The sequence below is a fragment of the Bubalus bubalis genome, chromosome 16, assembly GCF_019923935.1.
Source record: "Bubalus bubalis isolate 160015118507 breed Murrah chromosome 16, NDDB_SH_1, whole genome shotgun sequence".
In the NCBI taxonomy this organism is placed as follows: domain Eukaryota; kingdom Metazoa; phylum Chordata; class Mammalia; order Artiodactyla; family Bovidae; genus Bubalus; species Bubalus bubalis.
Window position 1 is genome coordinate 37,151,098 of NC_059172.1, and position 72,089 is coordinate 37,223,186.

The 72,089-nt window shown below is 39.9% G+C and overlaps 6 protein-coding genes and 2 pseudogenes across 6 annotated transcripts in view; 7 read left to right on the top strand and 1 right to left on the bottom strand.

Annotated features, from left to right (window-relative positions):
* Positions 1 to 6,291: 6,291 nt before the first annotated feature.
* LOC112579370 lies at positions 6,292 to 7,240 on the bottom strand (annotated as a pseudogene).
* A 15,284-nt stretch (positions 7,241 to 22,524) lies between these two features.
* Positions 22,525 to 23,534, top strand: LOC102394274 (olfactory receptor 51M1-like). The gene has a single exon (XM_006061586.3). It carries the CDS (start codon positions 22,548 to 22,550, stop codon positions 23,532 to 23,534), a length of 987 nt encoding a protein of 328 aa, XP_006061648.3. The 5' UTR covers positions 22,525 to 22,547.
* A 9,946-nt stretch (positions 23,535 to 33,480) lies between these two features.
* LOC102394569 (olfactory receptor 51M1-like) lies at positions 33,481 to 34,443 on the top strand. The gene has a single exon (XM_006061587.3). It carries the CDS (start codon positions 33,481 to 33,483, stop codon positions 34,441 to 34,443), a length of 963 nt encoding a protein of 320 aa, XP_006061649.3.
* A 1,593-nt stretch (positions 34,444 to 36,036) lies between these two features.
* On the top strand, positions 36,037 to 38,188 carry LOC102399888 (annotated as a pseudogene).
* An 11,121-nt stretch (positions 38,189 to 49,309) lies between these two features.
* Positions 49,310 to 50,245, top strand: LOC102394899 (olfactory receptor 51I1-like). The gene has a single exon (XM_006061588.3). It carries the CDS (start codon positions 49,310 to 49,312, stop codon positions 50,243 to 50,245), a length of 936 nt encoding a protein of 311 aa, XP_006061650.3.
* Positions 50,246 to 57,149: 6,904 nt separating this feature from the next.
* On the top strand, positions 57,150 to 58,103 carry LOC102400226 (olfactory receptor 51J1). The gene has a single exon (XM_006061597.2). The coding sequence runs from the start codon at positions 57,150 to 57,152 to the stop codon at positions 58,101 to 58,103; it is 954 nt and encodes a 317-aa protein (XP_006061659.2).
* Positions 58,104 to 65,912: 7,809 nt separating this feature from the next.
* On the top strand, positions 65,913 to 66,890 carry LOC102400557 (olfactory receptor 51Q1-like). Its single transcript, XM_025265729.1, is given in 1 exon segment — positions 65,913 to 66,890. A coding segment is annotated over 1 exon segment (978 nt).
* A 4,421-nt stretch (positions 66,891 to 71,311) lies between these two features.
* The window catches only part of LOC102400885 (olfactory receptor 51Q1-like), a 1,152-nt gene continuing 374 nt past the window's right edge, over positions 71,312 to 72,089 (top strand). Inside the window, exon 1 of the mRNA XM_006061598.3 lies at positions 71,312 to 72,089. This exon is cut by the window's right edge and continues 374 nt beyond it. Within this exon, the coding sequence (XP_006061660.3) occupies positions 71,489 to 72,089 (601 nt within the window). The 5' untranslated portion in view covers positions 71,312 to 71,488.

Genomic DNA, 72,089 nt, shown 5'->3' on the forward strand with positions numbered 1-72,089 from the left:
TAAGTGCTCAGCTTTCTTTATAGTCCAACTCTCACATCCATACATGACTACTGGAAAAACCATAGCCTTGACTAGACGGACCTTTGTTGGCAAAGTAATGTCTCTGCTTTTGAATATGCTCTCTAGGTTGGTCATAGCTTTTCTTCCAAAGAGCAAACATCTTTTAATTTCATGGCTGCAGTCACCATCTGCAGTGATTTTGGAGCCCCCAAAAATAAAGTCTCTCACTGTTTCCATTGTTTCTCCATCTACATGTCATGAAGTGATGGGACCGGATGCTATGATTTCAGTTTTCTAAATGTTGAGCTTTAAGCCAACTTTTTCACTCTCCTCTTTCACTTTCATCAAGAGGTTCTTTAGTTCTTCCTTACTTTCTGCCATAAGGGTGGTGTCATCTGCATATCTGAGGTTATTGATATTTCTCCTGGCAATCTTGATTCCAGCTTGTGCTTCATCCAGCCCAGCATTTCTCATAATGTGCTCTGCATATAAGTTAAATAAGCAGGATGACAATATAAAGCCTTGATGTACTCCTTTCCTGATTTGGAACCAGTCTGTTGTTCCATGTCCAGTTCTAACTGTTGCTTCTTGACCTACATACACATTTCTCAGAAGGTAGGTCAGGTGTTTTGGTATTCCTATCTCTTTAAGACTTTTCCAGAGTTCATTGTGATCCACACAGTCAAAGGTTTTGGCATAAAAACAAAGCAAAAGTAGATGTTTTTCTGGAACTCTTTTGCTTTTTCAATGATTCATCAGATGTTGGCAATTTGATCTCTGGTTCCTCTGCCTTTTCTAAAACCAGCTTGAACATCTGGAAGTTCATGGTTGATGAACCGTTGAAGCCTGGCTTGGAAGATTTTGAACATTACTTTACTAGCATGTGAGATGAATGCAATTGTGTGGTAGTTTAAGCATTCTTTGACATTGCCTTTCTTTGGGATTGGAATGAAAACTGACCTTTTCCAGGCCTGAGGCCACTGCTAAGTTTTCCAAATTTGCTACCACATTGAGTGCAGCACTTTCATAGCATCATCTTTTAAGATTTGAAATAGCTCAACTGGAATTCCATCACCTCCACCAGCTTTGTTCATAGTGATGCTTTGTAAGGGCCACTTGACTTCACATTCCAGGATGTCTGGCTCTAGGTGAGTGATCACACCATCGTAGTTATCTGGGTCGTGAAGATCTTATTTTGTATAGTTCTCCTGTGTATTCTTACCACCTCTTCTTAACATCTTCTGCTTTATTTCTGTCCTTTATTGTGCCCATCATTGCATGAAATGTTCCCTTCGTATCTCTAATTTTCTTAAAGAGATCTCCAATCTTTCCCATTTTGTTGTTTTCCTCTATTTCTTTGCATTGATCACTGAGAAAGGCTTTCTTATCTCTCCTTGTTATTCTTGGGAACTCTGCATTCAAATGAGTATATCCTTCCTTTTCTCCTTTTCCTTTTGTGTCTTTTCTTTTCTGAGCTATTTGTAAGGCCTCCTCAGACAATCACTTTGCCTTTTTGCATTTCTTTTTCTTAGGGATGGTCTTGATCACTGCCTCCTGTAAATGCCATGAACCTCTGTCCATAGTTCTTCAGACGCTTTATCAGATATAATCCCTTGAATCTATTTGTCACTTGAATCTATTTGTCTTCTGTATAATCATAAGGGATTTGATTTAGGTCATATGTGAATGGTCTAGTGGTTTTCCCTACTTTCTTCAATTTAAGTCTGAATCTGGCAATAAGGAGTTCAGGTTCTGAGCCACTGTCAGCTCCCAGTCTTGTTTTTGCTGACTGTATAGAACTTCTCCATCTTTGGCTGCAAAGAGTATAATCAATCTGATTTCGGTATTGATCATCTGATGATGTCCATGTGTAGAGTCTTCTCTTGTGTTATTGGAAGAGGATGTTTGCTATGACCAGCGTGTTCTCTTGGCAAAACTCTGTTAGCCTTTGATCTGCTTTGTTTTGTACTCCAGGGCCAAGTTTGTCTGTTACTCCAGGTATCTCTTGATTTCCTACTTTTGCATTCCAGTCCCCTATGAGGAAAAGGACATCTTTTTTAGGTGTTAGTTCTAGAAGGTCTTGTTTGTCTTCATAGAACCATTCAACTTCAACTCCTTCAGCATTACTGGTAGGGGCATAGACTTGGATTACTATGATATTGAATGGTTTGCCTTGGAAACGAACAGAGATCATCCTGTCATTTTTGAGATTGCATTCAAGTACTGCATTTCAGACTCTTTTGTTGACTATGATGGCTACTGCATTTCTTCTAAGGGATTCCTGCCCACAGTAGTAGATACCATAGTCATCTGAATTAAATTCACCCTTTCCAGTTCATTTTAGTTCACTGATTCCTAAAATGTCAATGTTCACTCTTGCCATCTCCTGTTTTACTATTTCCAATTTGCTTTGATTCATGGATTTAACATTCCAGGTTCCTATGCAGTATTGCTCTTTTCAGCATTGGACTTTACTTCCATCACCAGTCACATCCACAACTGGGTGTTGTTTTGGCTCTGTTTCTTCATTCTTTCTGCAATTATTTCTCCACTGATCTCCAGTAGCATATTGGGCACCTACCAACCTGGGAAGTTCATCTTTCAGTATCCTATCTTTTTGCCTTTTCATACTTATTATTTCTATCACTGACAGTCTTGATCTTTTAAGTAAATCCTAAATTTCAGACTTTGGATTATTAATTCTATGAGACATCACATAGGTGAAGAACACATCTACCTCTTATACTAACAGGCCACGGCAGGAACTGCTACAGAAAAGTGAGGCAGAAACACATATGTTATCTATATAGACTGAAGTGGCAGGAACATCAGGTCAGTGTCATTTATAGAAAAAATTAAACTCAAATCTCCAGAGGGGCACATTTCTTGATATGTTACTGTTCCATCATTGAAATTTAATGACAGAATACATCCATTCTGCTTTATTTATTCAATTAGTCAATGAAAATTATTCATTCATTTATTTATTTAACAGAAAGCCCCTATATTTTAATAAGTACTAGTTACCAAGGATCTACCACTGCAAGTATACTTTGCCTCTATGATGCTTATATTTTAACAAGGAAGGCAAATTTTAAAAACACAAATACAATAATAAATGATTACCACTTTAGGCTGATATCCAAGAATTTCTCCTCACAAGGTGCAATTGGATGCTGCTACTGCTGCTGCTGCTAAGTCGCTTCAGTCGTGTCCAACTCTGTGTGACCCCATAGATGGCAGCCCACCAGGCTCCCCCATCCCTGGGATTCTCCAGGCAAGAACACTGGAGTGGGTTGGCATTTCCTTCTCCAATGCATGAAAGTGAAAAGTGAAAGTGAAGTCGCTCAGTTGTGTCTGACTCTTAGCAACCCCATGGACTGCAGCCTACCATGCTCCTCCACCCATGGGATTTTCCAGGCAAGAGTACTGGAGTGGGGTGCCATTGCCGTCTCCACAATTGGATGACAGAAGCCAAAATAAGGTAAAGTTTTAGAAAACAAAACTTGAGAAAAATCTATGGGTTAATGCTTTATTGGAGGAAACAATATGAATACAGTGACAATGAAAGAGGGAAAAGATAAAAGTATGGGAAAAGAGAAGGCAAACACAAAGTGTTATTTATATTACTAGGCTAGCAACAGCTTTGCATGAAAATAAAACTACTTGCTTGGTAATGAGGGATTTGATTATTATTAAATAATCCAATATAATGCAAAATCATTTAGCCCAATCACAGAACTGAGCACTATTTTATACTGTTTGATCACTTCTTAGCTAGTTCTTTTTCATGTTAGATCTGTACAATATATGATTAAGCCTTTAACAACATGGGATTTAAGGGCATCATCCACCATGCAGTTAAAATCCATGTATAACTTTAAGTCATCTCTACATATCCTCAGTTCCCTATCCATGGATTCAACCAATCCTGGATCATGAACTACTATTATATGTATTTACTGAAGCAATTTCATGAATAAGTAGATCCATGCAACTGAAACTTGTGTTGTTCAAGGATCAACTGCATGTATGGTAGATGAGCAGAATTTACCATGCCATAATATTTCTCTTTGGCATACAATTTTCTAAGAAACAACTAGCATGAAAGAAATTCTGAAAACCAAGTAGACGTTCACATGTTGTAAGAAACATTTACATTTATAAGGGAAATCTTCATTTGTAAAGGTATCTCCCTAGCTGAGGATGACCAAATAACCAGATACTCTTGTCAGTGCAGAAGGCAATGATGTAAATCCCCATAACAATCACAACCACAACCCTACTAACTGTGCTTTTTCTGGTAATATTCTATATTTGACTTTTCCTACCCTCAAAATCCTCTTTCATCTTTAGCTGAGGATGGCATTCAAGTTGAGGGCTTTGGCCACTTCAAAGAGTTGCTCAGTTTTCCTGATCTCTCCCATACATGTAATTAAACTTTCACGTGATTTTTACCTGATAATCTGTCTCATATCAATTTAATTTTTACACCAACCATAAAAACCTGAAGGGAAGAGGAGAATTTCTTCCTCCTTGCTAATTAAAATGAGTCTTTTTATCCAGAGAGAGCAGAAGATGATGAAATCAAAATCTATATGATGAAGCCTGAAGAAGATGCTATGGTTATAATCATGGATGCCAAGAATTAACAATAATTAACAGATAAGAATAGTATCAACAGTATTCTACAGCTCTTAAATAGTTTAAGACATGTGGAAAATTCTTCAAGAGGTGGGAATATAGACTACCTGACTGTCTCCTGAGAAATCTGTATGCAGGTCAAGAAGCAACAGTTAGAACCAAACAAGGAACAACAGACAGGTTCAAAATTGGGAAAGGAGTGTGTTAAGGCTGTATATTGTCACTCTGCTTATTTAACTTATATGCAGAGTACATCATGAGAAATGCAGGGCTGGATGAAGCACAAAATGCAGTCAAGATTGCTGGGAGAAACAGCAATAACCTCAGATATACTGATGATATCACCCTATGGCAGAAAGTGAAGAGGAACTAAAGAGCCTCTTGATGAAAGTGAAAGAGGAGAGTGAAAAAATTGGCTTAAAGCTCAACATTCAGAAAACTAAGATCATGGCATCTGGTCCCATCACTTCATGACATGTAGATGGGGAAACAATGGAAACAGTGAGAGACTTTATTTTGGGGGGCTCCAAAATCACTGCAGATGGTGACTGCAGCCATCAAATGAAAAGACGCTTGCTCCTTGGAAGAAAAGGTATGACCAACCTAGACAGCATATTCAAAAGCAGAGATGTTACTTTGCCAACAAAGGTCTGTCTAGTCAAAGCTATAGTTTTTCCAGTAGTCATGTGTGAATGTGAGGATTGGACTATAAAGAAGGCTGAGCACTGAAGAATTGATGTTTTTGAACTGTGGTGTTGGAGAAGATTCTTGAGTGTCCCTTGGCCTGCAAGGAGATCAAGCTTGTCAATCCTAAAGGAAATCAATTCTGAATATTCATTAGAGAGATTGTTGCTGATGCTGAAGCTCCAATATTTTGGCTACCTGATGAGAGGAGCAACTCAATGGAAAACACCCTGATGTTGGGAAAGATTGAAGGCAGGAGAAGAAGGGGATAACAGAGGATGCGATAGTTGGATGACATCACTGACTTAATGAACATGGGTTTGAGCAAGCTGCAGGCACTGGTGAAGTACAAGGAAGCCTAGTGTGCTGCAGTTTATGGGGTCACAAATAGTCGGACACGACTGGGCAACTGAACAACAAGAATAGTATTAGCCAGGTGGAATTAAGGACAGAAATATTATGAGTAAATATAAGCAAAAAGAAAAAGTTGAGAATTATAGCTTTGAGGAACTTAGTATGCAAAAATCTTGTATAAATCAAGTTGTTATACCACATATAGCTGGTTCAGTTCAGTTCAGTTCAGTCACTCAGTCGTGTCCGACTCTTTGAGACCCCATGAATCGCAGCATGCCAGGCCTCCCTGTCCATCACCAACTCCCGGAGTTCACCCAAACCCATGTCCATCGAGTCGGTGATGCCATCCAGCCATCTCATCCTCTGTCATCCCCTTCTCCTCCTGCCCCCAGACCCTCCCAGCATCAGAGTCTTTTCCAATGAGTCAACTCTTCACATGAGGTGGCCGTTCAGTTTAGTTTAAATTACAAATTCAAGAAGCGAAACATTGTATTTAACTTTCATTCTTGTTTTGTGATTCATACATTATTGGACACATGGAACATGAACTTCCACGTTTCCCAAATGATTTTCTTAAGGAATAATATCAAGAAATTACTTCTCAACACTCTATTGCAACTGTTTAGAAGTAAAGAGGTGAAAAATCCCTTGATGGATATGTTTGGCTTTTATACTGTAGATAAAAGGGTTCATCACAGGAGGTGCTAGTACATAGACATTGGCCATACTGACATGTACAATTAGAGTGGCATGCTTGGCAAAGCAGTGAGTCATGGACACACCTACCAAGTGCACATAGAGGATGAAAACAGTTAAAATGTGGGACAGACAGTTATTGAGGGCCCAGGGGCTTTCAACCTGGGAAGCAATTCTGAGGACACTTCTCAAGATGAGTGCATAGGACAGCACAATGAGCAAGGGGTCCAGTATGATAATAAGCAGAGCTAGAACAAATCCATACCCATTATTTGTAGAGGTGTCAGCACATACCAGGTGAATCATGTCTTGATGGAGACAGTAGGAGTGGGAGAGATGATGGGAGCCACAAAAGGGGAGCCTTTTCAACAAGAACAATGCAGGAAGAACAGCCAGAAGACAGCAGCAAATGATAGCTAGACCTATGCCACAGACTGCCTTCCTGGTGAGGATGGAAAACTAATGGAGGGGGTGGCAAATGGCCATGTAGTGGTCAAGGGACATGGTCAACAGCACCATGAAGATTCCATAGAGGAGAATCTATGAGGAAGAAGAACTGAGCAAAACAAGCCTCAAAGCTGATCCCTGAGGCATTGAACCAGAGGATCCCCATGACTGTAGGCCAAGTGGTGATGGTAAGTCCCAGGTCTCTTAGGGCAAACATGGAGAGAAAAAAGTACATGGGCTTACGCAGAGAGGGCTCTGCCCTGATGACAGCCAGTATGATGCTGTTGCCTATGATAGAGATAGTGTAGAGACAGCAGAATGGGATGGAAATCCAGGTATGGAAGACCTCAACACCAGGGATGCCCGTGAGGATGAAGTAGAAGGGGACTTGAGTGGAGCTAGTAACCAAAAACATGACTCGAGGCAGCCACAAGACCAGAGTTCTTTGACTAATCTATGAAAAGTGGAAAATATAGAAACTGAGCAAACATTCTATGATCACTTGAAATCACTATGTAATAAATCATCAAGGAAGACTTGGGGAAGGGAAACAGCAGGGACATAAGTTAATGGATGTTTTATTGTGTTTGCTTGTTTTAGCTCAGAGCTTGTCATCTCTTCCTTTGTTATTTTCTTAGTTAAGATCATAAAAGCAATTTTGATTTTTACCCAAGGGAATCTTTATATGTCCAGAAAGCAGTTATGCTTTTACAGAAGGAAGGTATAGGAGTGTTTTATGGCTATTGGAGAAAATAGATGTGGAGAAGATTTTACTATAGGATATCCTTTGATATCAAAAAGTTAGGAGATAAACGTTCCTGATGGCGCAGTGCATAGGAATGCACCTGTCAATACAGGGGACATGGACCTGGATCCCTGGTCCAGGAAGAGCCCACATGCTGTGGAGCAACTAAGCCTGTATTCCACAACTATTGAAGCTGGCACATCTAGAGGCTGTGCTCTGCAACAAGAAAAACCACCTCACTGAGAAGCCTGTGCACTACAAGGAAGACTAACCCCTGCTCAAACAGCAGCATCCACTTGCTGCAACTGGAAAAAGCTTGCACAAACCAATGAAGACCCAGTGCAGCCATAAATAAATAAATAAATAAATAAATAAACAAAAGGTTGAAACATATATATATTTTCAAAAAGTTAGAAGGAAAGAGCAAAGACCAGGAAATGTAAAAATCAATTCAATACACCTATTAACTTTTTAGGTGTGGGGGCGCAGGAGGGCCAAGAGGAGCTACTCCACGTTCTAGGTAAAGAGGGGCAGCTGTGAGGAGATACTGCTCGTTCAAGTTAGGGAGCAGCGGCTGCGCTTTGCTAGAGCAGCCGTGAAGAGATACCCCATGTCCAAGGTAAGAGAAACCCAAATAAGATGGTAGGTGTTGTGAGAGGCATCAGAGGGAAGACACACAAACCATAATCACAGAAAACTAGTCAATCTAATCACACTAGGACCACAACCTTGTCTAACTCAGTGAAACTAAGCTATGCCGTGTGGGGCCACCCAAGTCAGGCCGGGTCATGGTGGAGAGGTCTGACAGAATGTGGTCCACTGGAGAAGGGTATGGCAAGCCACTTCAGTATACTTGCCTTGAGAACCCCATGAACAGTATGAAAAGGCAAAATGATAGGATACTGAAAGAGGAATTCCCCAGGTCGGTAGGTGCCCAATATGCTACTGGAGATCAGTGGAGAAATAACTTCAGACAGAATGAAGGGATGGAGCCAAAGTGAAAACAATACCCAGCTGTGGATGTGACTGATGATAGAAGCAAAGTCCGATGCTGTAAAGAGCAATATTGCATAGGAGCCTGGAATGTTAAGTCCATGAATCAAGACAAATTGGAAGTAGTCAAACGAGGTTGGCAAGAATGAACGTTGACATTCTAGGAGTCAGCGAACTAAAATGAACTGGAATGGGTGAATTTAATTCAGATGACCATTATATCTACTGCTGTGGGCAGGAATCCCTTAGAAGAAATGGAGTAGCCATCATGGTCAACAAAAGAGTCCTAAATGCAGTACTTGGATGCAATCTCAAAAATGACAGAATGAACTCTGTTCATTTCCAAGGCAAACCATTCAATATCACAGTAATCCAAGTCTACGCCCCAACCAGTAACGCTGAAGAAGCTGAAGTTGAATGGTTCTATGAAGACGTACAAGACCTTTTAGAACTAACACCCAAAAAAGATGTCCTTTTCATTATAGGCGACTGGAATGCAAAAGTAGGAAGTCAAGAAACACCAGGGTAACAGGCAAATTTGGCCTTGGAATATGGAATGAAGCAGGGCAAAGGCTAACAGAGTTTTGCCAACAGAATGCACTGGTCATAGCAAACACCATTTTCCAACAACACAAGAGAAGAATCTACACATGGACATCACGAGATGGTCAACACCAAAATCAGATTGATTATATTCTTTGCAGCCAAAGATGGAGAAGCTCTATACAGTCAGCAAAAACAAGACCAGGAGCTGACTGTGGCTCAGATCATGAACTCCTTATTGCTAGATTCAGACTTAAATTGAAGAAAGTAGGGAAAACCACTATACCATTTGGGTATGACCTAAATCAAAATCCTTATGATTATACAGTGGAAGTGAGAAATAGATTTAAGGGACTAGATCTGATAGAGTGCTTGATGAACTATGGATGGAGGTTCGTGACATTGTACAGGAGGCAGGGATCAAGACCATCCCCAAGGAAAATAAATGCAAAAAACCAAAATGGCTATCTGGGGAGGCTTTACAAATAGCTATGAAAAGAAGAGAAGTGAAAAGCAAAGGAGAAAAGGAAAGATAAGCATCTGAATGCAGAGTTCCAAAGAATAGCAAGGAGCGATAAGAAAGCCCTCCTCAGTGATCAATGCAAAGAAATAGAAGAAAATAACAGAATGGGAAAGACTAGAGATCTCTTCAGGAAAATTAGAGATGCGAAGGGAAAATTTCATGCAAAGATGGGCTCAGTAAAGGACAGAAATGGTATGGACCTAACAGAAGCAGAAGATATTAAGAAGAGGTGGCAAGAATACACAGAAGAACTGTCCTAAAAACCTTCACGACACAGATAATCATGATGGTGTGATCACTCACCTAGAGCCAGGCATCCTGGAATGTGAAGTCAATGGGCCTTAGAAAGAAGCACTATGAACAAAGCTAGTGGAAGTGATAGAATTCCAGTTTCACTATTTCAAATCCTGAAAGATGATGCTGTGAAAGTGCTGCACTCGATATGCCAGCAAATTTGGAAAACTCAGCAGTGGCCACAGGACTGGAAAATGTCAGTTTTCATTCCAATCCCAAAGAAAGGCAATGCCAAAGAATGCTCAAACTACCGCACAATTGCACTCATCTCACACACTAGTAAAGTAATGCTCAAAATTCTCCAAGCCAGGCTTCAGCAATACGTGAACCATGGACTTCCAGATGTTCAAGCTGGTTTTCGAAAAGGCAGAGGAACCAGAGATCAAATTGCCAACATCTGCTGGATCATGGAAAAAAAGAGGAGAGTTCCATAAAAACACCTACTTCTCCTTTATTGACTATGCCAAAACCTTTGACTGTGTGGATCACAATAAACTGTGGAAAATTCTGAAAGAGATGGGAATACCAGACCACCTGACCTGCCTCTTCAGAAACCAGTATAGAGGTCAGGAAGCAACAGTTAGAACTGGACATGGAACAACGGACTGGTTCCAAATAGGAAAAGGGGTACATCGAGGCTATATATTGTCATCCTGCTTATTTAAATTATATGCAGAGTACATCATGAGAAACCCTGGGCTGGAAGAAGCACAAGCTGGAATCAAGATTGCCAGGAGAGATATCAATAACCTCAGATATGCAGATGACACCACCCTTATGGCACAAAGTGAAGAAGAACTAAAAAGCCTCCTGATGAAAGTGAAAGTGGAGAGTGAAAAAGTTGGCTTAAAGCTTAACATTCATAAAATGAAGATCATGGCATCTGGTCTTATCACTTCATGGGAAATAGGTGGGGAAACAGTGGAAACAGTGTCAGAGTTTATTTTTTGGGGCTCCAAAATCACTGCAGGTGGTGATCACAGCCATGAAATTAAAAGACACTTACTCTTTGGAAGGAAAGTTATGACCAACCTAGATAGCATATTAAAAAGCAGAGAGAGACATACTTTGCCAACAAAGGTCCATCTAGTCAAGGCTATGGTTTTTCCAGTAGTCATGTATGGATGTGAGAGTTGGACTGTTGAGAAAGCTGAGTGCCGAAGAATTGATGCTTTTGAACTGTGGTGTTGGAGAAGACTCTTGAGAGTCCCTTGGACTGCAAGGAGATCCAACCAGTCCATCCTAAAGGAGATCAGTCCTGGGTGTTCATTGGAAGGACTGATTGTAAAGCTGAAACTCCAATACTTTGGCCACTTCATGCGAAGAGTTGATTCATTGGAAAAGACACTGATGCTGGGAGGGATTGGGGGCAGGAGGAGAAGGGGGCGATAGAGGATGAGATGGCTGGATGGCGTCACTGACTCGATGGACATGAGTTTGGGTGAACTCCGGGAGTCAGTGATAGACAGGGAGGCCTGGCGTGCTGCAATTCATGGGGTCGCAGTCGGACACGACTGAGCGACTGAACTGAACTGAACTGATTAACTTTTTGAGCCAACAGAGTCACAAAGAGAGAAAAGAACTGAGGTGAGGAATGGGGAAGGATAATGCCTGTCTTTAGAACCTAGGGATCTTGAGAAAGAAGAACCTTTAGATGCTACATGGTATAGGGACTCTGTTGATAGACGGACTAGAAAAGGACCTAGATCAGGTAGGTATATCTTGGATGCCAGATTTTGTCAGAAGATCCTATATTTAAAAAAAAAAAAAAAAAAAAACTAGCCCAGGAAGCACTTTCTGAAAAAGACTGTCACAGCTTGGAGCATCTCTGTAGGAACAGTCTCAGGGCTGGATTAAGTTGAAAGATCCTCTTGGTGCATAAAAGAGTGTTTTTCTTTTTGACAAGCCAGTAGTTTCCTGTAAGGTTTTTAAGTTCATATTGACTGATGTGAAGGAGGAAAGAATCTGCCACCCCCAAATATGCCTCTTAGGCAGAAGAATAACTGCTTCATTTTAAGAAACAGCAGACGTAGGAAAATCTCTGATAACTGAATAGAAGTTAATTATCTGAAAGAGATATTTACATGTATAAAGAAGAAATTTATTTGTAAATGTGTCTTGCTCCCCTTACCAGGAGAATAAACCCCTGCAAACTCTCACCAATGGAGAAGACTAGGCCCTAACTCTGTATAACAACTTTACCCTTGTTCACTGTACTTTTCCTGATAATCTCTCATTAGCAGCCCCACCAGCCAACATCTTTCTTTTTCTCTAGCTTCAGATGGCATTTAAGGTTATGCCTTGTGTTATTTCAAGTAGTTACTCAGTTTGATTCAGTATTTCCCTTATATACAGGAGGCATACATATTATTAAACTTTTATTTTCCTCTTCTTTGTACTGTGCTGTGCTTAGGCACTCAGTCCTGCCCGACTCTGTGACCCCATGGACTGTAGCCCCTTATGCTTCTCTGTCCATGGGAATTCTTCAGGCTAGAATACTGGAGTATGTTGCCATGCCTTCCTCCAGGGGACCTTTCCAACCCAGGGATCGAACCCAGGTTTCCCTCATTTCAGGCAAATTCTGTACTGTCTGAGCCACCAATTAAGTCCAAAAATACTGGAGTGGGTAGTCTATCCCTTCTCCAGGGGATCTTCTTGACCCAGAAATCAAACCAGGGTCTCCAGCATTGCAGGTGGATTTTTTTTACAAGCTGAGCTACCAGGGAAGCCCTTCCTCCTCTTTATCTGTCTTTTATTACAGGGGCATTCAGCCAGAAATATAGAAGAGGGTAAAGGGAAATTTTGCTTTCCTTCTGTACAGTTGTTTGGGTAAACTATTTCATCAGTTTGTTTTTAATGTTGCTATCTGGCAAAACATCCCTGTTATTTTCCCCAAATTTACATTTGAAGAACTCAGAATATCTTGGTATTTCTGCCCTCCATCAGAAAATAAAAACTGGTACTCAGGAATCCCTCAGCAAATGAGAGTCATCATAGTTGTTATCTAAATCATTGTGAAGACTGGTACAGTAAAGGAGGAGAAGAAAGCAGGAAAGGATGAAATCCCAGACTATGGAAAACAGAATCTGTTTCTGCTGATCCATCACTATCCTGCCCCCATACTGATAGCCTCAGAGTCCCAGCACCTTTCCCATCATTCAGAAACCTTCTCCTTGGTGCCCTCTCTACCCCAGAAAAGTTACCCATAGAAAGTTTCCTTCAGTAATTTGTGTCTCGGTGCAATTCCAGTGAATTATCATAACATGATCTAGAGCTTTAGATAATGTTTTTTTCAAGCTCCCCCAGCCCCACCCTTGCTTCCTACAGCTCTTTAGTGGCACACATTTCTCTCTTCAGTTCACAGAGCAGTTCAGTTCTTGTTCAGCCTCACTTCCTATCACATCTTTCCAGTATTCTATGACCATATACCTCACCTGTCTCAGCTTGCCGGTGCCTTCAGCTTTCCGTAGAACTTCTCACCCTGCAGAATAGAAGGATTTGTAGATATTCCTTCAAGTTCTCAGGGAAGGAGGTAGCATCTTTGTTTACAGGATCCCATGGAACAGAAGCAAGGAAGATTTGTGTGGCTTGGACTGCTCTGGATCACATCTGGACAAGGGACAAAAAAAAATGCACAGAGATTCCAAGCTGATTTTCAGGGAAAACCTGAGCAACATCAAATCAAAATCGGAAAACAACCAACCAAATAAACAAATAAAACATTTTGTACAGATGGCTTCTCTAGAGATGTTTTCAACAGGATTTTTGGAATTCTTTCTAAAGAGAAAAATTATTGGGAGTAAATTCTCTTTAAAAGTATTCATCATATGAAACGCTGAGCCAGGAACTTCCAACAATCTTCTTTATTACATATTTTGGTTTTTATTTTATTTGCTTCTCCTAATCTTTTTGTTGGTGTTGGGTCTTGAACTGATGTTGATGACTGATGAGGGTAGTGGTTGCTGAAAGTTGGGATGGATTATATTTATCATGATTCTTAAGGTTCCTAGGGTTTGGGGATAGGAAATAATCACTGACTTCAGCTCTTAAGTCACCAGCTGCATTAGCTCCTAACAAGACAGGCAGCCTGTCTGTCCTTTGAAGCTTTGAAGCCAGGCCTTGAGTTCTCCTCTCTAACTATAAAAGTCCTAAATAACTAAAACAAAACAAAACCAAAAAAAACCTACAATGGAACAATGGCGTGGTACAAGGAAAGAAGTTAAATAATCAGTCTGAAAATCTAATAAATACACTACAGTAATTTATCTAAACTCTTCTTCTATCAACAGTCATGTTTTAAATAAATCACTTTTGTTTTCTTTCAAACAATAGTAATATAAGAAAAAAAATCATTAAAAAAATTTTTTTTAATGTCCTAAATAGCATCTTCCAAAATAAGGGCTTGGAAATGAACCGAGATCATTCTGTCGTTTTTTAGATTGCATCCAAGTACTGCATTTAGGACTCTTTTGTTGAGGCTGCTCCATTTCTTCTGAGGGATTCTTGCCCACAGTAGTAGATATAATGGTTATCTGAGTTAAATTCACCCATTCCAGTCCATTTTAGTTCGCTGACTCCTAGAATGTTGACGTTCACTCTTGCCATCTCCTGTTTGACCACTTCCAATTTGCCTTGATTCCTGGACCAAACATTCCAGGTTCCTATGCAATATTGCTCTTTATAGCATTGGACCTTGCTTCTATCACAAGTCACATCCACAGCTGGGTATTGTTTTTGCTTTGGCTCCATCCCATCATTCTGTCTGGAATTATTTCTCCACTGATCTCCAGTAGCATATTGGGCACCTACCGACCTGGGGAGTTCCTCTTTCAGTATTCTATCATTTTGCCTTTCATACTGTTCATGGGGTTCTCAAGGCAAGAATACTGAAGTGGTTTGCCATTCCCTTCTCCAGTGGACCACATTCTGTCAGACCTCTCCACCATGACCTGTCCATCTTGGGTGGTCCCACATGGCATGGCTTAGTTTCATTGAGTTGGACAAGGCTGTGGTCTATGTGATCAGATTGGCTAGTTTTCTGTGATTATGGTTTCAGTGTGTTTGCCCTCTGATGCCCTCTTGCAACACAGACTTTATTTTTTGGGGCTCCAAAATCATTGCAGATGGTGATTGCAGCCATGAAATTAAAGATGCTCGCTTACTCCTTGGAAGGATAGTTATGACCAACCTAGAAAGCATATTAAAAAGCAGAGAGAGACATTACTTTGCCAACAAAGGTCTGTCTAGTCAAGGCTATGGTTTTTCCACTGGTCATGTATGAATGTGAGAATTGGACTGTGAAGAAAGCTGAGCACCAAAGAATTGATACTTTTAAACTGTGGTGTTGAAGAAGACTCTTGAGAGTCCCTTGGACTGCAAGGAGATTCAACCAGTCCATCCTAAAGGAGATCAGTCCTGGGTGTTCATTGGAAGGCCTGATGTTGAAGCTGAAACTCCAATACTTCGGCCACCTCATGAGAAGAGTTGACTCATTGGAAAAGACCCTGATGCTGGAAGAGATTGGGGCAGGAGGAGAAGGGGATGACAGAGGATAAGATGGCTGGATGACATCACCGACTTGAGGGACAGGAGTCTGAATAAACTCCAGGAGTTGGTGATGGACAGGGAGGCCTGGTGTGCTGCGATTCATGGGGTCACAAAGAGTCGGACACAACTGAGTGACTGAACTGAACTGAACTGAACTGAAAATAAGACGGTTTCATCTACACTGAAACTCTGTTGCTTTATGTAGCCACCTTCATTTATCATCTTAGCTAGATCTTCTGAATAACTTGCTTCAGCTTCTACATCAGCACTTGTTGCTTCATCTCACACTTTTACGTTATAGAAATGGTTTCTTTATTTAAACCTCATTAACCAATCACCGCTTGCTTCAAGCTTTTCTTTTGTAGCTTCCTCCTGGCACCCCATTCTAGTACTCTTGCCTGGAAACGCCCATGGATGGAGGAGCCTGGTAGGCTGCCGTCCATGGGGTCGGTAAGAGTCGGACACGACTGAGCGACTTCACTTTCACTTCTCACTTTCATGCATTGGAGAAGGAAATGGCAACCCACTCCAGTTCTTGCCTGGAGAATCCCAGGGACGGGGGAGCCTAGTGGGCTGCTGTCTATGGGGTCGCACAGAGTTGGACACAATTGAAGTGACTTAGCAGCAGTAGCAGCACCTCTCTCAGCCTTGATGAAATTGAAGTGAATCAAGGCCTTGCTCTGGATTTGGTTTTAGCTTAAGGGAATATCAAAGTTGATTTGATCTTCTATCTAGTCCATGGAAACTTTCTCCATATCAGCAATAAGGCTGTTTTGCTTTCTCATCATTCATGTGTTCAGTGGAGTAGCACTTTTACTTTCCTTCTAGAACTTTTCTTTTACAAAGTGGCTAATTTTTGGCACAAAAGGACTGTCTTCAGCCTATCTTGGCTTTTACACACCTCTCTCACTAAGGTTAATCTTTTCTAGATTTTTATTTAAAGTGAGAGATGTGTGAATCTTCTTTTTGCTTAGACAATTAGTGATGACTGTAGGCTTATTATTTGAGATCTAACTTCAATATTGTTGAAACTTAGAGAATAGGGAGGCTCAATGAGAGGGAGAGAGATGGAGAATCAGCCTGTAGGTGGAGCAGTCAGAATGCTGTTATCAGAACATTTACTGATAAAGTTTGTCATCTTATATCAGAGTGGTTGGCAGCAGCCCAAAATAATTATAATAGTAACATCAATGATCATTGATCACAGATCCCCACAGAAAATATAGTAATAATATAAAAGTGTGAAATAGGGAGAATTACCAAAATGTGACATAGACACGAGCAAATGCTGTGGGAAAAAAATGGTGTTGATAGATTTGCTTCACGCAGGGTTGCTATGCACTTTCAATTTGCAAATAAACATGACCTTTGAAGTGCAATATAGAAAATCACAAAATAATAAAGTAGTCTGAAAACTCTTTTCCAATAGATAATATGAAGGACTGAAAAATTAAGACTTTGTCTAATACATCACTGAGTTGCATTTTTGTAAAGAGTTGAGTTCTTATTCAGATTCTGACCCTTTCTATGAGCTATGAGACCTTGAGAGATTTATACAAACATGCCATGCTTCGATATCTCAACTCTTGAGTATTTCTCCAGTTATGAAAGAATTCCACTCTCCTGCAATCAACACGTGAGAATTCCAGGTGCTCCATGTCTATAACAACACACTGAGTCATTTTCTGTTGTTTCAGTTGTAGTGCTCTGGTGTGAAAAGAGTAGCATTTTATGATGGTTTTAATTTGTAGTTCCTTAATGATGAATAAGGCTATGGTTTTTCCAGTAGTCATGTATGGATGTGAGAGTTGGACTGTGAAGAAAGCTGAGCACCAAAAAATTGATGCTTTTGAACTGTGGTGTTGGAGAAGACTCTTGAGAGTCCCCTGGACTGCAAGGAGATCCAACCAGTCCATTCTAAAGGAGATCAGACCTGGGTGTTCTTTGGAAGGACTGATGTTAAAGCTGAAACTCCAGTACTTTGGCCACCTCATGCAAAGAGTTGACTCATTGGAAAGACTCTGATGCTGGGAGGGATTGGGGGCAGGAGGAGAAGGGGATGACAGAGAATGAGATAGCTAGATGGCATCACTGACTCGATGGACGTGAGTTTGAGTGAACTCCGGGAGTTGGTGGTAGACAGGGAGGCCTGGCGTGCTGCAATTCATTGGATTGCAAAGGGTCAGACACGACTGAGCGATTGAACTGAACTGAATGATGAATAATTCAATTATGTTTTCATAAGCCTCTCAGCCAATAAACTATCTTCTTTTGTGAAAATTAAAGATTTGTCTGCTTTATTGGATTTTTAAACTTTTTTTGAGTTGTAAGAGTCATTTACATAATCTGGATGCAAGTTCTTTTTCAAGTGTGTATATTTTAAAGAATATCTGCCCAATCTCTGAACTGAATTTTTATTTCAATAGTTTTTTAAAGAGCAGAGCAGATGTTAATATTGATGAAATTGAGTTTATTTAATATTTTTTCTTTACACTTTTTGAAATTTTGTCTTGAAAGGGTCATAAAGATTTTATCATATATTTTATTCCTGAATAGAGAGCCTTGGAAAATCCTGAGACACTGGCCTGGATAGGTATTTGGGTGGGAATAAATGTAAAAGATTTTCTGACTGGCTACTATACTCAGAGACACTGTCCATGGTAGAGGTAAAGGGCAAGTTAATGATCATGTAAAAGGAAACACAGAGATTGGTAGAAAAATAAGTGTAAGAGTGTAAGAACTTTGGGGCAGGGGTAGGGGTGGCCCTGCAAGAAAGATGAGCAATTTATAACTGATGTGGAAGCTGCATGGATAATCTTCATATATCATATACAACCACTCTAGCAAACTGTGGGTTTATTCTAATGAACAAAGGAATGGAATAAATGATGTGGGTCATAAAGGGTCATAAAGATTTTATCATATATTTTATTTCTGAATAGAGAGCCTTGGAAAAGCCTGAGACACTGGCCTGGATAGGTATTTGGGTGGGAATAAATGTAAAAGATTTTCTGACTGGCTACTATACTCAGAGACATTGTCCATGGTAGAGGTAAAGGGCAAGTTAATGATCATGTAAAAGGAAACACAGAGATTGGTAGAAAAATAAGTGTAAGAGTGTAAGAACTTTGGGGCAGGGGAAGGGGTGGCCCTGCAAGAAAGATGAGCAATTTATAACTGATGTGGAAGCTGCATGGATAATCTTCATATATCATATACAACCACTCTAGCAAACCGTGGGTTTATTCTAATGAACAAAGGAATGGAATAAACGATGTGGCAGGTGACTGGGACTGGTTTCTTCATAAAGCAGAATCAGTGGGTAAAGTAAGACAGCACCAGGCTTCCTGCAGCAATACCTGTCAGCAGCCAAAGCCTGGAGACTGACTCCTATAAAGACTGACTCCACCCTCAGGTGAGTCCATGGAAGGAGTGAGGAATAAAGGCGAAGGAGAGGAGAGTCATGACGACTCCTGCCCATGGGCCCCCAGCCCCGGGGACTGTTTGTTTCTCCTCAGCTTCTCCCAGGTGGAGCCTTGGTGCTTCACACACACAGAGGAAGGAGCAGGATAAATTCTTCCATGACAGACCCAGCCTGATGCCCCTCAGTGACACTGATGCCATCCTGCCTACCCTCATCCTTTTTCAGTACAAATGACCTGGCTTCTCTTTTTAAAACTTAGCAGCTGCTGGTGAGTCTCCACTGCTGTTCTGTGCCAGGGTCTCATGGGTGGGTATTAGGGGGTCATAGGAGAAGAAAGGGAGAAAATACAGGGAGAAGGGAATGTAGAGATCTCCAAGAAAGCAATGATTCTGGAAGGAGGTGGTCTGAGTTCTCATCTTCACTCCTCTCCTAACACTTAAATGACTTTAGACAGGTTTATTCTCTATGTTGGACCTTGCTTAGTTTTTTCATTTGCAAAATGAAATTTGGGGATCCAGACTGTCACAGAAGCTCTTTTACTTCTGATATTCAGTGTGTTTGCATAGAACCAGAGTCAGAGAGGGTGTCAAGGCTTGCTCACTCTAGAGAAGTGGGGATGACCATCTGCAGTATCATGTTTCTTGCATCAGAGAGAGAGCTGCTTCTCTTCTCCTGACCATGGTCTCCATGGCCAGGCCAATTCCTTCCTGGCTCCTGTCTGAAATCAGCCTCCAAATGCCATCAGGATGTCACAAGCCTTCAGGTCTCCATAGACTCTTCTCTGGTAAAGCTGGCTGTTTCATATGGCCTTCCCTTTTCCTCTTATCCACCAAATAGCTATTCACTTAACAGCACACATATTAAGTGCATTTCTTGTGCCAGACCAGTTAAGCATAGAAGCTCCTGCCCTGTACTATAACACAGGCATCCCTGTGACTTCCCCAGCACCCAGGATACACTCTCCCTCCTTCACAGCCCTCTGCCACTCCAGCCACAAGAGGTGTGCTGACAGGAAATTTGACCACTGTGGGAAGGTTCTCCTTGGTTCAAGGGCAAGGTGTTTGATCCATATCCTTGTGCTCAAGGTTGGTTCCATCTGCATCTTCTCCTGTGCATAAGAAACAGCAGTCTCCAGCACAAGCTCATTTTTTAAAATAGGGTATATCAAATTGAAACAGAAGAATATTTAGAACATATAGAAGAGATAGATGTCTAGCCACACTGCATAGTGAAAATCTCTCTTTTCAGGAATTTCATCTTTAGGGTTACCTGTATCTCTTGTGCTATGAATATTGTAAAAGGATTGCCACTAGCCATGACTATGTGCTGTCTAGTGGACTTCTGTTTTCCTAGTAGAAGTGGAGAAACATCTCTTGGTCCCTTAGCATAGAGAATAATCTTTGATTTCCTGGAGAAACTCACTAGATCTTCCTTTCCAGGGACAATAATCCTAGCCCCATCATGATCTCTCTATAAAATTTTCATTTCCCTCAGATCACATTCCTTGTCTTGCCTATTATGAAGTGAAAACAAGATTTAATTCTAAACTTCAGGTACAACTAATCAGGAGAAGAGATAAGCGCTTGGTCACTCATTTACTTAATTTTTTCATGCAAAAACAGAGAGGTGCCCACTATGCATTATACAATGCATTGGGCTCCATGGGTCTAGTTGGTACAAAAAAATGGGTTAAAATCATAAGTTATAAACACATATAAAAAACCATATATAATATACAAGTAATATATACATTGTATATAAGATAAACATATGTAAGAATATATGTTTAAGCATACATTTATGCTGACTTATACTTTTATAGATTCTTATATAAAAGAACAACTGTATACTATATAAAGAATATATTTGTATACAGAGAACAAATATTATATTATATATCATATTGCATTATAGAAATAGTGTATATAGGTAAATACATTATATATGTTATTTATATTTATACATACTTCTATTTATATAATACTTAATATTAGTACTTACTGTATGTAAGTATATATGTATGTATATTACACATTATATATATATATATAATATATACATATATAAGATGTATGTGTGTGCTTTTATACTCCAGTAGTACTGCAGCAAAGGTATTAAGGGAGTACAGAGAAGAATTTGCCTAGCTCTACACAAAGAATTCAAGAGAGGTTTGTTAGAGGAAATATTTGTGCTATCGTAAAGGATCAGCAAATGTTCACTGGTGGAAAAAGCAAGAGTGGTTTCTGTTAGAAAAGCAAGCTATAAAGCAATATAAAGAATAGAAACAAGAAATGTATATATGGGGAACTGTAGGAAAAAACCAATATGGGCTTGTTGACTATAGCAGAAAGAAGATGAATTTAGAAGGATATCAAAGAAGAAAGTGGCTGGGTAGAGACAGAGTAGCACACTGTACTAGGACCACCCCCTTTGGATCTAGGTGGTGCAGTGATGAAAAACACACGTAAGCACTGGCTGGTTCCACTCTGGACTCATGAAGCTCAAATGTGCCTTCATCACTGCCCGCTTCCTACTACATTGCTCTCATCTTCCTGTTCTCTGTCTCTTCCCCTTGAGCTCAGAAACACCTAGACACACTTTTTCCCTAAGGACTGTTTTATTGATACTACATGGCTGTCCACTTCAAGTCACCCTGTGGAAAATACCTGGGAACTGTGATCATTCAAGCTCAGAAGCAGCTTCGACTACAGCAGAAGGAAGTAGGAATATCAACAAGGTCATAGTCTTTATGGAGAAGGTGAGGGTGATTTTATTCCCAACCCCTCCTCTGAAACTTCTCTTCTCAAGGTCAGCTGTAACCTCCACATTGCTCAGTCCTTTAGTCATGTCCCAGTCCTTGTGAACCTGACCCCTTGGTAACATCATGTATGAATGATTAATACCTCTTGAAACTTCATACAAGACCACAGTCTCCTATTCATTTGCTTTCTAGCTGGCTTTTATGTTCCTCCTTCACTTTTAGTGGAGCCTTTTCTTCTCCAACTCTAAATTTCAGTTTTGCCCAGAACTCAAAACTAGAAACTTCTCTCTATCCTCACTTCTTTGGTTTCCTCCTCTGTATACTAATACCTCCTAAATGTATATCACTTCTTCAACTTAGTTCTACTACTGAGTTAGTGAAAATGAATACAAGAAAAGCTTGTTGGTGGAATTGACAATAAGTTAAATTTTGACATGTTTTTAAAATAACTATGAAGTTCCTAGATGCAGAATCTTAGCCTACTGTAAGGTATATGAGTCTGCAAACCAAAAGAAGAGAATTATAGATATTTGATATTTGTCAACATAAAGATCTTAAGTAAAGTCCTGAGGATGATGTTGTTTGAGGAAGAAAAGATACAGCATGGACAGAAAATTGTTAAGGTTGAGGATGATCATATTTAAGGGCTCATCAATTAAAAGAGGCCAGCCAAGAAGATTGAGAAGAAAGAAAAATACAGAGAAAAACTGATGAAGGTGTAGTACTTTCAAAGGAAGTTTCAATCAGGTAGTTGGATGGTGGAAAGAATAGTGAAGTAGAAGATACCAAAGCTGATGGTGGTCATGATTCTGCTTATAATGGTGTGCATGTTTATGAAACTGAAGAATTAATAACCAGAACTTCCATTTATTCTCAGCTCAGCCCCTGGAGAATGCCAGCCCAGTATCCCCTCCATCCTCACATCGTGCTCCTGTCCAACCTCACGCAGTTCAGCCCCATGCTCTACCTCACTGGCTTTCCCGGATTGGAAACCGTCGAGCACTGGATCTTCATCTTCTTTTTCCTTATGTACCTCGTGGCCATCTCAGGCAACTGCTTCATCCTGATCATTATTAAGACCAGCCCTCGCTTGCACACACCCATGTACTATCTACTCTCCTTTCTGGCCTTCACTGACCTGGGCCTGTCGGTGTCCACCTTGCCCACTACTGTGGGAATCTTTTGGTTCAAGTCCCATGGCATCTACTTTGGAGCCTGCCAAATCCAGATGTTCTGTATCCACTCCTTTTCCTTCATGGAGTCCTCAGTGCTCCTTGTCATGTCCTTTGATCGGTTTGTGGCCATCTGTTATCCCCTGAGGTACTCAGTCATTATCACTGGCCAGCGAGTGGTCAAGGTAGGCCTCATTGTCATTCTGCGGGGCCCTATAGCCACTGTATCTATTGTTTTTCTGCTGAAGACTTTTCCTTACTGTGGGTCTAGAGTCCTCTCCCACTCTTTCTGCCTACACCAGGAGGTGATACAGTTGGCCTGCACAGACACCACCTTCAACAACCTGTACGGGCTGATACTGGTGATGTTAACTGTGGTGCTAGACCTGGTGCTCATTGCACTGTCCTATGGGGTCATCCTGCACACAGTGGCAAGACTGGCCTCCAAAGAGGAGCAGCTCCGAGCCTTCCAAACATGCACCTCACACCTCTGTGCTGTGCTGGTATTCTTTGTGCCCATGGTGGGACTGTCCCTGATACATCGCTTTGGGAAACATGCTCCACTTGCTGTCCACCTTTTTATGGCCAATGTCTACCTCTTTGTGCCTCCCATGCTTAATCCAATCATATACAGTATTAAGACCAAGGAGATCCGCCATGCCATCAGCAAGTTCCTGGGTCTTAGAAAGGCCAATGCTGAGTCATGAGCCTAAAAATTCCACTGGGTGCCCTTAAGAAGGTCCCAAATCAGACCTAAGATTTACAGCATTTAGTACCAATTATGTTTCTCAAGATTTTTACTCACTTCCCTAAATTAAGTATGGATTAATTTCTCTCTTGAATTATGAGTTAGCAATGCTGACTTTCTCTTGCTTAAATTATAATGGTCTTCTACGTATATATAAGACCTAGGTGTTTTGGCAACATCAAAAAATGCCCCGAGGAAGACCCTCTTGAGCCTTGTGCAAAAACTAAAACTAAATAAAACTGAATAAAAACTTAAAAGGAGCAATAAATTAAAAAGCAACCAGAACAGAAACTAGCAAAGCACAGATACATGTCAGTTGTTTGAATTCACTTGAGTAACATACCTCCTTTCATGGTTCCTTGGGACTGTTTCCTTCTTCTCTACCTGGGCAACATATTACCCTTCAGTTCCTATTCTGGATAAGCATATCCTTCGCACTCTGGAATAACAGTGGAAGAATCAGAACTCCTGCACTCTTTCCTAATGGCTCATTCAGGTTGAACCCCTCTAAATGTTTCTCATGATGTGCTCCCTCTGGCTTTGTTCATCTAATAGACACCCTGGGCCCCACCCCTGTCTCTTCTCATCTCTGATTTTATCTTTCCTATGGATTTGCTGACAGTAAATGAAGACAGTGTTTGCTTCTGGGCCTTCTAGTTGTGAGATCTTGTTTAATGACCTGAAATGCAATAAAGCTCCAATGAAAGAAATTATCACAGACAAGTCTAAGTCATAATTCCACTGCTCAAGAGGTTGTGAAGCTAAAATTGGCAGAGAAGATTGTCCCTACTGTGACTAAACAAAATTCATGTTGGAGTCTCAGCGCTAAGGGTGCTTTCTCATGGACATTTTCATGGCAGGTTCTCTCTCCAAAACTAGAGCAGATTCTCCATCTATCTTCTCCTTCAGAACCCTGCATTTCCAGTTGTAACATTTGTTTCATAGTAATGGACTCTTCTGTGTCTTAGTTTAGTTTATTTCTCGGTCCTTCACACTAGATTCCTAAATTAAGCTCTTTAGAAGGATTATGGGAGAAGGCAATGGTAACCCACTCCAGTACTCTTGCCTGGAAAATCCCATGGGAGGAGCTTGGTAGGCTGCAGTCCACGGGGTCGCTAAGAGTCAGACACGACTGAGCAGCTTCACTTTCACTTTTCACTTTCATGCATTGGAGAAGGAAATGGCAACCTACTCCAGTGTTCTTGCCTGGAGAATCCCAGAGATGGGGGAGCCTGGTGGGCTGCCATCTGTGGGGTCACACAGAGTCGGACACGACTGAAGTGACTTAGCAGCAGCAGCACCAGCAGAAGGATTATTCATGCCTTGTTTATCAGTAAATTTCCATAAACGCAACAATTGTCTCATAATAGATACTCAAGGAGTAATTATTTAAATGCATTCCTCAATATATTAATATATGCATAAAGTGAGATTCAGGGCTTCCCTGGTGGGTCAGGTGGTAAAGAATCTTCCTGCAATGTGGAAGACTTGGGTTCGATCCCTAGGTTGGGAAGACCCCTGGAGAAGGGAAAGGCTATCCACTCCAGTATTCTGGGCTGGAGAATTCCATAAACAGGGGAGCCTGATAGGAGTCCATGGGGTCGCAAAGAGTCAGACACAACTGAGTGACTAACACATTCAAAGAGAGATTCAAAGCTAAGAAAGAGAATGCCTCTTATTTTCCAAGGAAATTTTCCATCTTCACATCCAGAAATCCCAAGGAAACTCTTTCATGGCATCCATACAAGAGGTTCCCCATCTTTTCCCTTGTTGTGCTTTGTTTGGGCTCATGGTCCTTGAAGCCTCCTCTGCCACAGATCAAAATTACAATGAACAGGAAATCCTCCCAAGAGTTGCTCTTCACAGGTTTGGAGCATGAAACACCTTGTAAAAATGTGATTTACTACTCCTGCCTGATCTAGCATCCAACAGAAAACTTGTTGAGTCAGTTTAATCAACTCATCAATTCTCTCTTTCGTATTATGGACTTAGGAATTTACATGTTCCCAGGCTCTGAACAGCCATATCCCTGCCTCTACACAAGCAACTTTCCTTGCCTCTATGTTCTAGCCTCCCCCTATCTCTTTCCTTAGCTGATACACAACCTGAGAGAATATCTTAAAGTGGTATACAAATGGTTGATACTTGATAAAATGGTTTCTGATTCAAATTTTGTGTTTCTTTGTTTTTCTGTATGTTTGATCAAAATAAGAGGAGAGATGCTGGTAGCAGATAGTGTTGCTGGTGATTTAAAATAGAAACTTGTCTATATATTTAGAATATGTGTATGAAGAGGTAGAGAACAGGGGTGAAAGTGACCTCCTTGTACAGTCCTGGAGCCATCATAGCCCTGTGCCAACTCATGTTCTTGCTCAGACAACAAAGAGAGACCTGAGTGCCATAAAATAAACAAATAACCCTGGAAGGGTTAGACACATCAGACACCACTGTAACCTACTGGACTCCCCAGTGTTCCCAATTCATATTATAGTCCTGGTTATTTTAGTTTCTGGTTGTCCAGGATCTAGGCATCCTTTGGCTTCCATATTTCTTGAATCTTGATGGAAGACAACACTTCTTCCAGATATGGTATCTGATAAATAGTTTTTCTAATAATAAACTAAAAGTCTTCCTTTGTAGCTCAAGTAAAGAATCTGCCTACAATGCAGGACACCCAGGTTTGATCCCTGGTTCTGGAAGATCCCCTGGAGAAGGAAATGGCAACCCACTCCAGTATTCTTGCCTGGGAAATCCCATGGACAGAGGAGCCTGGTGGGCTATAGTCCATGGTGTCACAAAGAGCTGGACATGACTGAGTGACTAAACAACAAAACTAAAAAGTTGAAAAATAGACAAAAGCATAAGATATTTAAGAATAAATTTAATGAAAAATGAACAAGTTTTCTGTGACTATGTCATTGAAACAAAATATACAGGCATAAGTAAGTAGAGAGAAATATTTTCTTAATGATTAAGAAGATTCATTATTTTATTTAATATGTCAATTTATTCAAAATTAACCTGCAAATCAATCTACTTCTAAGAGAAATTCCAACTGATCATCCTGTAGAACTTGATAGGTGATTCTGAAATTCATAACGACAGCGAAAATAGCCAAAGATAACCACAGCAATTTAAAAATAAATTGTGAATGAGAGCAACCCCTAAGAGACTCAGAGAGTTTTTGCAAAGCTATAGCATGTTGTAGTGTAGTGTTTGTGTGGAATTAAATACATAAACAGAAAATAATAAAAAGGCACAGACTCATAGATATAATAATATTTAAAAGAAGTAATATTGAAATAGCTGAAAAAGATTGGCTTATTCAAGAAATAGTGCTAACCTAACTGGTTATCCATATGGAAAATAAAGGACTTCCCTTGTGGCTCAGCTGGTGAAGAATCTGCCTGCAATGTGGAAGACTTGGGTTCGATCCCTGGGTTGGGAAGATCCTCTGGAGAAGGGAAAGGCTACCCACTATAGTATTCTGGCCTGGAGAATTCCATGGACTGTATAGTCCATAGGATCACAAAGAGTCAAACACGACTGAGCAACTTTCACTTTTTAATGGAAAATAAAATTTTATCATTATTGTTGAGTACACAAAAAAACACATTCAATTAAAGACATGAATGTTGAAAAGAAAACCTGAAAATGTTTAAAAGAAATACAGAAGAATGAAGAGACACATGGACAAATAGGTAGATAAATAGATAGACAGATAAATAGGTAGTTATAGTCAGACAGAAGATACCAAAAAACAGAGACAATGATAGCCACAGACTAAGAGATGACATTTATAATATATATCTATGAGTAACTGTGATTTAATATCCAGAACTCCTAGAGTGTCTGTAAGTTAGTAAAAATTAAAAAAAATAATAAAATCCAAATGAGATTGAACAATGCTGAAATGAGGAAAATAATGTGCCAATAGAGATATGAAAACCCTTTTATCTTCACTATAAAATTTGAAAACAAAATAAATAACAAAGAGATACCATATTTTACCAATAAAAATAGCAAAAATGGTAAAAGCCCAATAATACCAAATATTGGTGCAGTTGTGAAGTAATGATTCATAATTTATGGTCAGTGTATATTAGTGCAATCTATGCAGATCTATTTGGGAATATCTATTAGAGGTGAAAGATGCACCTGCTTTATGATACAGCTACTGACTTTTATCTAAATTTTCTTACCTCTTGTGTAAGGAAATATGTACAAGAATGTTACTGCTGCTCCATTTTTAAACAATGAAAATAACCTAGCTGTCCATCAATAAAAGAAAAAACAGGTGAAAGTAAATAGACTAATAAATTAATATATACTAATATACACTATTAAAACCAATGAACTTTAAGCAAAATGATAAACATGAATAAATCATAATGCAAATACATATTTACATTATAACTTTTGTAGAGTATTTTAAGTATGCAATGCCATGTCTCTGATGTGTTTGTGTGTGTCTATGTGCTTTAAGGTATTAAAAACCATGTTGAAAATGATAAATAGAAACTCTGGGAAGCTCCTCTTGGGGAAAAAGGAAAGCAAACTGAAGTGAAAAATGTTACATGAACAGTGTCAATTCTGTCTGGAAAAAATCTGAGGAAAAAAATCTGTAAATGTAACATTTACATTAACATGTAAATGTCAAAACATTAACACTTAGTCAAGTGATCATTATATCATCCTCTTTATTTTACAACTGAAGCATTTTCTTCTGAAAAAAAAAAAAAGTTCAAAGTGAAATAAAAAAACAGATTCTAAAACTGGAAATGAAAGTGTTTGTGTGCTATCTTTGTGTCGGTGGGTGGTGAGGGTGGAAAGGAATGTTTGAATCTCAGAGCCCAGAGACAGGTTCCACTCAACTTTATTTGAAATTCACAGGGTAGAACACACTTTTGAATAGTAATTCTGAGATTCAGAATGCTCTTTACCATATTGAGTGGAAATTTACTGTATAAATCCTATGGGTATAATGAAGTATAAAGAAAATAGGATTCAGATTGAGATTAGAGTTGGAGTACCATTTCTGCCACTTACTAGCAAATAACTAACATCTAAATTAGGCCACTAACATCTAAATTTCCTGGTTTTCAAAATTAGAAAATCCGTATAGATAATAACATATTTAAAAAGGTTTACCTTACTGGAATTTAAAATGCAAATTAATATATTAACATCTTGTTAATAATCAAATATTAAAAAAATAGTTAATAATCAAGATCTGTGCTGACTAGTCATGAAAGAGGGATTTTCATACACTGATGTGAAAGCATAATCTGATTTGTTTTCTGTAGAGAGCAAAATATATCAAAAGACTTAAAAATATTCATACACTGTGTCTCAGAAATACCACACTTGGCATTCTATTTTGATCAAGTAATTATAAATGGAAAATAAAGGTTTTAGGATGCACGCTCCTTATGGACAAATATTTGTTATCCTGTTTGGTCACAGAGCTAACTCCAATATCTACCTTAGGGCTCAATAAATATTGTTGAAATAACAGATATATTAATATTACAAGTTAGTTGTATTATTATTCATAATAATGAAAAACTATAAGCATTGCAGATATCTAGGAAGAATCAGAGAAGGCAATGGCACCCCACTCCAGTACTCTTGCCTGGAAAATCCCATGGACGGAGGAGCCTGGAAGGCTGCAGTCCATGGGGTCGCTGAGGGTCAGACACGACTGAGCGACTTCACTTTCACTTTTTACTTTCATGCATTGGAGAAGGAAATGGCAACCCACTCCAGTATTCTTGCCTGGAGAATCCCAGGGATAGGGGAGCCTGGTGGGCTGCTGTCAGTGGGGTCTCACAGAGTCGGACACGACTGAAGCGACTTAGCAGCAGCAGCAGGAAGAATATTACATAGATTTTGGCATTTTCCTTTGATAAATTATTGTTGCTTTCAAAAATAATATTTAAATACTTAGAAAATCATTTTCAACACTATATTTAGTGAAAAAATTAAAAATATATATTTAAAACACCTGCTGGATAAAAGCCTTAAAATATACCCATAGAAAAACATATTATATATAACTTATTGTTGTGAATTTCTCCATCTTTGCATTACTCAAATTTTTCAAAGAACACATTCAGTTTTGTAATCTAAAGAGGGTTTTCTGCAGCAGATGTCTGGAGCTAAAGCCTAGAGACTGAATCCTATAAATGTAGGGCTCTCCAGCCTCAGGTGAGCCCATGGAAGGAGCGAAGAATGAAGGCAAGGGAGAGGACAGTCATGACAGCTCCTTCCCATGGGCCTCCAGCCCTGGGGACTCTTTGTGTGTCCTCAGTTTCTCCCAGGTGGAGCCCTGGTGTTTCACATGCACAGAAGTTGAGGAGGATAAATTCTTCCATGACAGACCCAGCCTGATGCCCCTCAGTGACACTGGTGCCATCCTGCCTACCCTCATCCTTTTTCAGTACTGATGACCTGGCTTCTCTTTTTAAAAGTTAGCAGCTGCTGGTGGGTCTCCACTGCTGTTCTGTGCCAGGGTCTCAGGGGTGGGTATTAGGGGGTCATGGGAGAAGAAAGGGAGAAAATACAGCGAGAAGGGAATGTAGAGATTTCCAAGAAAGCAGTGATCCTGAAAGGAGGTCGTCTGAGTTTCGGCTCCTCTCCTAACACTTAAAAGACTTTAGACAGGTATATTCTCTGTTGGACCTTGCTTAATTTTTTTCAAATGCAAAATGAAGTCTTGGAATCCAGGCTCTCACAGAAGCTCTTTCACTTCTGATATTCAGTGTGTTTGAACAGACCCAGAGCCAGAGAGGGGATCAGGACTTGCTCCCCCTAGAGAAGTGGGGGTAACCATCTGCACTATCCTATTACTTGGATTGGAGAGAAGGCTGCCTCTCTCCTCCTGACCATGGTCTCCATGGCCAGGCCAGTTCCTTCCTGGCTCCTGTCTGGAATCAGCCTCCAAACGCCTTCAGGATGTCACAAGCCCTTTAGTCTCCACAGACACCTCTCTGGTGAGCTGGCTGGTACATAGAGCCTTCCCTTTTCCTCTTATCCATCAAATTATCATTTATTTAACAACACAGATATTAAGCGCGCTTTATGTCCCAGATCAGTTAAAGCAGAGATGGTCCTGCCTCAGTCTTTGTGTATTGGTACAGAAACCCCCTGTGACTTCCCCAGCACTTGGGATCCACCCTCCCTCTTTCATAGTCCTCTGCTACCCCAATCATAAGAGGTATGTTGACAGGAGTTTGACAACTGTGGGAAGGTTCTTCCTCCTTCAAAGGTGAGATGTCTGATCTACGTCCTTGTGCTTAGGCATGGCTGCATCTGCATCTTCTCCTACACATAAGGAGCAGCAGTCTCCACCACTAATTTATTTTTTATTTTTTATTTTTTTAAATTTTATTTTATTTTTAAACTAATTTATTTTTTAATAGAATATATTGAGTTGAAACATGAATATTTAGAACATACAGATGAGGTAGAGATCTAATTGCCCACTTCATAATGAATATCATTGTTTTCATGAATTTCCTCTTTAGGTCTCTCCTATATCTCTTTTGTTGTGAATATTTAAAATGGATTACTGTGAGCCATGACTATGTACTGACAAATGGACTCTGTTGGTGTCATAACATAGAGAACAATCTTTCATTTCTAGGGAAAACTCATTGGAACTTCCTTTCCAGGAAGAATAATCCCAGCCCCATCATGGTCTGTGTATAAAATTTTCATTTCCCCCAGATCTTTAGACTTATTCTAAAGTCTGTGAAAACAAGACCCAACCCCAAACTCTAGACACAGCTAATCAGGACAAGAGATAAGCACTGGCTTAGTTTTTCACATAAAAACAGAGTGGTGTCCCCTTGTGTTAGACACTGCAGTGGGCCCCAGTGGTCTAGTTGAAATTTTTTTTAAGTGGATAAAAATCAGGTTATAAACACACACACACACACATATATATATATATGTTTTCTATGCTATGCTACACTAAGTTGCTTCATTTGTGTCCAACTCTTTGCAACGCCACATACTGTAGCCTGCCAGGTTCCTCTGTCCATGGGTTTTCCCAGGTTAGAATACTGGAGTGGGTTGCCATTTCCTTCTCCAGGGGATATTCCCATTCCAGGAATTGAACCTGCATCTGCATTGACAGGCAGATTCTTCACCACTGAGCCACCTGGAAAGCCCTTATAAACAAATAAATATATATATAATGTATAAGATGTATATCTATGCATTTGCAACTTTAATGGTGCTATAGCAAAGGAACTACGTGCATACAGTGAGGGATTTACCTAAAGACTACAAATGAAAGTGAAGAGACATTTGTCAGAGAAATGGTATCTGTACTGTCTTAAAGGATCAGCAAATATTCACTGGTCAAAAAAACAAGGTGCTGTCTGTTAGAAAAGTAAAATATAAAGCAATATAAAGATTAGAAACAAAACAGAAAACACATATGGAGAATTGTTAAAAAAAAAAAAAAAAGCAATATGGGCTTGTTAACTGTGGGAGATAAAAGATAAATTTGGAAAGATGCCAAAGGAGGACTGGTCAATGATGGAATATTACTAACACATCCTGTTAGGACTACTCACTTTGGAATTAGATAGTGTAGTGATTAAGAACACACCTAAAAACACTGACTGGCCCCACTTTGAAACCTCAAATACTCTTTTGTCACTGCCTGGAATCCTACTATATTGCTCTTGTACACCTATTTTCTTTCTCTTCCTATTTTTTTCCTCTTTATCTTCTGAAGATATGAATGCACTTTTCCTCCCTAAGAACTGCTTTATTGATACTGTGCAGCTGTCCACTCAAGTGGTCCTGTGGAAAATAATTGAGAACGGTGATTGTTCAGGATCAGAAGCAGACATGCTCACAGCAGAGGGAAGTAGCAATATTGATAAGGTCATAGTCCTTCTGGAGTAGGCAGGGATGATTTCATTCCCAAGAATTCTTGCCTGGAAAAATCCCATGGACAGAGGAGCCTGGCGGGCTACAGTCCATGGGGTCGCAAGAGTCAGACACGACTTGGTGACTAAACCACAATCACCACTCCTCTGTAACTGTTCTTCTCAAGGTCAGCTGCAACTTCCACATTGCTCAACCCTTTAGTCAGTTCTCAGTCCTTATAACCCTGACGCCTTGGTAACATCATACATAATTAATCCCTCTTAAAACTGATACAAGATTGCATTCTTCTGATTTTATTCTGACTGGCATTTTCCCCACAGTCTCTTTCAGTGGAGTCTTTTCTTCTCCAACTCTAAATATCAGATTTGTACAGTTAATACCGGAAGCTTCTCCTTACACTAACATTTTAGGTTTCTGTATCCTGCCTATATACTAATATCTCTCAAACATGTATCTCTTCTTCAACTTATTTCTGAAGTCCACATTTCTACTACTCAGTCAATGAAAATGAATAGATGAAAACCCTGTTGGGTGAGGTGACTATAATTAAAATTTTCGACATGCTTTTGAAAAAACAGTGAAACACCTACATGCAGATGCTCAGCCTACCGCTAGACATATAGAGAAGAAGAGAATTAAAGTTTTGTATTTGACATTCATCAGCTTAAGTATGGTAAATAATTATGGGAATGATGATGTAGGAGGAGGAATAATAGAGTAAGGCCAGAAAATTTCCAAGGATAAAAGCAGCTATATTTCAGCATTGATAAATGAAGAGAAGTCAGGAAAGAAGACTGATAAGAAATATAAATGTAGAGAAAATCTGTTATATTCAAAGAAAGTTTTAATTGGATAGTTTGGTGTTATAAGTGATAACAGTGAAGTAGAGGATATCAAAGCTGATGATGGTCATTATCTGTTTATGATGGTGTGTTTGTGAAGCTGAAGAATTAATAACCAGAACTTCCATTTATTCTCAGCTCAGCCCCTGGAGAATGCCAACCCAATATCCCCTCCATCCTCACATCGTGCTCCTGTCCAACTTCACGCAGTTCAGCCCCATGCTCTACCTCACTGGCTTTCCCGGATTGGAAACCGTCGAGCACTGGATCTTCATCTTCTTTTTCCTTATGTACCTCGTGGCCATCTCAGGCAACTGCTTCATCCTGATCATTATTAAGACCAGCCCTCGCTTGCACACACCCATGTACTATCTACTCTCCTTTCTGGCCTTCACTGACCTGGGCCTGTCGGTGTCCACCTTGCCCACTACTGTGGGAATCTTTTGGTTCAAGTCCCATGGCCTCTACTTTGGAGCCTGCCAAATCCAGATGTTCTGTATCCACTCCTTTTCCTTCATGGAGTCCTCAGTGCTCCTTGTCATGTCCTTTGATCGGTTTGTGGCCATCTGTTATCCCCTGAGGTACTCAGTCATTATCACTGGCCAGCGAGTGGTCAGGGTAGGCCTCATTGTCATTCTGCGGGGCCCTGTGGCCCTCCTTCCCATTGTTCTCCTCCTGAAGGCTTTTCCTTATTGTGGGGCTCAAGTCCTCTCCCACTCTTTCTGCCTGCACCAGGAGGTGATACAGTTGGCCTGCACAGACACCACCTTCAACAACCTGTACGGGCTGTCATTGGTGGTCTTTACTGTGATGCTGGACCTGGTGCTCATTGCACTGTCCTATGGGATCATCCTGCACACAGTGGCAAGACTGGCCTCCAAAGAGGAGCAGCTCCGAGCCTTCCAAACATGCACCTCACACCTGTGTGCTGTGCTGGTATTCTTTGTGCCCATGATGGGGCTGTCCTTGGTTCACCGCTTTGGGAAGCATGCTCCACCTGCTGTCCACCTTCTGATGGCCAATGTCTACCTCTTTGTGCCTCCCATGCTTAATCCAATCATATACAGTATTAAGACCAAGGAGATTCGTCATGTCATCAGCAAACTCCTGGGTTAAAAATTCCACTGAGTACGAGACAGCAAAAGAGACACTGAGGTATAGATCAGTCTTATGGACTCTGTGGGAGAGGGAGAGGGTGGGGAGATTTGGGAGAACGGCATTGAAACATGTGTAATATCATGTATGAAACGAGTCGCCAGTCCAGGTTCGATGCACGATACTGGATGCTTGGAGCTGGTGCACTGGGACGACCCAGAGGGAGGGTATGGGGAGGGAGGAGGGAGGAGGGTTCAGGATGGGGAGCATGGGTATACCTGTGGCAGATTCATTTTGATGTTTGGCAAAACTAATACAATATTGTAAAGTTTAAAAATAAAATAAAATTTTAAAAATAAATAAATAAATAAATAAAAATTCCACTGAGTTCCCAGAAGAAAGTCCCATATCAGGCCAAAGATTGCCAGTATTTAGTACCTGTTATTACACCCTCTGTTTCCCCAGGCTTTTTTCCACTGCCCTAAATAAAATATGGGTGAATTTCTTTCTTGAGTTATGAGTTGGTAATGCTGACCTTCTCTTGCTTGAATTATAATGCCTTTCTCTATATATAAGACTTAGATATTTTCGTAGCAGCAAAAACTGCCTAGAGGAAGACTGCTATCAAAGTATAAAAAGTAAAGTGAAACTAAGCAAATACTGAAGAAGAGTAATCAACAAAGAAGCACACAGAACAGAACTTACGAGAGAACAGATAAGTGTCAGTTGTTTAAATTCACTTCACAAAATGTACCTTCTTCCATGGCTCCTTGGGACTGCCTCCTTTCTCGGCCAGCCAATCCTTCTCTTAAGTTTCTATCCTGCATAACCCATATCCTTTGGACTCTTGAGTCACACTGCAAGAAGCAGAACTCCTGCACTCTTTTCTAATTTAAACTCCTCCAAATGTTTCTGATGATGTGCTGTCTTCTAGCGTTATTCATTTAGTAGACACTCTGGACCCCACCCCTGGCTCTTATCATTTCTGATTTTATCTTTCATATAGATTTACTGACATTAACTGAAGTCAATGTTTGCTTCTGGGCATTCTAATTGTGAGATCTTGGACAATGACCTGAAATGCGACAAAGCTCTAATAAAGGAAACTACCACAAATACATCTAAGTCATGCTCCTGTTGCTTATGATATTGTGAAACTAAAAGTGGCAGAGATTTCCCCTACTGTTGACTAAACAAAATTCATTTTGGAGTCTCAGCATTGAGGTTGCTTCCTCATGGACATTTTTCAGGGCAGGCCTTCTGCACAAACAGATTCCACTCTGAACTTCAATTGAAATCCACACCGTAGGCCACACTATTGAAGAGCAACTCTAAGACTCAGAATGTTCTTCTCTGTATTGAGTGGAACTTTACTGTCTATGGATCCCATTAGTAGAATGAGGTCTAAAGAATAGAATTCAGATTTAGAGCTGGAGTTCAATTTCTGTCAGTTACTAGCAAATAGGCCACTAACACTGAAGTTTTCTTATTTTTGAACTTAGGAAATATGTATACAAAATAACATTTTAAAATTTCTACTTTGCTGAAATTTAAAATGCAAATTAACATATTTAAATCATACTAATAAGTAAGTATTGAAGAAAACAGTTAATAATGAAGGTCTGTACTGACAAATATATGGTAAAAGAAGGATTTTCATACACTAGTGTGAAAATATAATGTGATTTGGCTTCCCTGGTGGCTCAGACAGTAAATAATCTTCCTGCAATGTGGGATACCTGGGTTCAGTCCCTGGATTGGGAAGATCCCCTGGAGAAGGAAACGGCTACCCATCCCAATATTCTGACCTGGAGAATTCCATGGACAGAGGAGCCTGTAGGCTACAGTCCATGGTATAGAAAAGAGTGGGACATGACAGTGACTTTCACTTTCCATAGGAAAAAAAATGTATCAAAAGATTTTTAAAAATATTCATATACCCTGTCTCAGAAATACCACTCCTTGAATCTATCTTAATAAAACAACTAAAAATGGAAAAATAAAGATTTTACAGTGTCAGCTCCTTGGAAACAAATATTTATTTTTCTTTTCTTTAGAAACCATGAGCTCTGAGTTCTTTGAGAAGATTAAGTTTAGAGAGAAGCAAGATACCACTTCTCCTGATCGCATGGACATGCAGAGAGGTTCACATCATGACAATAAAGAGATAGAGGGGAGAGCAGATTGCATGAGGAAACTCTATGGGCATCTTCACTTCTCTTCGAAAATTTAGAGATCATTTCTTCCATAAGAAAAGCTTGAAGTGGTAAAGTCAAACGAAGGCAATTTGGGAGTAACAATATTTCTGAGAATCTGAGCATTCTGTTAAGGTTGAGCTATGCAGAATTTTGTAAGGGAGGTTAAAAAAAAAACTGGCTTTCACTAGCTGGTTCAGAATAAGAATACAGAAAACCCTTGCTGAGATTTGATGTCATCAAAGTAAAAGATTACATGGGAATAAGAGAAAGATGAAAAAACAGGAAAAGGACAGGCTGCCTGTGAGGGCAGGGGTTTACTGCAAGGTCACTGAGTCCTAGAGAGAGCAGAGAGGCCAGACCAGACAGCAGGGCAATTATTGCCCTATGACAGTGTAACAGCTCATACTTACTGGCCTAGTAAACTTGAACCCATGGCCACTTTTCACAGAACAAAGAGGACTCTTGAGAAGGACGATGCGTCCACCTTACTGAGCTCCGGTCTTGGTATTGGTTGGGGTGGTGCTGGGCTTGCAGAGCACGGCCATCACAGTGGCAGCTTCATTGCATCTCTTGAAATTTGACTACTGTCACTGTGGGTCATTGTCCTATGCCTACTGCCTTCACCAGGACACGAGCCACCTAACTGGCTCAGATACGCTCAGAATTTCTACGTTCCTGTTGATGGGCGTCCCAGGCCTGGAGTGAGCTCACCCCTGGAACTCCCTGCCCATTTGTGTGTGCTACCTTGTGGCCCTCCTGGGCAATGCCACCATCTTGCATTGGGTATGAATGGACCCTTTCCTCCACCAGCCCATGTACTACTTCCTTGCCATCCTGGCTGTGACAGATTTGAGCTTGTGCTTATCCTCAGGCTGGGTGAGCTGTGGTTAGAGACCTGGATGGTGGGCCTGGTGCCCTGTGTTCTGCAGCAGCGCTTCCTACACTCCTCCTTCATGGTATCCGCCATGCTCTTTGCCATGGCTCTGGACGGCCTGGTGGCCATTTATTTCTCACTGCGCTACACATCTATGTTCACGGGGCCTCGTGTGGCATTGGTCGGGGTCGTGCTGGGCCTGTGGAGTGCTGCCATCACAGCCGCACCTTCATAGCATCTCTTGAAATTTGACTACTATCACTGTGGGGCACTGTCCTATGCTTACTGCCTTCGGCAAGACATGATCCACCTGACTGGCTCAGATACACATTTCAACAGACTCTATGGACTGTGCATCATCACGCTGGCCATGGGCTCTGATGTTCTTTTCATCCTGCTCTCCTATACAATCATTCTCCATACTGTGCTGGCCATTGCCTCTGCTGGGGAGAGGCTCAGGACCTTAAACATTTGTTTCTCCCACCTCCTGGCTGTGCTCTGCTTCTATGTGCCTATGCTAGGTCTGTCCATCATACACAGGTTTGGGAGCCACACTTCACCCCTGTTGCACATCCTTATGGGCACCATCTCTGTGCTCTTCCCACCCTTGATGAACCCTGTTATATACAGCATCAAGACCCACCAGATTCTCAGGTCCACCTTCAAGGTGTTCTACCTAGAGAAGATACAGTGAGACAGTAGAGATGGACTCAGTTCAGTTCAGTTCAGTTGCTCAGTCATGTCCGACTCTTCGCGACCCCATGAATCACAGCATGCCAGGCCTCCCTGTCTATCACCAACTCCCAGAGTTCACCCAGACTAACATCCATCGAGTCAGTGATGCCATCCAGCCATCTCATCCTCTGTCGTCCCCTTCTCCTCCTGCCCCCAACCCCTCCCAGCATCAGAGTCTTTTCCAATGAGTCAACTCTTCGCATGAGGTGGCCAAAGTACTGGAGCTTCAGCTTTAGCATCATGCCTTCCAAAGAAATCCCAGGGCTGATCTCCTTCAGAATGGACTGGTTGGATCTCCTTGCAGTCCAAGGGACTCTCAAGAGTCTTCTCCAACACCACAGTTCAAAAGCATCAATTCTTCGGCGCTCAGCCTTCTTCACAGTCCAACTCTCACATCCATACATGACCACAGGAAAAATCATAGCCTTGACTAGACGGACCTTTGTGGGCAAAGTAATGTCTCTGCTTTTGAATATGCTAACTAGGTTGGTCATAACTTTCCTTCCAAGGAGTAAGTGTCTTTTAATTTCATGGCTGCAGTCACCATCTGCAGTGATTTTGGAGCCCAGAAAAATAAAGTCTGACACTGTTTCCACTGTTTCCCCATCTATTTCCCATGAAGTGATGGGACCGGATGCCGTGATCTTCGTTTTCTGAATGTGGAGCTTTAAGCCAACTTTTTCACTCTCCACTTTCACTTTCATCAAGAGGCTTTTGAGTTCCTCTTCACTTTCTGCCATAAGGGTGGTGTCATCTGCATATCTGAGGTTATTGATATTTCTCCCAGCAATCTTGATTCCAGCTTGTGCTTCTTCCAGTCCAGCATTTCTCATAATGTACTCTGCATATAAGTTAAATAAGCAGGGTGACAATATACAGCCTTGACGTACTCCTTTTCCTATTTGGAGCCAGTCTGTTGTTCCATGACCAGTTCTTACTGTTGCTTCCTGACCTGCATACAGATTTCTCAAGAGGCAGATCAGGTGATCTGGTATTCCCATCTCTTTCAGAATTTTCCATAGTTTGTGATCCACACAGTCAAAAGCTTTGGCATAGTCAATAAAGCAGAAATAGATGTTTTTCTGGAACTCTCTTGCTTTTTCCATGATCCAGCGGATGTTGGCAATTTGATCTCTGGTTCCTCTGCCTTTTCTAAAACCAGCTTGAACATCAGGAAGTTTACAGTTCACATATTGCTGAAGCCTGGCTTGGAGAATTTTGAGCATTACTTTACTAGCATGTGAGATGAGTGCAACTGGGTGGTAGTTTGAGCATTCTTTGGCATTACCTTTCTTTGGGATTGAAATGAAAACTGACCTTTTCCAGTCCTCTGGCCACTGCTGAGTTTTTCCAAATTTGCTGGCATATTGAGTGCAGCACTTTCACAGCATCCTCTTTCAGGGTTTGAAATAGCTCAACTGGAATTCCATCACCTCCACTAGCTTTGTTCGTAGTGATTCTTTCTAAGGCCCACTTGACTTCACATTCCAGGATGTCTGGCTCTAGGTGAGTGATCACACCATTGAGATTATCTGGGTCATGAAGCTTTTTTTTGTACAGTTCTTCTGTGTATTCTTGCCACCTCTTCTTAATATCTTCTGCTTCTGTTAGGTCCATACCATTTCTGTCCTTTATCGAGCCCATCTTTGCATGAAATGTTCCCTTGGCTACTTGTATATATAGTTACAAATATAGAGTAAAACATTTTCTTACATAAAAATGATTGTCTTTTACATACAGGTCTGTAAGTTTAAAGTGACTTCTTTTTCTACTTTTTTATAAACTGCATGAGATAGTAACACTTTATTTTTTATAATTGTATTCATTTATTTTTGTCTGTTCTGGGTCTTCATTGCTGCTCGGGCTTCTCTAGTTGCAGAGAGCAGGGGCTACTCTCTAGTTGTGGGGCACAGATTTCTCATTGTGGTGACTTTTCTTGTTGTGGAGCATGGGCTCTAACAGTTGCAGCTCCTGAGTTCTAGAGCACAAGCTCTGTAGTTGTGGTTCACCAGCTTAATAGCTCCATGGCACATGTGATCTTCCCTGATTAGGGAGTGAACCTGTGTCTCCTGCATTGGCAGGTAGAATCTCTACCACTGAGCCACCAGAGAAGCCCTTAAAGTGATTTTTTTATCTACTACTGATTTATTAGAATATTAATTCTATAATAATGGCATTAATGATAAATTACTCTGATGATGTGGAAAGTTGAATCATCATTTCACATTCCTTGGATTAACTAATGGATATACCATAATTCCTCATAATATAATAGTTCTATTATATCCTTTCATCAAAGTAACCTTGTTGTAGATTTAAGCGAAACTTTCCAACACTGCTTTTTACCCTCATTGTTCATATTTGGATGATTCATATTTGGACAGTTGAGTTTCCAGCTTAGAATTATAACTTTGTAAAAAAAAAAGAATTGTAACTTTGTGAGTCAGCATATAGCTAGTACTGAAATTCATAAAAGTGGAAATGACATTTAGGGAAAGTAAGTATAGGCAGCTGAAATAGTTTTCAACAGAATACTAATAGAACATAGTATTTATTATGTTATTTAATAGAACCATAATATTTATGGTTTTGTTAGAGTACAATCAAGCAAAGGAGACCAGAGGGAAGATTAATGAGACAAGAAGAACAATATAAGAATATGGGGTCACAAAATTCATAAGAGGAAAATATTTTAAAAATGGAGAAAAGGATTCTTGTTTTCTGATTCCACATGTAGGGAGCTTGATTGCATCACTCCATCCTAACAAGTAAGATGCAAAACAGACTGAAAAAATCAATAACTCTTCTTGGATCCATAAGAGAAGGGAAGACACAGAGCAAAATGCTGTTCCCAAGAATGAAGAGACGGACAGATGAATAAGTCATGGCTTACCAGAGCTGGGACACGAGCAGAAGCAAGTGCAGCCACCAGTGTCTGGACAGGAAAAATTGATCTGTAATTGAATATTGCTGAAGGCTCAATGGGGACAACAGAATAAAAAACTCCCAAAGGATTAAGTCTTAGGAGAGATTCGCCCTCACTAGCTCTGTTTGAGTCCACAATAAATATCTGAGAAAAATTATCTCCAGTTTTTTTCATCAGAAGAAGAGGAAAAGGAACCATGTTGTGATATGTCAGAACACTGTTTCTTCTTTAATAAAGCCTGTCCTCAAGGGAAACTAGTTAACCAACCTGCTAAGGTATATTATAAATGTCTAACTAACTGAGGAAGGGACATAACAAACTTCACAGGTGGCTCAACCCATCCTGTCCCACCTAAGGGGAGAGAAAGAAGAAAAAAAAAAAAATAATAAGAAGCACTTGTGAGGTTCACAGTCCAGAGGTACAGACCCACTAAAAGGCTGAGACCTAATCATAATGCTATAGAATGCTTTTCCTACCTTCACACCTCATCACCACATTACTAGAGTCTCACTCATGACAGTTCCTTTTACCCTGTACATCATGAACAGTTATCAAGAAAAAAAGTTCAAGTCATACCAAAAGGAAAAAATCCCACAATTTTAAAAGACAGAACCAGAATCAGAATCAGACTTGACAAGAATGCTGAAAGTATTGGATGGGAAATTTAAATGAGCTATGAATAATATGCCAAAGACTCTCATGAGTAAAGTGGACAGCATGTAAAATTAGGTGAGAAAAGTACAATAAAATAACTGTTTTGAAATGTGTTTGCTCCATCTCTTTGTCTTTCATCTATGAAGTATTTATCCTTCTTAATTCTCATTTATAAAAGTTATGTTCTAGCTCTTGTTTGGCAGATTGTAATGTTTATGCAGAGTAGAAGGGTGGATGTATGATAGGATTCTAAGCTATAGCTGGACCATAATAGGTGCTCCACATACATACGCTGCTATTAAACGGAGACATTTAATATATTTTATTTCCGGGAAAGAAGAATGGAACTCTCAGGGTGTAAGTTGAGATAGCTATGGAGGAGGCACAGGAAAGCTTACCTCTAAACAGTTTGATGGGAAATCTGAATGCTGCACAAGGTTTTGCCAAGACTTCCCCATCCTGACATAGCTCCTTAGTCATTCTCTCTATCCCTGGGGAACAAGGGATTATAGATGCCACAAAATATATAAAGGCACACTGAGAAGTACAATGGTTGCAATATCTAAATGAATCAAGGTTGCTTATGAAGGGAAATCAAGGGTATATCTCCCTGCAACTATGCTGGGGTGGGAATCCTACCAAAGGAAACCCAAGGCATGAGCCTTAGAATACAACATGGCCTAGGACACTGCCATGAGATGAGTGTCTTACACAACTAGATTTTCAATAATTTGGTGATAGTTCAGAACACAGGAGCAAGTGAGCAGCTGAAAATGAGAAGATCATCCCAATAACTCTGGCTATAAATCCTTGCATAATCTGGACATGGGGCATTCTACCTCAGGGGAGGCTAAGTGAGGTGATCATCTAAGAAGAATGCCATCAGGACTAGCAAAAAATGCCTCAGACTAGCAAAGTCGGTGCCTGATCCAAGAAAAAAAAAAATCTCAATTGCAGTCCCTAGGGGCAAAGGTCAGAGAAAGAGAATTAGTGCAGGCCAAGGGTTAATTTTAAAGAGAACTGGGAATGATTTCTTCGGCAATGGGATTCTGCTGGTGATGAAAAAGAACAACCAAATAACATTTTGAGTACCTACTACTTTTGAACACTTAATTGAACTTAATTTTGTTCAGTTAAGTTTTCAAAAAATAAAATACTAATATTTTGTTCTTTGAAACAAGCACAATCATTCACATTATTAAGGGGGAGGAAATAAGTGCAGAGACCATTCATACATTCTCAATGAAAAAGTAAAATTTTTTAAAATATTTATTTATTTATTTGGCTGCACAGGGTCTTAGTTGCAACTCATGGGATCATTCATTGTGGTATGCGAACTCTTAGTTGCCTCAGGTGGGATCTAGTGCCCTGACCAGGAACTGAACCTGGGCCCCCTGCATTGTGGGTGTGAAATCTTAGCCACTGGACAACTAGGGAAGTCCCATGAAAAAGTAACATTAAAGAAAGAAGACAGACAGTGAAATCAGATGCTTTGACTTCAAGTTCTGTGGTTAATTCAGGAAATGTCAACTCCAGGTGCAAAATAACTTGGGCTCTAAAATAGACATCACAGTGAATGTATTCTCCGAGTCCAAACAACAGGTAAAATTTAGCCAGGAGAAACATAAAAGCCTAGATTATAACCAAAGTGAGAAAAATTGAGATTGAGGGGATCAAAATTACAGATGGTTATATGACAGAGGTATGCCCTGGAGTTGTTAACCTCCAGATTTGAATGAAAGGTACAAACTCAAAGGCCCTTTAGATCAGACTTTGCCAGTGGGATATATCTGATCAATAAGGTTTAGGCTAGGGACAATAATCGCAGTATTTTAGAAGGATCTTCAAGAAATCATATATTATTACATAAAGACATATATATCTAGAGAAATGCAACACATACATTCACATCTGTGGATAAATATCTATGTGGAAAGATATTAGAGCTTATACAGTCATGAAACCTTGCAATTAAAATTCTACACATGGTTATGGATATACCTGTATTCTTATGCATGTATAGAGATTTGTTCATATGTTCATCTACATAAATTTATATATGTGCCTATGGACATTAAAATATGTTTACACAAACAGGTATATACACATATGCATGCCCCTACATACATCATCTCATTCTATATTTTCTCAGAATTTGACTTTGTTTTTAAATTTATTCCCTCTGGGACTCCTCTCTTGGCCTACCTCTCTCTTACAGGTCCAGTGAGAGGAAGCATATTTTTCTGAGGCTGGTTTGTCTGAATATCCCAGGAGACAGCCTAACAAAAATGGAAGAAGGAGAGGGCTGGTTCTGGAGTCACAATAAATAAGAAGGCCAGCCTACTCCTGCCACCAGCTAGCGACCTAGAGACCAGGCCTGAGACCAACCCCATTGAAAGTCTGAGACCAACCCACACTGGGCCTTCATAGAGGAGTGAACTGTGCCCAGAAGTCCAGTCAATAGGAGCAGGAGGATGAGAAATTTGTCCAAGTAAGCTCAACCTGGGAGTTTTGTTCTGAGATGCAGTTCATTTATAGTATATATTTTATTTCCTCTTTCCTCATGTCATGAAAGACTCTATCCTGGAGGACATAGACTTTTTGGTGTTTGGGTTTTTGTTTTTAACTTTTTATTTTGTACTGGAGTATAGCTGACTAGCAATGCTGTAATAGTTTCAGGCAAAAAGCAAAGGGACTCAGCCATACATATACATGTATCCATTCTCCCCTAAACTCTCCTTCTATTCAGGCTGCCACATAACACTGAGCAGAGTTCCCTGTGCTATATAGTAGGACATTGTTGGTTATCCTTTTCAAATGCATCAGTGTTTACATGTCCATTTCAAACAGCCTAACTATCCCTTCCCTTCCACCCTTCCCCCTCTGATAAACATAAGACACAGACTTTTGTCCAGAAAGCCTTAGTGTAACTGAGAAACATTTGGAGTCTGTGCTATTTATTTCCTCTCAGTTAATTCAGGAAACCTGGGACAAGGAAGCCTCCATTTTGTCCCCAAATCCATCTCTTTTAAATAGTCATGCAACTCTGTTTTTAAATCTATCTTCATTTTTTTTAAATGCCTATTTATCCTCCTCTTTTTCACCTTCCACACCCAATAGGCCTTGTCCCCTCCAACCCTTGTAGACAGCTGCATGACCTTTAAGGCATGGTCATTCTTAAACCCAGCTCCATGGATGACCTACACTTCACCAGTTCATTTCTTTCTCTGGCTGATTGGCCTTTTCTTCATCCCCTTCTTATTCGTTATCTCTGTTTTCCTTGTATGGCTTTTCTTCTGTATTTTTTTTTCTTCTTTCCTTTCTCCTCTCCTAACTTTAAGTTTTGCAACAGTGATTTTACCAAGTCAATTTAAATGCCAATTTCTCACACTCTCAAGTTGTAAATTGGGTGTGATTTAGTCGTTTTGAGCATTTAGATGATTAAAAAAAAGATGACATACATGAAGCTAACATACACAGGGAACCCTTCTAGAGTGCCTGATACATAGTGCTCAATCGATGCATTTTCTTTTCTTTTCCCATAATTCTTATTTGCCCTCTTCCTCACTAAACAGCAGACTTTAACCTCTCATTTAAAAATTCCCACTCAACCTTCACACCTTATTCATTAGCATTGATCTCTGGCTTTCTATATTAATAGATTCTCACATGTAATGAAGTAAAAAGATAGTATTCATTGACCCTTGAACAATATGGGGGTTAATCTACATATAACTTATAGTTGACCCTCCACATCCAATATTCTTCATGAGGGGTTGGAGTCAACCAACCACTCATGGTATGAGATCAGATCAGATCAGATCAGTCGCTCAGTCGTGTCCAACTCTTTGCGACCCCATGAATCGCAGTACGCCAGGCCTCCCTGTCCATCACCAACTCCCGGAGTTCACTGAGACTCACGTCCATCGAGTCAGTGATGCCATCCAGCCATTTCATCCTCTGTCGTCCCCTTCTCCTCCTGCCCCCAATTCCTCCCAGCATCAGAGTCTTTTCCAATGAGTCAACTCTTTGCATGAGGTGGCCAAAGTACTGGAGCTTCAGCTTTAGCATCATTCCTTCCAAAGAAATCCCAGGGCTGATCTCCTTCAGAATGGACTGGTTGGATCTCCTTGCAGTCCAAGGGACTCTCAAGAGTCTTCTCCAACACCACAGTTCAAAAGCATCAATTCTTCGGCCCTCAGCCTTCTTCACAGTCCAACTCTCACATCCACACATGACCACTGGAAAAACCAAAGCCTTGACTAGATGGACCATTGTTGGCAAAGTAATGTCTCTGCTTTTGAATATGCTATCTAGGTTGGTCATCACTTTCCTTCCAAGGAGTATGCGTCTTTTAATTTCATGGCTGCTGATTTTGGAGCCCAGAAAAATAAAGTCTGACACTGTTTCCACTGTTTCCCCATCTATTTCCCATAAAGTGATGGGACCAGATGCCATGATCTTCGTTTACTGAATGTTTAGCTTTAAGCCAACTTTTTCACTCTCCACTTTCACTTTCATCAAGAGGCTTTTGAGTTCCTCTTCACTTTCTGCCATAAGGGTGGTGTCATCTGCATATCTGAGGTTATTGATATTTCTCCCGGCAATCTTGATTCCAGTTTGTGTTTCTTCCAGTCTAGCGTTTCTCATGATGTACTCTGCATATAAGTTAAATAAACAGGGTGACAATATACAGCCTTGACGAACTCCTTTTCCTATTTGGAACCAGTCTGTTGCTCCATATCATAGCACTGTAGTATTTACTATGAAAAATGTGTTGTATTTTGTGTTCTGTTGCTAAGTTGTGTCCAACTCTTTGTAACCCTCTGAACTTTTTCTTTTTTTTTTTTTTTTTTGGCTATGCTATATGGCTTGTGGGATCTTAGTTTCCTGACTAGGGATTGAACCTGGGCCCTTGGCAGTGAAATCATATAGACCTAACCGGTGGACCGCCAGGGAATTCCTTTCACCTTTTTCTTAATGTCTCCAAAATTAACACACTAGGCCACAGAAGATGAGAATGACAAACCTGAAGCTTAGGCTGGATTCCAGACCACTTTTCCCTCCCCACAGTATATGTTATGGACAAGCATATTCTCTCTCAAGCCTTAGCTGCTTCCTTTTACCTGGCAGGTGACACTTAGTACTTATGATGCTAAGTAATGACTCTTTTTTCATGCAAACATTTTTCTACTTCTTTGTTATTAATGCACAGAGGAGCTATGGAAAGCAGCAGACTTTTAATATGTGTGAAATGAAGTGTCCTTGATGAATAAGGAAGCAGGGTCAAATGATTTCTTAGAGACATTCCAGATACTTGTAATGTATTTTAGGATAAAGATATAAAGCTGGTGTCATCAACCAGAAAAATTAAAGCAATTAAGAAATGGTTTAATTGCAAAAGAAAACTGAATATTACTCATAAAAGAGGGGGGATAAAAGCCTACACAAAAACTAATTTTATAAAAATTAAATGTTTGATTTGTATTGATATTATTATTGTCATTATTATTATTTCACCAACAATAGAAACATTTATTGAAAGTGCATCATATGCTAATGATCCACTTACATTGACTTATTTAAGCCCCAAAACAAGCCTATGGATCTATATATTATAATTATATCCATTTTACAGCTCAAAGAATAGCCCTCTAGAAACTATTAATAGAAATCAAGGGTTTAAAATCATGTTTGCGGATTCAACTGTAGCTCACCTTTCAATACCTGCAGCTTCTTTATTTCCAGGGCACTTTCCCCTATATCATGTAGTTTTTTGTTTCCAGTGGGAAATCAGATCTGTTTTCTTGACCTGAGAAGAGAGATATTTTATTCCTCTCATATTTTTTTCTAACACAGAGATTTTGATTGACCTTCTATCCTGAGGTGTTAATCTTTGTTTCCTCATAGATATGTCTCCTTGTTATGCAGAGGTTGTTTTCCTCTGTCCTGAACAGATATCTTTCTCTTGGATAGCAGGTTGCCTTCCCAGGATGGGGTCAGAAGACAGCACACTATTAAGTTGGGCCATTATAGATAAAGATGTTTGTCATTATTCCTGTTTCAGAAACATGGTGTATTAGAAGACATCTAGCTCTTGTATTTCCAAATAAAAGCAAAATATTTTATCAAACAAAGAAAAGAAACATGGTATAAAGGGAACATATTCTAGGAGTTTTGCTTGCTGTACTCATATACATAGCAAACATCAATTAACCATGCAGCAATGTGCAGATTGACAACAGAAGAAGAATTTTCAAATGAATAGAATATTTTTCCCACTAATAAGAATTCTAAGGGGTGGAAATGTCTTTCTATTAACTTTTATAACACTGTCTTTTTTCTATACTCTCCCAACGATGTATAAGAAGCAAAGTAATCACAGGAGTTTCCGACCTTTTTGGCACCAGGGACAAGTTTTGTAGAAGACTATTCTTCTACAGACTGGGGTGGGGATGATTTGGGGATAATTCAAGAACATTACTTTTATTGTATACTTTATTTCTATTATTATTACATTAGCTTCACTTCAGATGATTAGACATTAGGTCCTGGAGGTTGAGGACCCCTGAGAGTTTGTGAAATGAACATAGAGATTTGAGCCCCTTTTAAGGATGTTGAGTCGGGTAACGGCAGACAATTCTCCAATGGAGGGTAGTCTCTGATGCTACTTGGAAGGGCAGGCATGGACATTTGGAATCCCTAGTATAGATTCTCGGAGAAGGCAATCACACCCCACTCCACTACTCTTGCCTGGAAAATCCCAAGGACGGAGGAGCCCGGTAGGCTGAAGTCCATGGGGTCGTGAAGAGTCGGACACGACTGAGAGACTTCACTTTCACTTTTCACTTTCATGCACTAGAGAAGGAAATGGCAACCCACTCCAGTGTTCTTGCCTGGAGAATCCCAGGGATGGCAGAGCCTGGTGGGCTGCAGTCTATGAGGTCGCACAGAGTCGGACACGACTGAAGCGACTTAGCAGCAGCAGCAGCAGCAGAAGTATAGATTCTATATTAACGCCGAAGTAATTTTATTCTTAACTCCTATCCCCATCAGTCACTTAAAATCCAACATACTCTAACCAGGATCTATAGAATATCTGATAGATTATAGCTTTCTTTATGTCAGTTTCTTTCCACTGATACCTTCTTTAAACTATACAATACCATCTCTTCATAGAAACATGAGAAACAGGCAATTCCTACCAAATATACACAGTGACATCACTAAGGGGTTAATTTTAATATTGAATTATAAAATATTCTACCAGATTTCCTTATTCTGGAGTTATATCTATTTTCAAAGATGACTCCACATTTTTATTTAGTATTGAAGACCAAATGGAGCTGGTCATGATAGAAGTGGCATAGGTTTGCAGATAGTACTAGGCAGGCAATTTTCAGATCCTTTTCAGCCTTTCATAACCTTTCTGTGTCTCACCCCAGGCTGCATCCTTGGCACCTGCCTAGGTCAAGCTCCCCAGACTCCAGACATAAGAAAATGTTCAACAGTAGTCAATTTACCCCAAAATATTTTCTGCTGACTGGTCTCCCTGGCCTGGAGACCCTGTACCCTTGGTTTGTCTTTCCATTCTGTACCATGTATCTTGTGGCTCTTGTGGGCAATAGTCTGATTCTGACAGTGATCAAGAAAAATACCTCCCTCCACCAGCCAATGTATCTATTCCTAGCTATGCTAGCCTTTGCAGAGCTTGGTGTCTCTGCTTCTACCCTGCCCACTGTGCTGGTCATTTTCCTTTTTGGTTGCAATGAGATCTGCTTTGAAGCCTGCCTTTTACAGATGTTCTCCATACATTCATTTTCCATCATGGAGTCAGGAGTTCTGCTGGCCATGTTTGTGGACCGCTTTGTGGCCATCTACAACCCACTTCGGTACACCGCCATCCTGACCCTGCCCCGTATTGCTGGTTCTGCTGCTGTTCTTGGACTAAAGAGTGTGATGCTCATGTTTCCATTGCCTTTTCTCCTGAAGCATCTGCCCTTCTGTGGCCACAATGTCCTCTCCCACTCCTATTGTCTTCACTCAGATCTAATCCAGCTGCCCTGTGGGAACACTCGCCCCAACAGCATTCTGGGGCTCTGCATTGTGACTTCTACCTTTGGACTGGACTCATTGCTCATCGTCATCTCTTATATGCTGATCCTGTACACAGTGCTGGGCATTTCCTCAGGGGAGGGGCGACGGAAGGCCCTTGGCACGTGTGTCTCACATATCTGTGCGGTCCTCGTGTACTACGTGCCCATGATCAGTGTGGCCCTGGTGCACCGCTTTGTGAGGCAGGCTGCACCTGCTGTCCGTCTGTTCCTGGCCAACATCTATCTTCTGGTGCCTCCTGTGCTCAATCCCATCATCTACAGTGTTAAAACCAAGCAGATTCGCCAGGGGCTAATCCGACTCTTTCTTCAAAGAAAATAAGAAAGGAGTTGGGGCGATGAGAGGGTTACCCTCAAAGCATTCAGTGTCATCATCCAAGGGGTCCAGGGAGGGAGGAAGTATTCATCACCTTCAAAGTTGGAAAGCCTGATAAAGCTGCATGTTGATGAATATGTTTTAGAGAGTGTTCATTTTCCTGTACTCCATGTTGTCATCTAAATAGTACTGTTTACTGTTTTGTCAACTATTTATGTGTCAACTTAAAAGGCACCTACTCTTTAACACAGAAATTCCAAATCTTAGCACAGCCCTAGATTCATACTTTCATGCTTTTTCTATTTTGTTGTATATATACATATAATGTATATATTACTTATGTACACAAGGCTTTCTTGGTGGCTCAGATGGTAAAGAATTTGTCTGCAACAGGAGGATTTTATTATGTTTATAACAAAAGAGAGTGTTGAATGTCATATTCTTAAAATTTTTATAAGCAATACATATAAAGTGAGAATTCCTTTTGCTCCTCTCTTCACCATATCATTGACTCCTTCAAAAGAGTTATTACTGTTATCAATTTAGTATGTGTTGTTACATATACCAACAAATTTCTATTTTTATGTGGTCAAATTGTTGTACAAAAAGTATTATCAAATGTGCGTATGGGTGTGTGTGTGTGTGTGATTTGTTATTTCTTTCTTGCTGATACATCTGGATTTTTTTCCTGAGAATATTTCATAGTGTGGACAGATCCTATATCTGTGTTTATCCTGGAAACCTGTTCAAACTTTGGGACAATTAGAATCAAGCTAGGTACTAAAACCAAAGTCCTATAACTGAGAATAAGTATTGAGAATAAATCTAGACGGAAGAGTTTTATGAATCAGGAGTCTGCAAATTTCTTGAGGAATATCGACTTTCGGGAATAAGACTAATTCTCCTGCTAAGACCTTATTGGAAGAATTTCTCATGAAGATGATGACATGGAAAGCAGAGGGGATAAGTTTGCTAATGCAAGGTATCCTTTGTCCATTTGAGACTTTGAAATGTGAGGTTTTTAGAAGCTGACTGAATCTGAGTCATTGTAGACTGAATGTTAGCAGGGTAATATGGGAAGGGAAATTTTTCTGATACCTTATTTTTCTTGGATTCCTAAGGGCCTGTTTCTATCTTTCCCATAGTAGCATTCGTGGCTATGAAGACTAGTCATATTTTTTGCTTCTTATTGTTTGTCTCATACCACACATCACAGTTGTAATCAAGAAATTATTTTTATATTGCTTTACCTTTTAAATGCCTCTCTGGTCCACTACACTTTAATTTTAATAAGGCATGGACTCTGTCTTCTCTTCTCATTATGTACCTCCAGTGATTCCAGACATGCCTGAAATATACTAGCTACTCAGTAAATATTTGGTGGATGAATAAATTAATTATTGAATGAATGAATACAGGTCTACACATATTTCCTTATCTCTTATGTTTATATCACCCAAAGAAAGATATGGATAATTTTTATTTTTTACTTCATTAGGCTATATCTGAATTTTGTTTCTAATCAAGGTTATTTTTCTCTTAACATATTTTGTTTACTACTAAAAAAAAAGGTCAATACATGATTTCATAATACAATATATAGGCATATCTTGGCGATATTGTGGGTTTGGTTCCAGACAACAGTAAGTAATATCACAATAAAGCAAGTCACACAAATTTTTGTGGTTTCTCAGTATACAAAAAGTTATGTTTATACTATACCATAGTCTATTAAGTGTGCAATAGAATTAGGTCTAAAAAACAATGCACATACCTTAATAAAAGTATTTTATTGCTAAAAAATGCTAATGATTAGCTAAACCTTCAGCGAGTCTTAATTTTGTTGCTGCTGAAGGAAACCCCATGTTGATGGCTGCAGATTGATCAGGGTGGTGGTCGCTGAAGTTTGGGGAGGCTGTGGCAATTTTGTAAAGTACGTTAACATGCATCTGTCGACTCTTCCTTTTATGAAGCAATTCTCTATGATATGTTTGATTTCTGATAGTAATTTACCCAAAGTATACCTACTTTCAAAATTGGAGTCAATCTCAAACCTTGCCACTGCTTTATCAATTAAGTTTATGTAATATTCTAAATTCTGTTTTAATTTCAACAGCCTTCAAAGCACCTTCACCAGGAGTAGATTCCATTTTGAGAAATAACTTCCTTTGCTCATCTATACAAAGTGGCACCTCGTCCATTAAATTTTCATCTTGAGGTTGCAGCAGTTTAGTCACATCTGCAGGCTCCACTTCTAATTCTAGCTCTCTTGCTAAATCAACTATATCAGCACTTACTTTCTCCACTGAAGTCCTGAACCCCTCCAAATTACTCATGAGGGTTAATACTTCTTTCAAATTCTTGATAATGTTCACATTTTGACCTCTTCCCATGAATTAGAAATGTTCTTAATGGCATCTAAAAAGGTGAATAATTTCCAGATTTTTTTTTTCAATTTCCTTTTCCCAGAACCATTAGAAGAATCACTATATGTTGCAATTATAGCACTATATTGACCAGGTACATTGCCAATGAGCAGTCATACTCACACTTTTTTTTTTCCTGAGCAGTAGTCCTCAGTATTCTTGACTGGAGAATCCCATTGATAGAGAAGCCTGGTGGGCTGCAGTTTCTCTCTCTCTCTCTCTGTGTGTATATATATATATATATATATATATATATATTCCACTTTGCTGTACAGCAGAAACTAACACAACATTGTAAACCAACTATACCTTAATAATTTTAAAAAGGTTCTATAAATGGTAGAATTTTTAAGCCAACTCTTTTTTTCCCTCTTGTCAGTCAGAAAATTAGCAAATGAAGTAGCCATCTACATATAATCAAAACTCATTTTGCTCAGCAATTTTAAATCATTTTAACGTTGGATTCTGGAAATGCTCATTTTCTACTAGCTCTTCCACAGTCATTTTATGCTTGGAAGCCCTATTCATTATACCTTTCTGACCAATCTCCCCTTCCCTTGACTCTAACTCAATCTGGAACTTTTTCTCACAATAATATAACCCCTTGGATCCTGTCATCTCCTGATATTAAACATCCTTGATATTTATGGATATCAACATTTTTGTACCCTGTTCCTTATATATTAAATATATATTTGTGAAAGCCATAGTCAATGATCATAATAGAGGAATATATAATTTCTCTGGGATATAATTTTCTTATAATAGTTATAATAATAGCTAGCCCTTATGATGTACTTCTGATAATCTAGACACTTTTCTAAGCAATTTGTATATATGAATTATCTCATTTTCATAGAGGATGCATTCAATTATTATTACTATTATTATACTCATTTCACAGAAGTACTGACTCAGTACACTTGCTTGTTTCTTTCAAGGATCCCTGGACATTGAAAAGAAGCGATGTAATTAGCTAAGTAATTTCTCCTCAGGGAACCCAAGTACCTCTCTCTTCCTCCACTCACCAGAGCTGATCAGCTTACAAAGAAAGGCACAGCATCCCCCTAGGATAAGGGAAGTATTAAAGCTAAGATGGCTGGGACTTGGTAAACTGAGCTCCCTAGTCCTACTTGATGTTCAGAGGTCAGGTCTGTTTGTGGTGAGTACTCAAGCCCATAATCTCCAGCCCTGCCTCCTGAAGCAGCTTTCAGAAGCAATTGCCAAAAGCCTCAACTCTACCCCACAATTTGCCCTCTAGATATTTTCATAGTCAGTGGCCATCTTTCTAGCTTCCTGAGCCTATGTGACAGGATGAGAAGACTTTCCTAAACTTGGTAGCAGATGAAGAACAAAATAAAAACATCCAACTGTCATGGATTTCAGAAAGAGCTTAGTCATCGTACTGTCTTCAGTTGGTCATGCAATGTATATACCTTCTTTATATTCTCATCTGTTAAGTGGAAAGTCCTTGTGTCCTTGTTTCCCTCACAGATATGGTCTGAGTATGAGTGAGACAATGACAAAAATATATCAATATTAATAGAAATGTGGGGGCAAACTGACTTTGGATGATTCCTCCTGATAGTGCCTGAGGGTGGAGGTAGAAAGAGCAAGGGGTAATAACATTCAGTGATTGCTCAAAGCTCACTTAAACACCTAGAGCCACTCTGAGATGTAGGTATTCATATATCTCTCTTTAAACATAAAGAAATGAAGTTTCACAAATGCTTAAGTAAGTAAAGCACTTAGCATTCATTTCTAATTCTGTTCACTTTCAGAGATGTAGCATGAACTAGATCACATACTTTTCTTTCTAGGGATTTGTTGTTTCTTATGTGTGCAATAGACTAAATTATGCCTTTTAACCTCTCTAAAACTGAAATACTCCTGTCATACAAATCCTAAACTCAGGGGAATAATTGCCTTTTAATATCTTCTTTAACAAGACCTGAGTTTTGTCTGAGAAGATTCTTGAGGATAGGTAGAATGAAAAAAAAAAAGCAATAATAATAATAATAAATAAAGGTAAGGGAAAAAAGAAAGAAAACAAAAGAGAGCATGAAGAAGCAGGGAAAACAGCTTCTAACAGGGGAAGGGAAACTCTAGATTTAAGTATCCTTCAAGACTGTCCCTTCCAATATCAGGTCATTGGGAGTGAGATAGGCAAGAAGTAGGGTGCAGTAGGATTAAGAGTACAGTGAGGCTACACATAGAAGAGCCACTTTACTCAGTGGTGTGTGCTCAGTTGTGTCCGACTCTTCAGTCCTTGGGATTTCCCAGGCAAGAATATCAGAGTGGATTGCTTGCATTTCTCCAAGGGATCTTTCCTACTCAGGGATGGAACATGAGTCTCTTGCGTCTCCTGCATTGACAGACAGATTCTATCCAGAGGCAGACCTATATTTGGTCCTTGAAAGGGTTAAGAATGTTGTGTTAGCCATCTGGAAGTGAGGAGCGAACAGGGAAAAGACCATTATAAGTAGGGTTCAGAAGTATCTCTCAATTTCTCAACCAAAGGAAGTTCTGATATACATGATAATTTCTTGAGGTCAATAATGTGTCCCTGAATTTCCATACCTTAAATTTTAGTACAACCCATGACACAGAGTTTTCCCCAAGCTAATATTTACTGAGGTAAACTGCATCAGACCAAGACAGGTGCACAAGGATCCTGGATTTAGGCAGACAATGGTCTTTTATTTCATTTTTTCTTCTCATATTTTCATGAGAGTAAAAATTATGGGAAAAATCAACAATTTTGATATCATATTACATCAACAGTTTTCACTTCCTCCATTATTTCTTTTAGTCTTTGACAATGTAGGGCCTTATATACTCACAGTGTAGTCATTGTTTCTATATTTTGTTACAGTTAAATTCTCCATTTAGCCTGAAAAAAGTCCATTAATTCCTTGGGAAATAGCTGAAATGTTATTTTCTGAGGTAAGTTTCCCTGACTCTTAGAATAAAGTAGGTTTTTTCCTTCTAGTTCCTTCTCATTGAATTATGAATTTTCCTTTTGCAGCACTTAACATAATTTAACGAGCTTAGAGAGAAGACCAGGGCATTTGGTGATTGCATTGACTACTTATAGGAGAAAGTATGTTTTTTGACCTGCAGTTGATCTGTGTTGCCAAGGTCCTATATTCAGCAGTGGCTGGATAATAGTTCACATCAGGCAAGTTCAGACAGGATTTCAGCAAGGGTGGAAATATGCGCATGTGCAAACATGTGAGTAGATATGTGTGTGGGTATGTGTCTGTGTGTCGGATGAATGAGTTGAAAAATGTGTGTAGAGCCTCTCCTATCCAGCCAGTCTAGAACTCTATTGTTATTCCTGATCTAGACAGCGCTCAGCTTCAAACGGACTCAATTTAGAGAAGTCATTTTATCATCTTCCCTATTTTATCTTGCCTTCCTCTCCTGCCCAAGAAAACCTTCCTTGACAGTCTGCTTAGGTTTCCATTTTTGTCGCAATGTATTCAGAGATTTGTCTGGCCAGAAAGAAGTCCCAGTGGGTCAGATCGGTTGTCTCTGAGAACTGTGAGTTGAGAGATTGTGAAGACCATCATGGCAGTCTTTTCATGAGCCTGAAAGTCTCCATACTAATACACCAACTTTGGTTCCTAACTTATTCTGTCCTTTACGCATAATCTCTGAAGGCGCTTCCTAGTCCTTTCAAAGCCCAAAACAGCTAACACCGGTGAGTATCCAAGTTCTATTCTTTTCTAGTTTAACTTTTTTGGACTCTTGCTCCAGGCTCTGGTCATCACCACTTCTCAGGCTTGCTTTGGAACTCAATTATTTATATATCTATATATGTTTATCAGGTATTTTTCACTGTTTTTATATAGTGACCTTTTGCCTTATATCTAGATACTTATCAAAAATATCTCTATTCATCTATTACTGACATTATCCCATATCTTATGCTGGGCTTCCCTAGTACCTCAGCTGGTAAAGAATCCACCTGCAATGCAGGAAACCTGGGTCCAATCTCTGGGTTGGGAAGATTCCCTAGAGGAGGGTGTGGCAACCCACTCCAGTATTCTTGCCTGGAGAATCCTCATGGACAGAAAAGAATCAGATAGGACTGAGTGACTAAGCACAGCAGACAGTATGCTGAGATTGCCTACACACACCTTCTCCATAGCAGCTTTCCAGGCTCATGCATTTTCATACCAAGACTTGACAGCCATTTCTCCCTTAGCAGATTCAAGGGGCACTACCATTCATAGGGATAATTTTCTAACCTTGAACTTCCTCCCTTTGGATGCTATCACCTCCTTGTAAGTGGGAACTTCCTGATGATGATCATCTGTCAGTTTTCAGCCATGAGACATTTAACCACATTAATCTGTGACTTTGTCTTGTTCTTCCCTTTCCTTAGTGTCCAGGAGTCAGTCTCCACTATGATGTCATCTCACTAGTTTGCTTTTAATTATCAAGGAAGCACTGATCTTACTGAATGAGATTTCAACATGAGGAACTCCAGTAGTACTTTGGAGTCCCTACCTACAATGTTCATTCTTGTTGGCATCCCAGGACTGGAGGCAGAGCACATCTGGATATCCATCCCCTTCTGCTTGATGTACATTATCATCTTCCTTGGGAATGGCACCATTCTTCATGTCATCAGGACAGACACCGCTCTACACCAGCCCATGTACCTTTTCCTTGGCATGCTAGCACTGGCTGAAGTCGGTGTCTCTGCATCCACTCTGCCTACAGTGCTAGGTGTTTTCCTTTTTGGTATCACCAAGATTAGTTTCAATGCATGCCTTCTCCAGATGTTCTCCATCCATTCTTTCTCCATTATGGAGTCCACTGTGTTGCTCTCCATGTCTGTTGACCGATTTGTGGCCATCTACAACCCACTGCGCTATACAGCCATCCTAACCGTGCCCCGCATTTTTGGCATGGCAGCTGGTATTGGGCTGAAAAGCATTGTGCTCATGGCCCCACTGACCATTCTCCTAAGGCACCTGACCTTCTGTGGCCATAATATCCTCTCCCATTCCTATTGTCTTCACCCCAACCTTATCCATCTACCTTGTGGGGATACTACTATCAACAATATCTATGGGCTTTTCATTGTTACTTCCACCTTTGGGCTTGATTCACTCCTTATTGTGGTCTCCTATGGGTTCATACTCCACACTGTACTAAGCATTGCCACTGGGGAGGGGCGGAGGAAGGCACTCAGCACATGTAGCTCACACGTCTGTGTGGTATTCTCTTACTATGTGCCTATGATTGGCTTGTCTATGGTGCACCGCCTTGGATATCATGTGTCCCCTTTGCTCCATGCTATGATGGCCAATGCTTACCTCTTTTTACCACCTGTTGTCAATCCCATTGTCTACAGCATTAAGACCAAGGAAATCCGTCGTGGCATTTCCTGGATATTATCAGAGAAGAAAGCCAGAGTTTAGACAAAGGACAAAGTAGAAAGAGACTTTTTCTATAATCACAGGTGGTCCCAGCTTGCATGTTATACAAATGATGTTACCTTAAAATATGGTATCTAACAGGAGGTTGGGCGTCCCTGGTGGCTCAGTAGTAAAGAATCCTCCTGCAATTCAGGAGCCTCAGGAGATGTGGGTTTGATCCTTGGGTTGGGAAGATCCCCTGGAGGAGGAAATGACAACCCACTCCAGTATTCTTGCCTGGAGAATCCCATGGACAGAGGAGCCTGGCTTGCTACAGTCCACAGGGTAGCAAAGAGCTGGATATAACTGAAGTGACTGAGCACAAGAGGAGGTTATCTTATAATAAGGCAGTGGACAGGAGTTGGGGTGCAAGTGGAAAGGGATTATGTATGACAGAACAGTATAAAGAATTGATGTCATTTTAAAACATGTTGTGTGCAATACCTTGCATAGATGGAAAAAGAATGCCAGAAGGATTGTTTATGAAGACATAGAACTCCACATAAGGAAAAAATGTAATCAGAAATCAGAAGATGTCCTGGGAAATCTATTGAGTCAACTGTTCTAGGAAAAGAGAAAGTGCAAGGATTTACATTTTCTTGAGTTGTTGGTACCCAAGCTCAATAGCAGAAGGACATACTAAGTAGTTCGCTCCAAGTAGACTTTCAGTACTGGCTCCAGTGTAGCATTCACTCATTCTCACTAAGACTCCCAAGTTAGGAGTCTGAAGATTACAAATCTGGCTCATTATGCAGAAGTCCGAAGGTCACCCACCCATAACCCAGCATCTTTCAAAAAAGCAAAATCCTCTTTGTGGACATTAATATGCTCTATCTGATTTGATATTTCTTTGCAGATATTTGGAATAATGTAAACATTTAACATTTATATTTTATGGAAAGTAAGAATTTTGAGATGAAAATGTACACTAGGAAGTTTATATTTATTATTTCAATTACTCCCCACAAAAGTCCTATGAGTTATAGTCAATGCAATTATTATTTTTCAGGTGAAAACTGATGCTTAGATATAGTAAGTATCTTACTGAAACCTATACATCCAAAAATTAGCAGTGGAATCCTGTTGGATCAAACTCTAGCATAAAAGCTTAAACTATACTGTCAAGTAAGCAAGAACTGAAGCTTTTTGAATCCTCCCAGTAGTCAGTCAAATATCATTAATTGAACAAACTCAATGGGTCAGAAAGAAGTTTGTTTACTTATTCCACAAATCTAGACCCTAGGTACAATGTGAGGACAAAAGAAACTAAGCTCCTCATGGAGCTTAGAAACTATTTTTTTTTTTTTTAGTTTTATTTTATTTTATTTTATTTTATTTTTAAACTTTACATAATTGTATTAGTTTTGCCAAACGTCAAAATGAATCCGCCACAGGTATACATGTGTTCCCCATCCTGAACCCTCCTCCCTCCTCCCTCCCCATTCCATCCCTCTGGGTCATCCCAGTGCACCAGCCCCAAGCATCCAGTATCGTGCATCGAACCTGGACTGGCAACTCGAGAAACTTTTTTTTCTGCCACTACAGGGTTCAAGTTTATGCTTCCCAAAATGGTGTTTAGAACCAATTTTAAATAAACCTTGTAATACTTTTGAATAAAATAAAGTTTTTGAATATGAATTTAATTTTTAAAATCTTTGTGTTGTATGTTATAGAGATGCCAAAAAAATCCAAAGATTTTTTTTTAAGTTAATTCTGTAACTCTACCACCAGGTTTCTAGATACTCTTTTTCCATATACTCTGACCTAGGGATCTTCAGTTGTCTGCAACTATATCCTAGATTCACAGCCTGCTGATGGATGGTAGAACTCTGAAGAGAATTATGACTTAGAAATATCAAATGAAACCAAGCAGGTAAACCCACAGGAAGGGGCATCCCATAGATGACCAGAGAAGTGAGAGAATGGTGATTCCCCGGGAGGAGAAAGGAAAGACATTAGAGTGTCTGGAGAAAGATATTCTATGGCTAAAATTTCAGTAAGAAATGATGGGACCAGGTTGTCAGGTGGCTTGATGTAAAATGAAGATCTTATGTGCTCACTTCCATTTTCTCTCTTCAGATTACATGATGAATTTTCAGGCTTCTAGAATATTATTAATTCTATATTCAAGGCCATCAAAGACAGTTATATTCTGTTATAGCTAGAGTTCATCATTAGTTATCAGATCATGGTTAATTTAGCTCTATCCTAGAAAGAACTCTGTACACCATGCCTTGTCTAGCTAGCTCCAATCTTTCCAGTCTGAATCTATCTTCCTAAGGTCCAGACTCAAACACAACTTCAAGATCAGACAAAATTCTAGAAAATCACACAGTGAAAATAATTTAGAAGTTTCTGTATCTGTGCTGTGTATGCTCAGTCATATCTGACACTTTGAGATCCCATGGAGTGTAGCCCACCAGGCTCTTCTGTCCATGGGATTTTCCAGGCAAGAATACTGGAGTGGATTGCCATTCTCCTCTTCAAGGGATCTCACCTACCCAGAGACTGAACCTGCATCTTCTTCATTGACAGGCAGATTCTTTACCATATCCATGTGGGAAGTCTTTGGGTGTCTATAAAATTGAATAATAAGCAGAATCCAGTGTGACTATGAAAAAATATTGTCTTTATATTTTTCTTCCTTTATTTTTACTATCTTAACTTAAAATTTAGACCTTTGACACCACCTTGATTGTTTATTCTCTCAATAGGACAATATTGTGTCATCATATTCAAGTAGGCATAAACTAAATTACTAATCAGAACACTTTGAAAACTGCATGAAATATAAGCATTTTTACATTCATCAAGGAAATATTGATTTGTTTAAGACCAATTCTCTTGTCAAGAATGATTAGAAAAGTTAAAGAAATGTTTTGTAAATGACTTTGGAGAGCATCCAGTGCCAGGAAGATGTAAAGGATAAGATTCCAAATACAAGGGAAACATAGAAGTGTGAGGAGGCTGTTTTCGTGCAGTTCTCCCACTTAAGGAATCTGTCAATTCAGAAGTAATAACTTAAAATCGGAAGCACTTACAGCATTCTCAAAGAGCTGTATTGCAAAGGGGAAAAAAATACAACTATCTCCAAGAATGAAGGAACTAATAAATGCCCAGGCATTTATTTTTATCTCAGAAAATTCTCACCCTAGAATAGAGAAATTTAGAAACAAGCTAGACTAACAAATATTTTATTTTATATAAATAAATAAAAAATTTTTTCTTTTCTCTTTATTTTATTTTTAAAGTCTTTTTTGAATTTGTTACAATATTCCTACTATTTTATGTTTTGGTTTTTTGTCTGCAAGGCATGTGGGATCTTTGCTTCCCAACCAGGGATCAAATCCACACCCCCTGCATTGGAAAGTGAAGTCTTAACCACTGGACCACTAGGGAAATCCCTAGTTTTCTTTATAATGTCAACTCACTACCTAATTTTACTCTTCTGTCTGTAACAATTAGGGAAACCAGCCAATTTAATTTTTCAGAACTTTCCTAACTGTGTCTCAGATAGTACCATATCCTAGAAAATCCTTCAGCCACAAATTGGGGTGGTTGGTCACTCTAACCAAAAGGAAAATTAAATACTCTCAGCAGGAAGTTATTAACTTACACGTCAAATTATTCTCATATTTTTTCATGACATTCATTAAAACCTAAGCAGGAATACAAAGTACAAAATTTGAACAGAAATTAAGAGATTAAAAAGAAAACAAAAGAATTAGATCCACAGATGATCCAGGTATTGGGGTTAGCATGCTGCTGCTGCTGCTGCTAAGTCGCTTCAGTCGTGTCCGACTCTGTGCGACTCCATAGACAGCAGCCCACCAGGCTCCCCCGTCCCTGGGATTCTCCAGGCAAGAACACTGGAATGGGCTGCCATTTCTTTCTCCAATGCAAGAAAGTGAAAAGTGAAAGTGAAGTCGCTCAGTTGTGTCTGACTCTTAGCAACCCCATGGACTGCAGCCTTCCAGGCTCCTCCGTCCATGGGATTTTCCAGGCAAGAGTACTGGAGTGGGGTGCCATTGCTTTCTCCAGGGCTTAGCATACACAGACATTAAAATAATTTTGATTAATATAGCCTAGGACTTAAGTTTCAAGATCTAGAATTTAAGCAATTTAATTGCAAGCTATTAAAAATAAAATGGGAATACTAAAATTACAAATAGCTAAAATTAAATACTCAATAGTGTTTGTCACTCAGTCATGTCTGACTCTTTGTGACCCCATAGACTGTAGACCTCCAGGCTCCTCTGTCCATGAAATTCTAAAGACAAGAATACTGGAGTGGGTAGCCATTCCCTTCCCCAGAGGATCTTCCTGACCCAGTGATTGAATCCGTGTCTCCTATGGGAGGGGTCTTCCCTGGGACCAAAAAGGTCTCAAAAGTCAAGTAAGCCAGATGCAGGAGGAATCACAAAGATAAGCCACATTTGCAGGAAACACTGCCTTTGGTTGTAGGAAACAGCAGATTACACAGTGAATACCTAAACAGTTGCTAATTTCCACTATCTGGAGAAAAGCATACTCTAAATAAACTCACACATAAAACCCTAGGTTAATTATCTCTAGATATTTCTTCCTAAGGAAGAAGTAAAATACAATATCTGTAAGACCCCAAGAGAAAAAAAAATATCTATTTTGCCTCTCTTACTTGTGAGTCTATCAAGAGATCTGGAATATCTTTCCCCAAATCTTCTAGCTGTATCAAAACTGAGTTTAATCACATTCAAGATGACAGTCTTATGGACTCTGTGGGAGAGGGAGAGGGTGGGAAGATTTGGGAGAATGGCATTGAAACATGTAAAATATCATGTATGAAACGAGTTGCCAGTCCAGGTTCGATGCACGATACTGGATGCTTGGGGCTGGTGCACTGGGACCACCCAGAGGCATGGTATGGGGAGGGAGGAGGGAGGAGGGTTCAGGATGGGGAACACATGTATACCTGTGGCAGATTCATTTTGATATTTGGCAAAACTAATACAATTATGTAAAGTTTAAAAATAAAATAAAATTAAAAAAAAAAAAAAGATGACATCGAAGGGCAGCTCTATTCCAAAGTAATAGTCCCTCTCTTACTATAGTAAGCAGAAGGGAACTGATTGCTGAGGGGAAAAAAAAATAAAGAAAGAAATCTGCTAGAGCATAGACTAGGTCTTTTCACATTTCCATGGGTTAGCTAGCTCAGTGGTTGGTAAATGTTGAGCACTCAGTAAAAGTTAGCTATTATATTTACTGTTATTTTTCCTGGTTCTGTCCCTTGGGGCCTGAAGTCTCAGAGCACAGTCCTCATATTCCTATAAGATTCTTTCAGAGGTTTCTTCATCCACCTCTTACAATCTAGCCTGGGATCTTCAGGAGCATAAAACCAGACTCAGCCAGAGTAGAGAATAAAGGCCAAAGAAACACTGAAGAAACAAGAAAGCGCAAAAGTGGGTCTGGACCTGAGTGTTTGAATAGGTACCATCACCATTTGTACCTACAATGTTCTTTCCTTTATGCTTCCATAAAGACCATGCATCTCTCTGATTAGCATGTTCTTTACTTAGAATATTCTAGAAAGTGTTGCTAATACTTCAGCTATATTAATCAAGTCCATTAGTACTCAGTGCTAAGTTTAAAAAACCTCTGTCCTGACCTCCTGTCTTTTGGTTTATAGTTTAAATCCTACAAATAATTCCTATTATTTAAAATTTTATTGGTGACCTCTCATTGACCTCCACAATTCTTCAACAGTTTTACTTCTTTCATTGTATTTCATTTCTAAATGTTTGCCTGTGTTTCTTTTTCTTTATCAGATTTGTTAGAGGGATTCAGATTATATAGATCCTTTCAAACACATATTTTTTGAATGTTTATCTTTTTGGTTTTCTAATTGAAAAATTCCTTCATTTTACTCATCTTTATTTTCCCTTTTCCCCTAATTTTATTTTGAATTATTTTCTAAATTCATAAGTGCAATGATTTTTGAAGGATTTTTAGTTTGGCATTTATGGGCACTTTACAGGGAGTTTGAGTAGACTCCACAAATACTAGGAACCCATTAAATGCTGTGTGTATCTCCTCACAAGAAGGTTCACAGCTTTCTTTCTCAGTCCACTTCAAACATTAGTTGTCATTCATTTCCTCAAGTTACATTTACCCTTGTATTTAAAGAATAAAAGTCTTTATTAATCTTCTAGGGACAATATAACTTCCCCTTTAGAATACATGACATATGGAAACTGTCTCCAATCCGTCATATTAATTCACTTCTCAAACCACTTTAATTTAGCTTCTTGTCCCATTCCTCTACAGAAATGTCTTTCCAAAAGATTACTACTAGCATTTACACCCCTAAATTATATAGACACTTTCTAGTAGGTATTTTATTGAATATCTACAAAGCACTAGACTATGGACCACATTCTTTACCTGCTTGGCCTCTGTGACTACCATTTCCCTTGTATTTTACTTACTTCTACTGGCAGTCTTTCACAGTTTCCTTTAGTTTATCTTTTACATGTACCCTATTGCTAAATCTTGCATTTTTATCTAGATCTCACCTCAGCCTTCTTCATTTTTCTCCCTATCTCTTGCCAAGATGATCACATCAACTTCCAGGTTCTTGGCTACTATCAATATGCCAAAGACTCTGAAAATGCTCAACACAACTTTTCTGTTTCTTAGGCCTTATATTCATCTGCCTAGTTGTCATTTCTCTTAGATAGCTCCTATGAACATCAAACTCAGCATGCACAAACCAAGCCAGTAATCTTTCCCCCATCTCTTCTTCTAATGTGCCAAATAAAAGTAATTGGGACTATAATCCATACGGTGGTAGTTTAGTCGCTAAGTCATATCTGACTCTTGCGACCATACAGTTGCTCAAACAAAATACTGGGATGTGGCCATAATTTATTTTCTTGATAATATCTCCATTTAACTGAAAAGAAGGAAGTAGTTAGCAAAAGCTTATTTTTCTGTGTGTCAAATACAAGATTAACTGAAATAAGTCTCTGGATTTGGTTACTAGAAAAGTTATTTGAAATGTTGATGAGAGAAGTTTCAGTTAGAAAATGCATATGTATAAGTTTATGTGTGGGCATGCTAAGACACTACAGTCGTGCCTGACTCTTTGTGACCCTGTGGACCTTAGCCCACCAGGCTCCTCTGTCCATGGGATTCTCTAGGCAAGAATACTGGAGTGGGTTGCCGTTCCCTCCTCCAGGGAATCTTCCCAATCCAGGGATTCAACCTGCATCTCTTATGTCTCTGGCATTGGTAGGCAGGTTCTTTACTGCTAACACTACTTGGGAATCCCATTTAAGCTTTGTATGTACATATATATTTATACGTGAGCAGGTGGGAGGTGTGTAACAAGATTTAGAGGAGGAATAATGCTAAATTTTAGTGTATAGGGTCAGTCATGAAAGTTGAAAAAATAGGTGATTTTATTTTTAAAATTTATTTGTTAAAAAATGTTTGTTTATTTGGCTGCACTAGGTCTTAGTTGCAGCATATCGGATCTTCTTTATAGCATGTGGATCTTTAGTTGCAACATGCAAACACTTAGTTGCAGCAAGCAGGATCTACTTCCCTGGCCAGGGATCAAGCCCAGTCTTCCACATTGGGATCATGAACCACCAGGGAAGTCCCCATAAGGTCCCTGTAAATAAGAATGTAGGATAGTAAGAACCACAGTTCTGTTGTTAGTGTTCTGACTGGTGCATTGCTCCATGGGGTTAGAACAATCCTAGACACATATTTGGGGCCTGGATTGAATAGAAGATGTCGCTATGGCAGTAACACACTGATGGAATTCTTATGCGAAACACACAGATGCTGGTTTTGCCTTCATGAAGCATGGCTAACACCACCCAAGACCCCTTCTACTTCATCCTCACGGGCATCCCTGGGTTTGAGGCCTACCACATCTGGATCTCCATCCCCTGCTGCTGCCTCTACATCATCTCCATCATGGGAAACACCACCATTCTCACTGTCATCCGCACAGAGCCATCCCTCGTCCAGCCCATGTACCTGTTCCTCTGCATGCTGGCCCTCACTGACCTGGGTCTCACCCTCAGCACGCTGCCCACAGCCATGCAGCTCCTCTGGTTTAACAAACAGAAGATCAGTTTTGAGGGCTGTTTCGCCCAGTGTTTCTTCCTCCATGCGTTCTCTTTTATGGAATCTTCAGTCCTGCTGGCCATGTCCTTTGACCGCTACGTGGCCATCTGCCGCCCCCTCCATTACGCCACCATCCTCACCAACAGTGTCGTTGGCAGGATGGGGTTAGCCATCCTTTGCCGCTGTGTTCTGGCCGTTCTTCCCTCCCTTTTCCTACTCAAGCGCCTGCCCTTCTGCCGCTCCCACCTTCTCTCTCACTCCTACTGCCTCCACCAGGACATGATTCGCCTGGTCTGTGCTGACATCCGAGTCAACAACTGGTATGCTTTTGCTGTGGTTTTGCTCATTATTGTGATGGACCCTCTGCTCATTGTGCTCTCCTACATCCTCATCCTGAAAAGTATCTTGGGCACAGCCTCACGGGCTGAGCGACTGCGGGCCCTCAATAACTGTCTGTCCCACATGCTGGCTGTTCTGGTCCTCTATGTGCCCATGGTTGGGGTGTCTATAACCCATCGATTTTCCAAGCGTGCCCCTCCTCTAGTTCATGTTATCATGGCCAATATTTACCTGTTGGCGCCTCCAGTGATGAACCCCATCATTTACAGTGTAAAGACTAAGCAGATCCGCCAGGGAATCTTCCATCTACTCTTCCAGAGGAAAATGCGTTAAGGACTGGATTTGAGGTATATGGGAATAATTTTATTATGAAGATGAAGTCAAGAGCAGGGCCAAGTACCATCAAAACTGTAAGTAGCATTGATAGGGGAAAGAATAACATTGTATAAGAAACTTCTGATGTAAATCAAGAGAAATCAAAATTTCTTTTAATGGAAATTAAAAGACATAAGTTTTTAAAGCACCTATTGCCCTTCACTAACCATATGACTTTGAGGAAAAATATTTAAAACCATAATTCAATATATACTTCCTTTTTGCTTTCTTTATAGTGATGTTTTTAAGCACATAATATAATACAATATTTTGCTTTATAAACTCTAAATGCTGATTCAGTTCAGTTCAGTCACTCAGTCATGTCCGACTCTTTGCAACCCCAAGAACTGACTCAATGGACATGAGTTTGAGTAAACTCCGGGAGTTGGTGATGGACAGGGAGGTCTGGCATGCTGCAGTCCATGCAGTTGCAAAGAGTCGGACATGACTGAGCGACTGAACTGAACTGAACTGCGGCACACCAGGCCTCCCTGTCCATCACCAACTCCTGGAGTTCACCCATAACCATGTCCACTGAGTCAGTGATGCAATCCAACCATCTCATCCTCTGTCGCCCCCTTCTCCTCCTGCCCTCAATCTTTCCCAGTATCAGGGTCTTTTCAAATGAGTCAGCTCTTCACATCAGGTGGCCAAAGTATTGGAGTTTCAGCTTCAACATCAGTCCTTCCAATGAACACACAGGACTGATCTCCTTTAGGATGGGCTGGTTGGATCTCCTTGCAGTCCAAGGGACTCTCAAGAGTATTCTCCAATACCACAGTTCAAAAGCATCAATTCTTTGGTGCTCAATTTTCTTTATAGTCCAACTCTCACATCTATACATGACCACTGGAAAAACCATAGCCTTGACTAGATGGACCTTTGTTGGCAAAATAATGTCTCTTCTTTTTACTATGCTGTCTAGGTTGGCCATAACTTTCCTTTCCAGGAGCAAGTGTCTTTTGATTTCATGGCTGCAGTCACCATCTGCAGTGATTTTGGAGCCCAAGAAAATAAAGTCATTGTTTCCGTTGTTTCCCTGTCTATTTGCCATGAAGTGATGGGACCGGATGCCATGATCTTAGTTTTCTGAATGTTGAGTTTTAAGCCAACTTTTTCTCTCTCCTCTTTCACCTTCATCAAGAGGCTCTTTAGTTCCACTTTACTTCTGCCATAGGGTGGTATCAACTGCATATCTAAGATTATTGATATTTCTCCCTGTAATCTTGATTCCAGCTTGTGCTTCCTCCAGCTGAGCGTTTCTTATGATTTACTCTGCATGTAAGTTAAATAAGCAGGGTGACAATATACAGCCTTGACGTATTCCTTTTCTTATTTTGAACTAGTCTGTTGTTCCATGTCCAGTTCTAACTGTTGCTTCCTAACCTGTATACAGGTTTCTCAAGAGGCTAATTACTGTATACAAATTTTTATGAAAGCTGTAAAGTATTCATGCCTTCATAAATAAGTGCTAAGGCAAATGTCAGCTTTTAATTACATGGAGGCACACATATCAACTCAACTGGAAATAATGAAAGAGAATCTTCATCAACTAGGAAGTCAATGAAGAAAGAGAGATCATTCTGCATATCAATGTTACTGGGAAAAAGTACCAAATATCAAAAACCAAAATGAAAGCAACCTGAGAAAGCATTGAACAAATTTTTAATGCAGAGTTCACTTAAATTCAATGATAGAAATGGATACAGACACATCGAATTCCTGCTGAAAGAAGATGGCAGTCACATGGAGAAGTTAGGACAACCATCTCTGGAGACAAGCATAAAAAGAGCTTGAAAAGTGAAAGTGAAGTCGCTCAGTCATTTCCAACTCTTTATGACCATATGAACTGTAGCCCTCCAACCTCTTCCTTCCACGGGTCTTTCCAGGCAAGAATACTGGAGTGAGTTGCCATTTTCTTCTCCAGGGGATCTTCCTGATCCAGGGATCAAACTCGGGTCTCCTGCATTGCAGGCAGACCCTTTACTGTCTGAGATACCAGGGAATCCCTAAAAAGAGCTTAAGAGTGTGAATGTATAGAAACACTGAGAATTTTTTAAAATTAGACTTGTTTTCTAAGCTGGCTCCAACTGTGTTCCTATTTTGTTGGGTTCCTTTGAATTAACATCATGACTTGTTAATAAGTGAGCAGAGAACATTGTTTAACTTTGTGGAAGCATAGCTTTTTCATTTGTGAATTGTATAAAATATCTCCATGACAAGATTGAATGAATATTAAATAGAAATACCCTGTAAACTGCCTTAGGTTTGTAGGAATACATTTGATGAAGAAACAGGAAGTTAAGATCAAGAAGCACTCTCAATAAGTCTGTAAAGAATATCAATGTGGGGTAAGAAATGAGGGCAGTGATGAGAGAGGATCTGTGTGAATATTAGAGTGCAGATTTTTCTTAATAAATTGTTATTTTTCTTCCCTTTACTAATCTTATTCTGTGATATTTTCAACTTTTACCTATGTGTATGTATATTGATACATTTAAGATATAGAATCCTTTTCTTTCATATTTTCATAAATGTTTTTGGAAGTTTATTTTAAATTTCATCATTTTTCTGTCATAGAGAATTATTTAACTTTTGTACTAACATTCAGACATCTTTTTCTTGGGATTTTTGTCTATTGCTGTTTAAAGAGTCTCCCCAGTGAGCACTGTAATCAATATTTATATTTTTTTCTCTAAGTTTTGTTAACGATTTATGTCTTTATTGATTTAGAATTTGGGTTTGTATAAATTGTGAAGTGAGTCTTCAAATAAGTAAATAATAATTTAAAAATTTTCCTTTCTCATTTAGTTTTTTTTATTAAAAATTTATTTATTTTATTTTTAGCTATGCTGGGTCTTCATTGCTGTATAAGCTTTTCTCTAGTTGTGGCAAGCGGGGGCTACTCTGTAGTTGTGATGTGAAGGCTTCTTTCTCTGCAGTGGCTTCTCTTGTTGCAGAGCACAGACTCTAGGGCACACATAGCTGTGGCAGGTGGGCTGATGAGCACAGGTTCAACAGTTGTGGCACATGAGTTTAGCTGCTCCAAGGCATGTGAGATCTTCCCAGATCAGCGATTGAACCTGTATCTCCTGTATTGGCAGGTGGATTCTTTACCACTGAGCTGCCAGGGAAGCCCTCTAGTTCAGGTTTAATAAAGTTCTCACCATTTACTTATCTTATAAATATATTAGAATATTTATCTTAGTATGTCCAGAGAATCACTGCAAGGTGAATGCTCCTGATAATTGGTGTGCGATATTCCTTTTACCTACTGCTCATCTGGCTCTTCTAATGCTGCCCCAGCTTCAGATTGCTTAGAGACCAAAGCTTTTTAAGCTTAATTTTTGACATCCTAAGCAGTTTTCTTTAAGTATAAACATGTAGTTTCAAATCACATTCAACAAGTTGTAAAAACAGAGTGTTGATGTGGTTTCCTGAGTTGTTGCTCCACAAGGGCACCAGAGGCAACAAAATTCTTACAGACAGAGCCAACTTTTTCTGCCTGCCCAGTGGGACTCCAGGTCTCACTAAGTCTCTCCATGCAATCCTGAAGGGACTTGCCACACCTCTCCACTGCTAACCTAGAGATTTGCATGGAGCTTATAACATCCACTCTGTGAGACAATCGGAGAAAACAGAAGCCACGGGCAGTGAAGAGGGAACAACCCAAGTAGGAGAAACCGCAAATAATATTTCTCTGGTAATGTTGAGGGAAAGGAAGGAGGGGTGGTAACTATCGTTAGAGGATGATCTAAACTAACACAGGGAATCCACTTAGAGCAGTGCTGAAATATAGAGACAGCCAGTAAATGTGATTATCCTCACCTGAGCTCTACTTTCACTCTTTTCCTCTGTATCCCAACCTTTGCTTCTGGTTCTCTTCTAATATTGCACACATGGAGTCTGTGTTGTCAGATGATATCAACTAATGAGCCTAAGAAGACAGATTAGAAATAAGACCTGATCAAGATGAAAAATGACCTTACTGCATGATGAAATGAATAAGAAGTAGACAAAAAGTCGGTGGTGACTTTAGAATAAGTGAAACAGGTGAGAAGTCTTATAACACTCAAAGAAAATTATGTAAAGTTTAAAAATAAAATAAAATTAAAAAAAAAAAAGAATGAAAAATCCAAAAAAAAAAAAAAAAAGAAAATTTCAAAAGGAGATTATGGGTAAAAAAGCTGAGGGCTAGGTCTTACCCAGTTAAGAGTTCATTTTAAGTCTTTGTGAGAATAATATTAGTGATGTGGTTTGGATAAAAGGAAGATTCCAGGGCACTAAGAAGAAAATGGGAATTGAAAACTACAGGCAGGAAAAAAAATTAAAGATGTGTTCATGAGTTAATGTGTATAGACTTATCAGAAGAATATGAGTTGTGTGGAAACAGTCTCTGCAGAGATAGGCCAGGAAGAGCAACCACTGTCTTCCTAAGCTTCCTTAGTAACACTCAACAGCTCTGTATCTTTATTCAGATAGAGTTTAGATCAAACAAGGTAAAGATAAAGATTATTTTTAATCTTTCTGGTTCTCTCTGAGTGAAGAGCTTCAATATGAAACTACATTCAACTATCATGTCCAAGGTGATGAACACCACCCAAGACCACTTCTACTTCATCCTCACGGGCATCCCTGGGTTTGAGGCCTACCACATCTGGATCTCCATCCCCTGCTGCTGCCTCTACATCATCTCCATCATGGGAAACACCACCATTCTCACTGTCATCCGCACAGAGCCATCCCTCGTCCAGCCCATGTACCTGTTCCTCTGCATGCTGGCCCTCACTGACCTGGGTCTCACTCTCAGCACGCTGCCCACAGCCATGCAGCTCCTCTGGTTTAACAAACAGAAGATCAGTTTTGAGGGCTGTTTTGCCCAGTGTTTCTTCCTCCATGCGTTCTCTTTTATGGAATCTTCAGTCCTGCTGGCCATGTCCTTTGACCGCTACGTGGCCATCTGCCGCCCCCTCCATTACACCACCATCCTCACCAACAGTGTCGTTGGCAGGATGGGGTTAGCCATCCTTTGCCGCTGTGTTCTGGCCGTTCTTCCCTCCCTTTTCCTACTCAAGCGCCTGCCCTTCTGCCGCTCCCACCTTCTCTCTCACTCCTACTGCCTCCACCAGGACATGATTCGCCTGGTCTGTGCTGACA

Excerpts from the sequence above, each read along its gene's own strand:
- LOC102400226 (XM_006061597.2), top strand. The coding sequence starts at position 57,150 with ATGAGGAACTCCAGTAGTACTTTGGAGTCCCTACCTACAATGTTCATT.
- LOC102394274 (XM_006061586.3), top strand. The coding sequence starts at position 22,548 with ATGCCAGCCCAGTATCCCCTCCATCCTCACATCGTGCTCCTGTCCAAC.
- LOC102394569 (XM_006061587.3), top strand. The coding sequence starts at position 33,481 with ATGCCAACCCAATATCCCCTCCATCCTCACATCGTGCTCCTGTCCAAC.
- LOC102394899 (XM_006061588.3), top strand. The coding sequence starts at position 49,310 with ATGTTCAACAGTAGTCAATTTACCCCAAAATATTTTCTGCTGACTGGT.